The 65,011-nt window shown below is 43.4% G+C and overlaps 1 protein-coding gene across 1 annotated transcript; it reads left to right on the plus strand.

Moving 5' to 3' along the window:
• Positions 1-32,720: 32,720 nt before the first annotated feature.
• LOC139170785 (actin-binding protein WASF3-like) lies at positions 32,721-58,109 on the plus strand. The gene is made up of 8 exons (XM_070758293.1): positions 32,721-32,866; positions 36,482-36,616; positions 38,155-38,308; positions 38,765-38,882; positions 41,532-41,707; positions 42,676-42,942; positions 53,640-54,031; positions 57,927-58,109. The coding sequence occupies exons 1-8, from the start codon at positions 32,734-32,736 to the stop codon at positions 58,082-58,084; spliced, it is 1,533 nt and encodes a 510-aa protein (XP_070614394.1). The 5' UTR covers positions 32,721-32,733; the 3' UTR covers positions 58,085-58,109.
• Positions 58,110-65,011: the final 6,902 nt, after the last annotated feature.

The following is a 65,011-nucleotide window of genomic DNA, read 5'->3' on the forward strand; positions in this document are numbered from 1 at the left end:
GACATACAGTACAGTATTTTATTTTGAAATTCTCTGAGGCAAAACAGGGTGGGTTTTTTGTTTGTTTGTTTGTTTGTTTGTTTATTCATTTATTTATTCATTTATTTATTTATTATTTCTGTGCCGCCCAGTCCCAAAGGGACTGCCGCTCAGACACTATACTTTTCCGCCCACCCCCCCAAAAAAATTAGAGGGAACACTGGTGGTGGCCTGACTTGATGATTTCCTGCTATTGAAAAATCATTTGTCTCTCTCTGTTTTGCTTTTAATCGACATCTCAGAATTTGTCATGGGCGAGGAGCATGCATCTTTAAATGGAGGGCCCCTCTTCTCCATTTGTCTTTCCTGTTCAAATTTCTGCTTGCTTCGCTTTCTTGGTTATTCATTTTGTCTCTGTGTCTCTTTGCATTTTTCCAATAAGATGACAGCTGCTTTGGAAATCCCCACTAGGAGAAGACAAGCATGATAAAAACCTTCTCAATAAAGAAACAGGATGTCTTCTCCAGGTTTTTTTTTTAAAAAATGCCTTTGACTCCTGGTGACTGCCTGGACTAGTCAGTGAGAACAATTAATCAGAATAGTGGAAGAATAGAGGTCTGTAAGGGTTGTGCATAAGAGCACCAGCCTGCCTACCATCCTTGTCCTACTGTCCCCATTTATTCATACCCATTTCCTGTGTTAGATCCATATTTATACTTACCATATTTTTCCTCCCTAAAAGAGGCTGATAATTTGGGTGTGTCTTATACAGTGATACTTCGTTTTACAAACCCCTCGTCATACAAACTTTTCAAGATACAAACCCAGGGTTTAAGATTTTTTGCCTCTTCTTCCAAACTATTTTCACCTTACAAACCCAAGCCGCCGCCACTGGGATGCCCCGCCTCTGGACTTCTGTTGCCAGTGAAGCGCCCGTTTTTGCGCTGCTGGGATTCCCCTGAGGCTCTCCTTCATGGGAAACCCCACCTCCAGACTTCCGTGCTTTTGTGATGCTGCAGGAGAATCCCAGCAGGAGAATCCGAGCAGCGCAAAAATGGGCGCTTTGTTGGCAACGGAAGTCCAGAGGTGGGGTTTCCCAGCGAGGGGAGCCTCAGCGAAATCGCAGCATCACAAAAATACGGAAATACAGAGGTGGGGTTTCCCATGGAGGGGAGCCTCAGGGAAATCCCAGCAGCGCAAAAATGGGCGCTTCGGCTGGCAAAAGGGGTGAATGTTGGGCTTGCATGCATTAATCGCTTTTCCATTGATTCCTATGGGAAACATTGTTTTGTCTTACAAACTTTTCACCTTACAAACCTTGTCCCGGAACCAATTAAGTTCGTAAGACGAGGTATCACTGTACTCTGAATGTAGAGGGTTTTTTTCTTTTTTCCCTCCAGCCCTAAATAGCTGCTAACGATCTTCCCCGAAAATTACCAAAATATCGTGCCTGTGCATGTTCTCTCATAAGATTTTACATCATGAGCATGTGCAGAAGACAAATTTCACTCGGACGCAGATGCCCATTTTCACTACCGGTACACATTGTGGCGTGCACCGGATAGCAACTCATTACTAGTACCACCCATCCAGGAGCGGGCTACCATTCCTGGCCCTACCAGAAAGGGCCAAGAGTGCGCCCCTGCTTCCCCCCCCCTTGCATGCGCACGCAAGAGAGAATTATTTCCAGGCTTTTTCACTTTAGCGCATGCGCAGAAGCGAAAAAAACCAGAAATGGCCAAACAAGTAAATGCCCTCCCACCGCCCGCTTGCTGTCGTTCGCCTCACTCTCCTGTCGCTCTTGAGGTGAACAGCGGCAGCATGGTGGAGGGGGGAGCTGGCGCGAGAGGTGAGCGAGGGGCTTGCGGTGGGAGAAGGCAGCGCTTGCGGCAAGTCAGGGCAGGTGTAGGTCCGGGGAAGTGCCGGTGGCATGTGCACGCCCGGCATCGCCACCGGAGTTAGGCTAGGTGCTACATGCCCGCCGCCAGAACTGCGTTCCCCACCGTTTAGGGTCAGGTCCATCACTTCATCCGTCCTGTCGTAAGATTTTGCTTCCTGTGCATACACAGATACCAAATCTTGCTTGGACATGCATGCTGTATGCGCAAGAGCTATGTGCGCAGCTCCATTTTCGCTACCGGTATGCAGTGTTGTATGTACTGGGTAGCACACCCATTACTTGTACCCAGTAATGGGCAGCCAAAATCTTTACTGCCACACTGCAGGTGTGGCTTATTTTGTGGGTGTGGCTTAATGGTCCTGTGACTGGGTAGGTGTGGCTTGCCAGCCATGTGACCAGGGGGGACTGGTTTGAATGATCATCATTCAAGTGAACTGTTAAGTCCTCGACTTACAACCTTACCAGTGTCGCTCACTGGGGTGACAATTTGCTTCGTGTTTCCCGTGCTCTCCTTCCTGGGTCGCTGGGTAGCTAGGCGAATGGCTGCTGCCAGAAGCATAAATACTGCCAGTGCCGCTTCCACCCATGCCTTCTGCTTGCACCTCAGGCGGGAGGTGGCCGTGAGAGGCTGGAGGGGAGCCGGGCAGGAGAGAGGGAAGCTCGTCCGAGGCCAAGAAGGATGAAAGAGGAAAAAAGCAAGGAGCACAGACCAGCAGCAGGAAAATAAAGAAGAGCCGAGCCAAAGCCAGTAATCCAGGAAGTGACAGCTGCCAATCAGCTGGAGCTGCGCACGCATCTTCATTTCCGCCAGTGGAACTGCATTCAACCCTGTCCTGCCTGCTGCCCACCCTTGCTGGTACCTTCTGTCCCTGTGATCCTGTGATCTCCCAGTTTCTAGTCCGTTGCCTTAACAACTACACCAAGCTAGCTCTCCTTACCCAGAATAATATCAGAGAAATAGCCTCGTTCAGTCAAAATGAAATTGTAAAGTCATTTCTGCAAACCCAGAGCTCTCCATATGTGGGGAAACGACAGCCTCAAGCGTGGTGCCAATGGTTACACAGTGTGTGTGTGTCCCCCTTGGTGCCGGGAAGTAACACTGCTTGTGTTTTAATTGGTATTAGGGTCCTTTACACCAGTGTTTCCCAACCTTGGCAACTTGAAGATATTTGGACTTCAATTCCCAGAATTCCCCAGCCAGCGAATGCTGGCTGGGGAATTCTGGGAGTTGAAGTCCAGATATCTTCAAGTTATCAAGGTTGGGAAACACCGCTTTACACAAATGCCAAAATACCTGGCCTATGCAGACTTTCTTCAAAAGCCTACTCAGTACTCTTGTAGGATTCGTAGCACTTCAGATTACAGGTTTAAATGCTCCCCATGCCTGCATTTGATTTTCCAAGAGAAACTAGCATACCCATGACATGATTTATGTCATTTCGTGTGCTTTTTCAGCTTAGTATGCTTAACATCCAGCCAATGTGATTTGTAGATGTTGCGTTATGGCTTAATACTATATATAAACTGGGCCGCTGTGACTTCTTCGAGGCACCATTAAAGTAAACACTGTTTAGTGAGTCCAGATAAATTCCACCCTGTCTCCAAAGCAATGTGACCCAGTCCTCTGTTTGCCTGGTGTTTTGGCAGTACTTCATTTTTTAGGAGAAAAGTATGTTGGTTCTATCAACATTTATCACCTCAGTTAGTGAATGGACCATATTTTTTAGGGGCCATATTTATTTAGAGGGCCATAATCATCAGTTATTCTCTGATTTTGAAAACAGGCTTGTGAAATATGTCCCTGAATCGGTCACCTAGTTTCTTTTAAGTTGCAAGCTACTGAACAGAACCATTCTCTGTATGTGAGATATCTTCTCCTCCTCTTCCTCCTCTTGATATTTGCTTTTGGTATCCTTATACCCTGATGTTCTCTAAGTAGCCTGCCATAAGCGTCACCCAGAAAGTTGTGCACCACATGCTTTTTCCTCAGCCTACAGCAATGGTATGAATGGGAAACTTTAGATATACAGTGATACCTTGTCTTGTGAACCCCTTGTCATACGAACTTTTCGAGATACGAACCCGGGGTTTAAGATTTTTTTTGCCTCTTCTTCCTTACGAACCAAGCAGCCGCTGCTGGGATGCCCTGCCTCTGGACTTCTGTTGCCAGCCGAAGGCTCCCCTCGCTGGGAAACCCCATCTCTGGACTTCCGTTGCCAGCAAAACACCCATTTTTGCACTGCTGGGTTTCCCCTGAGGCTCCCCTCGGTGGGAAACCCCACCTCCAGACTTCTGATGCCAGCGAAGCACCCGGTTTTCCACTGCTGGGATTCTCCTGACGCTCCCCTCCCTGGGAAACACCACCTCCGGACCTCCGTGTTTTTGCAATGCTGCAATTTCGCTGAGGCTCCCCTTGATGGGATTCCCTTCATTTTTGCCAGTGCTGCTTTGAATCCCAGCGAGGGGAGCCTCAGTGAAATCGCAGCATTGCAAAAACACGGAAGTCCGGAGGTGGGGTTTCCCAGCGAGGGGAGCCTCGGAATCCCAGCAGCGCAAAAACGGGCGCTTTGGCTGGCAACATAAGTCTGGAAGCAGGGATTCCCAGTGGCATAAGGCAAAAGGGGTGAATTTTGGGCTTGTTTCGTCTTATGAACTTTTCACCTTACGAACCTCGTCCCACAACCAATTAAGTTCATAAGACAAAGTATCACTTGTACATGATTTGAATTGTCAGGAGTGCGTGTGTAAATTTTGCCTTTCTTCAGACATATAGCGTAGCTGCAAGATTGTTTCAAAATGGCACCTGTAAGTGATGGATGTTATAAATAGCGTGTCATCGTTGAATTTCTCACTGAGGAGAAATTCACAAACATTTGTGTACAATTTATGGAGAATCTGCAGCCGACAGAAGTACGGTTAGTCGCTGGGCACAGTGGGCGAGGCCATTAGAGGTGATTCGCCCAGTGCAGAAATGGCTTCATGACCAGAACAAGGAGTGGTACTGAAAGGCATACACGCCCTTGTGTCTTGTTGGAGGAAGGCCATAAAACGGGACGGAGATTACATGGAAAAATAGGGAGTGTAGAAGAAACATCCTTCTTTCTTGTGTATAAGTTTCATTGTGTTCAATAAATAATGGTTGAAGGAAAAAAATGTGGTGCATTATTTTTCAGGTGACCCTCGTAGATCTTTCTAATGGAAAAGCAGCATTTCAGTCGTTGAAATAGTTAAGAAATCTCTTAATCTGGGGGAGATTAAAAATGGAGGGAATATGAGATACCAAAAAAAATATTACAGTACTAGAATACAGTGATACCTCGTCTTACAAATGCCTCATCATACCAACCTTTCAAGATACAAACCCGGGGTTTAAGATTCTTTTGCCTCTTCTTACAAACTATTTTCACCTTACAAACCCACCGCTGCCACTGGGATGCCCCGCCTCCGAACTTCTGTTGCCAGCGAAGCACCAGTTTTTTCACTGCTGGGATTTCCCTGAGGCTCCCCTCCATGGGAAACCCCACCTCCGGACTTCTGTGGTTTTGCGATGCTGCAGGGGAATCCCAGCAACACAAAAATGGGTGCTTTGCTGGCAACAGAAGTCTAGAATTGGGGTTTCCCAGCGAAGGGAGCATCAGTGAAATCGCAGCAGTGCAAAAACACCGAAGTCCTCAAACCCCACCTCCGGACCTCTGTGTTTTTGCGATGCTGCGATCAGGGCAATTCCAGCAGCGCAAAAACGGGTGCTTCAGCTGGCAAAAGGGGTGAATTTTGGGCTTGCACGCATTAATTGCTTTTCCATTGATTCCTATGGGAAACATTATTTCGTCTTACAAACTTTTCACCTTAAGAACCTCGTCCCGGAACCAATTAAGTTTGTAAGACAAGATATCACTGTATTTGGACTTATCTTTTCCAAAACATTGGCATCTGTCGGTGCAGAATATAAAACTTTCTCCCACCTGATCTGCTTCTTTGATTTATTTGCCTGTTTGCATTAAAGTTGCTTTCCTATTCAATCCAAACAAAGCAAAACAAATCAGTGATATGACAAACACTTGCGATCGAGGCTTCAAGCTTCAAAAGACGTCGACCACATTACGAGTATCAATTGCCAGCAAAGTTGCAGCAACAAAATGAAAACAAAAGAGCAACGTGGGAGCATTGCAGAGCCATTTGGAATAGGGGGCTTTTCAAAGCTGTTTCAAACACCACCAGCAAAGGGAGCCCACGCAGGTCCCTTGGGAGGACAAGGGTTAATGTCCACCACTCGTCCATCCTTGGTCTCTCCAGGCAGGGGCCCTTCTGGGAAGGTCATCTTCTCCTTCTGCTTTTTCAGCTAATTTCCCAAATCAGGGATGGCCAAGCTTGGCAACTTTAAGTCCTGTGGATGTAAGACCTGTAGTCCTAGGTTGCATTAACAGAGGGATAGACTCAAAACCCTGTGGAGTTTTGCTTTATTAACATGTGTTGGCTTTCTCCGTTCTTTATGTTTCAAGAGCTTCTTAGATTATATCAGTCAAGATTACTCTAATTTCTGCTGCAGCTGGATGAGGCTTTTTGAAAATTTAATATTTTCAAATTCAGAGTGTGAATTTAAAATAATGCTCAAGCCTGCTGCAAAACATATTCTGTTTTTGGTAGGGAATACTTCAGAGAAAAGTGAGGTTATTTTAAGAACAATAGACAAGAGGACAAGATATTTATTTATTTATTTTGATTTAATATGATTTGATTTCTATACCGCCCAATCCCGAAGGACTCAGGCCAGCTTACAATAATATAAAATACAAAAACAATAAAAAGAAATCAAATACGCCATCTAAATTCTTAAACCCTTAATTAAAACCCATAATAAACTAACTTGTCAACATGTGTACATACCATTCATACAATTTGGCCATGATAGTTGTTAGTTAGTTAGTTAATTTGACTTCTATGCCGCCCAATCTCAAAGGACTCAGGGCGGCTTACAACAACAATGTAAATTCAAAACAATAAAAAGAAGTCAAATTTAATATCTAAAAAACTAAAATTAAAAAACCCATAAATTAAGCAATCAAAACAACATACATACTAATCATTCATACGATTTTGGCCATGATAGTTGTTAGTTCATGACCTCCAGGCTTGCCGGCAAAGCCAGGTCATTGTGGCCTTACAAAAAGCCAGTAGGGTGGGAGCAGTATGGACCTCAGGGGGCAATTGATTCCATAGATCTGGGGCGGCCACAGAGAAGGCCCTCCCCCACGGCCCCACCAACCTGCATTGCTTAGTGGACGGGGCCTGGAGGAGGCCAATTCTGTGTGCTCTTATAGGTCTCTGGGAGTATGCGGCAGGAGACGTTCCCATAAATAGTATGGCCCTGAGCCATGTAGGGCTTTATATGTAATAACCAACACCTTGAATAGTGACCGGAGACTAATAGGAAGTCAGTGCAGCTCGCGGAGTGTAGGTGTTATATGGGTGTACTGTGGTACATCCATGACAGCTCTCATGGCTGCATTCTGGACAATTTGGAGTCTCCGAACACTCTCTAAGGGTAGCCCCACGTGGAGCGCATTGCAGTAATCAAGACGGGAGGTGATGAGTGCCTGAGTGACTGACCGTAAGACCATCCTTAGAAATACTGCATGCAGTTTTGGTCCCCCTGATATAAAAAGGATGTTGAGACTCTAGAAAGAGTGCACAGAAGAACGACAAAGATGATGATGATGATGATGATGATGATGATGATGATGATGATAATAATAATAATAATAATAATAATAATAATAATAATAATAATAAAAAAAAATTCGATTTGTATGCCGCCCCTCTCCGAAGACTCGGGGCAGCTCACAACATAACAGCAATACAATGTAAATACAAATCTAATGTTATAAAATCGTATCTGTTACACAATCATACACACTCTGTCCGACTGAACATAAACACAATAAAGATCAGCGAAAAAAGGGAGGGGGAGATTAATCCCCCCATGCCTAGCGGCAAAGGTGAGTCTTCAACATTTTATGGAAGGCGAGGAAAATAGGGGCAGTTCGAATCTCCAGGGGGGGGGAGTTGATTCCAGAGGGCCGGTGCCACCACAGAGAAGGCTCTTCCCCTGGGTCCCACCAGATGATGTTTGATGATGAGGGGGCTGGAGGCTAAAACATAGGAAGAACAAAAGCAGGAATTGGATGATGGGGATGTCTAGGGGGGGAAAAGGCCTAGGGGTGATATGATAGTAGTGGTTGAATATTTGAGAGACTGCTGAAGAGGAGGTCAACCAAGGCACCAGAAGGAATGGATGGAAACCGATGAAGGAGAGAAGCAACCTAGAACTAAAGAGAAATTTCCTGAGAACAATCAACCAGTGGAACAGCTTGACTCCAGAAGTTCTGGGTGCTCCATCACTGGAAGTCTTGATTGATTGATTGATTGATTGATTGATTGATTGACTGATATTTATATGCCGCTCATTCCAAAACGGATTCAGAGTGGCTAACAAGTGGGATAAATAAAATAATACTAAAATACAAATCAAATACATAATAAAATCAGTAATATAATAACAATAAAGTCTTTGGAGAGGGACGACATACAAATCTAATAAATTTATTATTATTATTATTAATAAAATAATATCCTAAAAGGAACCATACATACACAGCAGTCAATCCTAATTCCAGGCCTGATGGAAAAGCCAGGTCTTAACAGCTTTCCAGAAGACTCGTAGGGAGGAGGAAGTCTGTTCCAAAGGGTCGGAGCCACCACAGAGAAGGCTCTTTCCTGAGGTCTCGCCAACTGACATTTTTGGCAGACGGGACCTGGAGAAGGCCGACTCTGTGGGCTCTTACTGTCTGTAATGAGGTATGAGGTCAGAGGCAGTCCTGTCAATAGTCTGGCCCTGAGCTATTTAGGGCTTTAAAGGTAATAACCAGCACCTTGAATTGCGTTCGGAGACCGACTGGCCACCAATGCAGCTTGCATAAAGATGGAGTAATACGGGCATACCTAGGTATACCCATTATTGCATGCACCACTGCATTTTGCACCAGCTGAAGTCTTCGAACACTCTTCAAGGGTAGCCCCATGTAGAGCGCATTGCAGTAGTCAAGTTTAAGAAGAGACTGAGACAGCCATTTACCTGAACTGATGTGGGGTCTCCTGCTCAAACGGGGTTGGACCGGAGACCTCCTAGCTTCCTTCCAAATCTGGCATTGCATTATTCTGATAACTTTCAGAATCTCGAGAGCAGCATGGGAGTTGAAGTCCACAAAGTTGTCAACTTTCCTTCCTCTAAACCGGGGGTCTCCAAACGTGGCTGGCTGTGGAATTCTGGGAATTGAAGTCCACAAGTCTTGGTTGGACATACGCAATCACTAACACCCAAGCTAAATAACACACAAGATTTTTTGGTGTGTGTGTGTGAGACATGTGGCCCATCAAAAAAATATGGCCAATACTATCTGATCCTTTGGCAGAAATTGGAACTTCTGCATATGATTTACCCTGGAGTTACGGTTGGAGAAGATTGCAGGCCATAGCCTCATGCTAGCAGAATTTTAATGAGTAGGGAAAGCAACCTTTCCCGTCCCTTATGTCTTTGCCTTGGCAGAAAATTTAATTTTTGTTCTGGCGCATCAAGAGGAATCCCAAATTACAACAGGTCTCTCCTGTCTTTAATCATTCATCAAATGTCTTCCTTGCTTTTCCTCCAATCCCCCTGAGGGCTCAGGCTGGCTGCTGAAAAAGCACAAAGTCGGAAGATAGAAGGGAAGGGTTTGGAAGGAACAAATTAGAGCCATACGCCAGCCGTACGCTCAGCAGCGAGAACGAAATAACGGCACCCAGCAAATTCAAACTTAGCTCAGATGCATTAGCTTCCATCTTAGTCTTGAATGGAATACTCATATCGAATGACCAAAGTCCACTGCAACAACATTACCAAAACAGTTGCTAACATAATAATAATAATAATAATAATAATAATAATAATAATAATAATAATAATTTATTAGACTTGTATGCCGCCCCTCTACGAAGACTTGGAGCGGCTCACAACTAAACCTACCTAGCTTCTGCTCTGGTAATCTCACACTACTAACCAGAGCATACAAAACTTTCGCCAGACCAGTCTTTGAATAAAGCTCATCTGTCTGGAACCCACACCGCATTTCGGACATAAACACTCTAGAAAATGTCCAGAGATACTTTACGAGAAGAGCCCTCCACTCCTCCACTCGCAACAGAATACCCTACGCAACTAGACTTACAATTCTAGATTTAGAAAGCTTAGAACTTAGAAAGCTTAAACAGGACCTAAGCATAGCCCATAAAATCATCTGCTACAACATCCTTCCTGACAATGATTCGTCCCAGGACGTTTTTTCGGGGTCGAAGAATTCTGGAGCCCGGCCGATCTGGACGTTGCTCATGTTGCACGCGAGGTTTCATCCCACCTTCGTCGCCAGTGAAGTAGACCCAGAGGCAGGGTTCAAACAAATCGGTACTTTTATTCAGCTCAGAGAACAAGTGACAGCTCAGCAAGGCAAGTGACAATTCAGCTAGTACCGACTGGCTCTGCTTCGAGAAACCGCTTCTTTTATACATTTGCGGCTCCCGCCAAAGCAAGAGCCAGCCGCGTCTGAGCCAATCAGGAGCGACTTCCTGCTTTAGCTCAGACAGCGCTGGAAGACGGAACAAACTATCTACAGGAAATACAAGGTAGCCATTTCAAGATACAACACCTACTTCAGCTTCAACCACCACAACAACACTCAACAGATACAGACTTAAAGTAAACCTCTCTAAACTCAGCTGCAGGAAAGAGGACTTTAGTAACTGAGTAACTTGATGCCTGGAACTCACTCCAGGACCCTGTAGTATAATCACCTTACCACCAAAACTTTACCCTTAGACTCTCCACTGTTGACCTCTCCTGATTCCTAAGAGGTCAGTGAGGGGTGTGCATAAGTGCACCAGCGTGCCTTCCGTCCCCTGTCCTAATCTTTCTCTCTTAGTAGTAGCATGTATATAAACATTCTTATATCTTGGTATACCACCAATATTATTATTATTATTATTATTATTATTATTATTATTATTATTATTATTATTTATTGGATTTGTATGCCGCTCCTCTCCGCAGACTATGTATGTGACAAAACAAACAAACAAATAAATAAATATCTTTGTCCATCTATGGAAGTGCAGATAGCCCTTGACTTATGGCCACAACTGAGCCTAAAATTTCTATTGCTAAGCAAGACAGTTGTTAAGTGAGTTTTGCGGCTTTTATTTATTTAATTTATTTATTTGATTAGACTTCTATGCTGCCCTTCTTGAAGTGACTCATGGCAGCATACAACATAATGAAAACAATATGTAAAAAGAAATCTATTTGTTTAAATGAAGAATTATTTATGAAATCGTAAATAGTCCCCATATGCAGTCATTCCCATTCATCCATTTCAATCATTTACAACATCGGCCAGAGACAATCTTGTCTCTCATGGCCCCCATGCCCGCCGGCAGAGGTGGGAGCTTTATGAAAGACCAGAAGGGAGGGGGCGGTACGTAACTCCGGAGGGAGTTCATTCCAGAGGGCCGGGGCCACCATAAAGAAGGCTCTTCCCCTAGGTCCCACCAAGCAACATTGTCTAGTTGATGGGACCTGGGGAAGGCCAATTCTGTGGGACCTAACTGGCCACTGGGATACATGAGGCAGGGGACGGTCCTGTAGGTAATCTGGTCCTAAGCCATGTAGGACTTTATAGGTCATTACCAACACTTTGAATTGTGCCCAGAAACCAATTGGCAACCAGTGCGGCTCATGGAGTGATGTTGAGATGTGAGCAGATCTTGGAAGCCCCACAATAGCTTGCGCGGCTACATTTTACACAATGTGCAAGTCTCCAAACACTCTTCAAAGGCAGCCCGCATGTAGAGAGCATTGCAGTAATTGAACCTCGAGGTTTGCCCCATTTTGCTTGCCACGGCTGTTAAGCGAATTCATTAACTCAAACTAGTAGCATCCTCAATGCTATCATTGCAGTACTGATGATGTTACCTAGTTTGGCAATGAAATGTCTGCTAGGTATAGCAGGTGCAGTATAATTGGCTACAAAAAATGAAAAGAATTGAGAACATAGAAACATAGAAGATTGATGGCAGAAAAAGACCTCATGGTCCATCTGGTCTGCCCTTATACTATTTCCTGTATTTTATCTTAGGATGGATATACTGTATGTTTATCCCAGGCATGTTTAAACTCAGTTACTGTGGATTTACCAACCAGAACAATTAGCTATATTTCCTATATCGTAAAAAGGAATTTACCAAAATTGAAATTAAGACCTTTTCTCCTTAATTGAATCATGCTATAATATTTACAGAACTAGAATTGTTTGTTAGTTCTGATATTCTTTTATTGAGGGATATCCTGGCCGCTCAGACGTTGCCTATCTCCGGTGGTTCCTTGGGATGAGCAGGCCAGGATTACGGCACAGGTGGCCAGATTCTGCACAGCAGCAGCAGGGATTCGTCACAAATGTGTGTCTTCATAGCGAGATATGTACATCTCTTGTATAGTTACAATGGGTCAATCTTGGTTGCTCAGCCAAAATTCCTGTTTCCTGTTCTTTTTCCTTTTAATTATTATTAATATTATATTGATGGTCTTTGACCGTAAATAAAATTTTATTATATTATTATACCTTTAAAGGTGTTTTTCTTTCTCTTGTTACGATATGTTTTAGCGATAATCTTAAAATGAATAATGATATGTTTGATATTAAGAAATACAACTACTTTAGGAAAGCATGAAAATACAAATATGGTAATCCGCAATATTTGAATATTATTATACTGTAAATTTATAAGACAAAATAAGGAAGGAAGGAAGGAGAGAGCAAATATCTCTCCAACTCCGTTTGTTTTTCTTTTGTTATGTATTTTCTTTTCCCTTTTTTTGCTTCTTTGAATGTGTTTATATCTGTTTTTGATTTTAGTTTCTGTATTGTGCATTTAAAAATAAAATATTTAAAAATTAAAAAAAGAAAAAGAAACGTCTTCTAGAAAAGAACTAAGATCAGAGAGCACCAAGCACTCCTCAAAATAAGGTTTGGATGAAAAAAGGCTAATTTGGAGAATCTGAGGTTTGAAAGGGTTCTCTGAATTTGGGAAATATTGGATCAGTATGCATCAGTCTAACTGACCTCACAGGGTTGTTGTGAGGTGTTCTGTCTGGGTCACTCCAGAAGCCAATACCAACCCAAAAAGAGAAGCCAGACACACTGGTAAAAGGCAAAGGCAGTTTTATAAAATTCAAGAAAAACACAGGTAACAGAAAATGTCCTTACAAACAGGAAAATGTTGTATCTTCAGATATATCCACAAAGGCAAAAGTCCATGCAGCAATACAGAATTCTTGCTGCCAAGCCAAGGCTGTAGATAGCAGACCTACACCTCCCACGGATCTTCCAAAGCTGCTGGGCCACAAGCCAGGAACAGAGACGCCGAGAAACAAGACAGGATAACGCCACGCCAAGCTGATATCACTCCACATGGCTTCAAGGGCTTGCCTGCCTTTTAAACCCTGCTGATGAGGACCACACCCAAACCCAGCTGTTTCTACTTCAATGGTGATAATATCTCTTTAACTGCTCCTTTCGTTGCTCTGAACGTCGCTGTCTCATGTCAATGACAGCTTGTGCATCATCACCTAATGTCTCCAAGCTACTGGCTGGGGAGAGCCCCCCCCCCGGGGCTCTCATGCTGTTCTCCTTCATCCCATTCCTGATTTTCCTCTCCCCCGTCCGACTGTTCAGCCCCCTCCTCTGCGCTGTCATCCTCCTCCGGGCATGGAGCCAGCAGAGACACAGCTGGTCCCTGAGCAACCTCAGGCTGAATCACAACATGAGGAAAATAGGAAGTAGGAGTTGTATAAAAGAAAGGCGGGATGCAAATCTTAACTGTAGTAAAATTGGATATTTGGGAAACATTTCATTTGTGGCTCATTATTCCCTTGACCTTCTAGTCTAGCTTATAGGCTGGGGAGACGTAGAACCCATCCAAAAACTGACCAGGTTAGCCTTGCTTAGCCAGGATGCCCAGATAGGTTTCTGCTACCTGATACATTGAATGATGTTTGCACAAGCGATTTCCCTGTTTTTGTATCTAATTTTTCAATCTGTTTTGCTGCTTGTACCTTTTAAGTGACTGGCATTGATCTGAATTCTTTTCTCCCTACCATGTTATGCTTTTAACTAAATGTCAGTCCTGGACATGTTTTATTTAAAAGGGAAGCTTGCAAAGCCTTGAGGGCAAAATGAGAGAATCCCAGCCTACGAAAATTTGAAAGGCGCTCTGGAGCTTTTCATTTCTTTGCAGTCCAGATAAGGGTTTTATATTCTATATTCAGCTTATATCCCCCCACCTCCTTTCATCTTGGAATTGAAGGAGGGAAGTGTCATCCCTTAATGAGGTTTAGCATCTCCAAGGAGGAGCCCTCAGCCTGGGGCCTTAAATTCAAGTCTTATTGAGTTTGGATAGGAGTTCAACTAGGTTTAGAATAGAATAGAATAGAATTTTATTGGCCAAGTGTGATTGGACACACAAGGAATTTGTCTTGGTGCAGATGCTCTCAGCGTACATAGAAGAAAAAGATACATTTGTCAAGAATTGTGTGGTACAACACTTAATGATTGCCATAGGGGTCAAATAAGCTAAGCAATCTATAATTAAGAAGAAATATCCTGACAGTTAGGACAAGTAACCAGCGAAAACAGTTTGCCTCTGAAAGCTGTGGGTGCCTCCTACATTGGAAGTTTTTAAGAAGCGATTGGAATAACCATTGGTCTGAAATGGTATAGGTTTCCTCCCACCTGAGCTGGGGTTGGACTGGAGGACCTCTAGGGTCCCTTCCAACTCTGTTATTCTAATTCAAAGTCTTAAGTATGAGCAGCTGCAAACAGCGATTGTGGGAGATTTCAATTCAGAGATTGAATTCAAAGGCATTTGTTTATTCATTTATTTGGAATCCTGTGTTCAGTTCTGGAGACTCACCTACAAAAAGATATGGATAAAATTGAACGGGTCCAAAGACAGGCTACAAAAATGGTAGAAGGTCTTAAGCATCAAACTTATCAAGAAAGACTTCATGAACTCTATCTGTATCATCAGGAGGACATGATTGAAACATTTAAATATGTTAAAGGGTTAAATAAAGTTCAGGAGGGAAGTGTTTTTAATAGGAAAGTGAACACAAGAATAAGGGGGCACAATCTGAGGTCAGTTGGGGGAAAGATCAGAAGCAACGTGAGAAAATATTATTTTATAAACTCATGAAAAAGTAGTAGACCCTCTGGAACCAGCTCCCCCCTGAGATTAGCATTGCCCCCACCCTCCTTGCCTTTCGTAAACTCCTCAAAACACACCTCTCCCCCTTGCCCATGTTGTTTTGATGTATGATTGATTGTGTACTTGTTTTTTTATATATATTGGGGTTGCTTTTATGAATTTTTTAACCTAAAACTGTAATTAGATTGGTAAATATTAGATTTGTCATTATGTACTGTTTTTGCAATTGTTGTGAACCGCCCCGAGTCTGCGGAGAGGGGCGGCATATAAATCCAATAAATCTAATCTAATCTACTTGGAACAAACTTCCAGAAGACGTGGTTGGTAAATCCACAGTCACTGAATTTAAACATGCCTGGGATGAACATATATCCACCCTAAGATAAAATACAGGAAATAGTATAAGGGCAGACAAGATGGACCAGGAGGCTTTTTTCTGCCGTCAATCTTTTATTTTTCTATGAATGAGGAAAGAAAGAAGGAAGGAAAGAAAGAGAAGGAAGGAAGAGAAGGAAGAAAGGAAGGGAGGAATGAGGAAGGAAGGAAGGAAGGAAGGAAAGAGAGAAGAAAGGAAGAATCCACAGGAACTGAATGTAAACATGCCTGGGATAAACATAGATCCATCCTAAGATAAAATACAGGAAATAGTGTAAGGGCAGACTAGATGGACCAGGAGTTCTTTTTTTGCCATCAATCTTCTATGTTTCAATGTTTCTATTCAAAGAGCTGGGGTGGAGCAGTGGTTAGAATGCAGCACTGCAGGCTCCTTAAGCTAACTGCCAGCTGTAGTTCAGCAGTTCAAATCTCACCACCAGTTCAAGGTTGACTCAGCCTTCCATCCTTCCGGAGGGGGTGTAAAATAAGGACCCAGCTTGAGCCTACTGAGATTCGATCTGCCAAACTGCTGGCAGCCGGTGATCAGCAGAAGTCGCTTGCAGGACTGCACTCTTGCACACCACTGCACCACTGACCCTCTTATAATCTGACAGGGAGCAAATCCCACTCCCTTCTAGCATTGAGAATGCTACCTAATTGAGCAAATGAAACATCTGCAAGAAAATAACCAAGTTCAGACAACACCAAAGACCCCATCGTCCTCCTCCTCTTCCAGTCTGCAAATCCCATTCCCTTTAGCACTGATGATGTTATCAAGTTAGGTAATGAAATGTCTATGACAAAAAAACGCACCGAGGACTCTATAGTCCCTAATCCTCAGGTGAGATTCTTATGAAAGCAATTGAGATCTTCTTTTCTGTCATGCTCTGTTGTATCCTCAAGCCTCCATTTCAGGCTCTGTTTTATTATCCATGGCCTCCCTTGTCTCGTTGAGTGACAGCAGAGACCTCCCAAGTCCTTTGTTCTCCCCCCTCCCAATCTTTCTTAGACTGGCTGGTTCCTCATCTATGCATGCCAATTAAACCCTTCAGAAGAGGGAATCAGAAAGATTAGCCTTCTCCACCCACACAACCTTCGTGTGGAACTGCATAGTGTTAACTCAGAGGAGGAGGATGTTAGAGCAAATAATAATACACAGAATGTGGCATTGCAGCCCTCTCCAAAGCTAATGTCACTGTTTTTAGGATACAGTGGTACCTCTACCTAAGAATGCCTCGACTTACGAACTTTTCTAGATAAGAACCAGGTTTCAAGAATGTTTTGCCTCTTCTCAAGAACCATTTTCCACTTACAAACCCGAGCCTCCGAAACTGTAACTGAAAAAGGCAGGGAGAAGCCTCCGTGGGGCCTCTGTAGGAATCTCCTGGGAGGAAACTGGGCCAGACAAGGCGAGGAGAAGCCTCCGTGAGGCCTCTCTAGGAATCTCCTGGGAGGAAACAAAGCCGGAAAGGTGGGGAGAAGCCTCCATGGGGCCTCTCTAGGAATCTCCGGGGAGGAAACAAGGCCAGAAAAGGCAGGGAGAAGCCTCCGTGGGGCCTCTCTAAGAATCTCCTGGGAGGAAACAAGGCCAGAAAAGGTGGGGAGAAGCCTCCATGCGGCCTCTCTAAGAATCTCCGGGGAGGAAACAAGGCCAGAAAAGGCAGGGAAAAGCTTCTGTGGAGCCTCTCTAGGAATCTCCTGGGAGGAAACAGGGCCAGAAAGGAGGGGAGAAGCCTCCATGGGGCTTTTCTAAGAATCTCCTGGGAGGAAACAAGGCTAGAAAATGCGGGGAGAAGCCTCCATGGGGCCTCTCTAAGAATCTCCTGGGAGGAAACAAGGCCGGAAAAGGCGGGGAGAAGCTTCTGTGGAGCCTCTCTAGGAATCTCTTTGGAGGACACAAGGCCGGAAAAGGTGGGGAGAAGTAATAAAAGCATGATATATTAAAAAATACAAATTAAAAGCCACCGCTTCCTGATTTAAGGGAGTTTAAGATGCCTTCGTGGGATGTCAATGGTGCGTTTATCACTCTAGCCTCATCCCAGCTTGCTGCCTATGCTGCTGCCAAACTCCCTCCACCTGTAGTCCTCTGCAAATGTAGATCAGCTGGTGCATGTAGTATTCCTTGTATAGGTCAAGGGTCATATTTATGGGCAAGCCCAGATGTGGCCTGAAACCACACATGGGTGCTTGGTTCACATTAGGCTAGCATGACTTTTGCTCAGGCTTTGCAAGGACATGGGGTGAGGTATCATCAATATGCGGATGATACCCAGCTTTACATCTCCACCCCATGCCCAGTCAACGAAGCGGTGGAAGTGATGTGCCGGTGCCTGGAGGCTGTTGGGGCCTGGATGGGTGTCAACAGACTCAAGCTCAACCCGGATAAGACGGAGTGGCTGTGGGTTCTGCCTCCCAAGGACAATCCCATCTGTCCGTCCATCACCCTGGGGGGGAATTATTGACCCCCTCAGAGAGGGTCCGCAACTTGGGCGTCCTCCTCGATCCACAGCTCACATTAGAACAACATCTTTCAGCTGTGGCGAGGGGGGCGTTTGCCCAGGTTCGCCTGGTGCACCAGTTGCGGCCCTATCTGGACCGGGACTCATTACTCACAGTCACTCATGCCCTCATCACCTCGAGGTTCGACTACTGTAATGCTCTCTACATGGGGCTACCTTTGAAAAGTGTTCGGAAACTTCAGATCGTGCAGAATGCAGCTGCGAGAGCAGTCATGGGCTTACCCAGGTATGCCCATGTTTCACCATCACTCCGCAGTCTGCATTGGCTGCCGATCAGTTTCCGGTCACAATTCAAAGTGTTGGTTATGACCTTTAAAGCCCTTCATGGCACTGGACCAGAATATCTCCGAGACCGCCTTCTGCCGCACGAATCCCAGCGACCGATTCGGTCCCACAGAGTGGGCCTCCTCCGGGTCCCGTCAACTAAACAATGCCGGTTGGCGGGCCCCAGGGGGAGAGCCTTCTCTGTGGCGGCACCGGCCCTCTGGAACCAACTCCCCCCGGAGATCAGAACTGCCCCTACTCTTCCTGCCTTCCGTAAACTCCTCAAAACCCACCTTTGCCGTCAGGCATGGGGAAACTAAACATCTCCCCCTGGGCACGTTGAAGTTATATATGGTATGTCTGTATGTGTGTATGTTAGTACAGGGGATTTTCTTAAACTTATAATATTTTAATTAATTGGATTGTATTGGATTGTTTTTCACTTGTTGTGAGCCGCCCCGAGTCTTCGGAGAGGGGCGGCATACAAATCCAAATAATAAATAAATAAATAAATATGGGTTTCTGGGTAGGCCTGGGAAAGTTCATGTTCTCAAGGAACGGTGACATCATCAATGGGATGAGCGTGCTAGCTGGTACCATTAGGTGCATTCCTTTGCCTAGCTTTCTCACAGGTTTCCTGTAAACTCCTATCATATCCCTGCAGTGTTATCTATGATACATTGGCATGTTTATGAATTACAGAATTATGTAGAACTGTGCATGTGTACAGGTAGTCCCCGGGTTATGTCGTCCCTGACATATGACGTTTCGTCGTTACGACGACCCGGGGACAGCTTCGAAGCCACCGCTGCCACCACCGCCTCCGTTTGGGTGAAGGGATCTCCGCGGTGGGCGGTGGCTTTGGGGACCCCGTGGTGACCCCCTCACCCGAACGGAGGCGGGCGGCCTCAGAGGCTGCAGCAACACAGCGCCGAGAAGGACCAGCTGTTGGTTCTTTGGAGACGCCGCCACCACCACCACCTCCATTCGTGTAAATCAGAATACAGTATTCTGACTTACCAGGAAATTCGGCTTATAATGCCCCGTAGGAACGGATCGACGTCGTAAGTCGGGGACTACCTGTATTAGCTGGATTAGGTCATAGAGAACAGAGAATTATTGCTTCTTTTCGCTCTGTTGGCTTCTTAGCTTTCTCCACGAATAAAGTAAGGCCTTTGGCTTTTTCACTCCTGCAATGGTCTTCATCTATCTTTGAATTCTTCGCAACACAACAGGTGCACATCATACAGAAACAAACAACGAAAGCGAGAGGGAGTGAGCTGGGCCATCATTGATGATATACCACTCAGTGCCATCCGAGGGGATTATCAACAGATAAAAAAAGCTGAATGCTACAAATTCTTGGAAGCTCCCGGATTCCCAGCTGCTTGGTTTGTGGGGATGAAAAGCCGTTCCCATTTCTATCTTGGCTTCCACCAACATATTTTTTATTTTATTTTTTTTAATTCCAAGGCAAGACAAAGACACATACAAAAACACACAACATAAAAAAGGAGCCCAAGCCGCTCCAGTCTTTTCAGAAGTCTAAGAAATTTAAATGCCAGTCTTGTAGATCATATTAAGAAAAGGTATTAAAAAGAAATAATGAAAGGAAGAAAAAAGTATAAACTATCACTAATTACTATTTAGAAAAGTTCGCATAGTTTTGTACCATCTGATATACGTTACAATATTTACAATAGCATTCTACCTGGGGCTGCCTTTGAAAAGTGTTTGGAAAGTTCAGATCGTGTAGAATGCAGCCAAGAGAGCTATCGTGGGGTTACCTAGATTCGCCCACGTCTCTTCAACACTCCATGGCTTGCATTGGCTGCCGATCAGTTTCCGTGTTGGTAATGACCTATAAAGCCCTACATGGCATCAGACCAGAATACCTCCGGAACCGTCTTCTGCCACACGAATCCCAACAGCCGATAAGGTCCCACAGAGTTGGCCTTCTACGGGTCCCGGCGACTAAACAATGTCGTCTGGCGGGCCCCAGGGGAAGAGCCTTCTCTGTGGTGGCCCCGGTCCTTTGGAATCAACTCCCCCCAGAGATCAGAACTGCCCCCACCCTCCTTGTCTTTCGTAAATTGCTTAAGACCCACCTGTATGGCCAGGCATGGGGGAATTGAGATATCTCCCCCAGGCCTATATAGTGTTATGTATGGTATGCTTGTGTTGTATGGTTTTAAATGATGGGGGTTTTTAGATGTTTTTTTAAATATTAGATTTTCTACATTGTCACATTGTTATTATTATTGTTGTGAGCCGCCCCGAGTCTGCAGAGAGGGGCGGCATATAAATCTAATAAATTATTACTATGTCAGTACAACACAGCAAACGAGATCACTATGCTGGATTTTGTATTTTATCACCAGTCGGGCGCTTCCCAAGCACCTAGGACTGCGTGATGTAGCAGCAAATTATGTTTGCCGATCCCAGTAAAGCGGCCTTTTGCAATTGACAGATGGAGATTTTGTCAATTCCAATGGTTTTCAAATGTCCGCTGAGACCCTTTGGTACTGCGCCAAGCGTGCCAAGTACCACTGGGACCACTTTCACTGGCTTATGCCAGAGTCTTTGCAGCTTGAGTCTGCTGTCTCCTGGGATTGCGATGTCGATGATCCATACTTTCTTTTTCTCCACAATCAGGATGTCTGGTGTGTTATGCTTCAGAATTCAGTCAGTCTGAAGTTGGAAGTCCCACAGTAGTTTTGCTTGCTCATTTTCCACCACTTTTTCGGGCTTATGATCTTTGCCACTGGGAAATGGTAGTTCTGGCACAAGTTCCAGTGGATCATCTGTGCCACAGCATCATGTTTATGCTTGTAGTCATTCTGTGCGATCCTTTTTCAGCAGCTGAGTATGTGATCGATTGTTTCATCTGTTTCTTTACAGAGGGGCGGCATACAAATCTAATAAATTATTATTATTATTATTATTATTATTGTTGTTGTTGTTATTATTGTTGTTATTATTATTATTATTATTATTATTATTATTATTATTATTTTATCCAGCCACTCATAGAACTTATACCAAATTTTATAATAGTCAGATTCTTCTTGTCCCTTTGACCGCCTTGTCATCATGTCCATTTCAGCACAGTCAGTGATTTTATTTATTATTTCTTCTTCTCTTGGGATTTCGGTATCTTTCCATCTTTGAGAGTAGGCTACCCTGGCAGCCGTTAGAATATGTATTAATAGATATTGGGTTTCTTTTTTATACTTCTGAGTAGGAATTCCTAATAAAAAGAATTCTGGCGTCTTTTCTATTTCCTCTTGTATTATTTCTTTTAACCACTCCTCAATTAAGTTCCAATAGTATTTAACTTTAGGCAAGTCCACCATTGGACGGACCTCCCTGCTATCTCTTGGATATTTATATCTCATTTCCTCTCCATTCTTTTTCTGGCTTACTTGAAATCTCTCACAGGAAGATATTTTTTTATTTAAACACAGCTGTTAACCTATTAGAGGCTGGACTAGACTAGCAAAGCAGATTTACAAATACCAGCAGGCTGTCAGAAGATATTAAATTCTTTGATCTCACAACTCATGAACACAACCACTGTTTCAGCTGGGAAACTGTGAGCCTCCTAAAGCAAGCTGAATCCTAAAAAGATCAAATTCCTGGAAGTTTGGCATTTAGGCAAAGAATGGAAATGAATGGAGTGGAGTGGAATGGAATAGAATGGAATGGAATGGAATGGAATGGAATGGAATAGAATAGAATAGAATAGAATAGAATTCTTTATTGGCCAAGTGTGAATATGGACACCCAGTGAGTTTGTCTTTGGTGCAGATGCTCTCAGTGTCCATAAAAAAAAAGATACATTTGTCAAAAATCATGAGGCACAACACTTAATGATTGTCATTGGGGTCAAATAAGCAACCAGGAAACAATCAATATTAATAAAAGTTTTAAGGATACAAGCAACAAGTTACAGTCATACAGTCCTAGGTGGTAGGAAATGGGTGATAGGAATGATGAGGAAAAAAAATAGTAGTAATAGTAGTGCAGACTTCGTAAATAGTTTGACAGTGTTGAGGGAGTGTTTAGCAGAGTGATGGCGTTTGGGGGGGAAACTGTTCTTGTGTCTAGTTGTCTTGGTGTGCTGTGCTCTGTAGCGACATTTTGAGGGTAGGAGTTGAAATAGTTTATGTCCAGGATATAAGGGGTCAGTAAATATTTTTCCCGCCCTCTTTTTGACTCATACAGTATACAGGTCATCAATGGAAGGCAGGTTGGCGGCAATTGTTTTTTCTGCGGTTCTGATTCTCCTCTGAAGTCTGTGTCAGTCCTGTTGGGTTGCAGAACCGAACCAGACAGTGATGGAGGTGCAGATGACAGACTCAGTGATTCCTCTGTAGAACTGGATGAGCAGCTCCTTGGGCAGTTTGAGGTTCCTGAGTTGGCGCAGAAAGAACATTCTTTGTTGTGCTTTTTTGATGACGTTTTTGATGTTAGGTGACCATTTTAGGTCTTGAGAGAGAGAGAGAGTTTATAGTTTTGCAGCTGGGAGGGGGCAAATTCTAAACTAAAGGGCGCTTGGCATAGCATCATACCCATATACATTGTTCCCTGTTTCTAACGCAAAATATGAGCTCTGCTGTCAAGCACTACTGGAGGAATCAGGAGATTCTGAAAGCTCAAATGAATATGAAGATTTTGCAAGCTTAATCTTCTACAAGAATCTGACCAAGCTGCGGTCAAGGGACAGGAGTGGGAGATAAGAAAGGCATTCAAGGTGGGCTGGACTTAAATCTCTACCCTCAGACTCAGCCTGTCCATCTCCTACCTCTGCTGTGGAGCCTGATTCTTCCATCCAAGGGCATTGCCTGATTTGCAAACTCTTACTTAATTTTGCTAACTTGAGATGCTGCTTTCTATGCTCTCTAGGCCTAAAGAACAAACAAATCTCTTTTAGTGCTGATGTGTCTCTTCTCTCTACCTCTAACCTTCTCCCTCTCCTTCCTTTGTTTGGGACTACAGTGTTCCCTCGATTTTCGTGGGGGATGCGTTCTGAGACCGCCCGCGAAAGTCGAATTTCCGCGAAGTAGAGATGCGGAAGTAAATACACTATTTTTGGCTATGAACAGTATCACAAGCCTTCCCTTAACACTTTAAGCCCCTAAATTGCAATTTCCCATTCCCTTAGCAACCATTTAGATTATTACTCACCATGTTTATTTATTAAAGTTTATTTTAAAAAAATATTTATTAAAGGCAGACGAAAGTTTGACGATGACATATGACGTCATCGGGCAGGAAAAACCGTGGTATAGGGGGAAAACCCGCGAAGTATTTTTTTAATTAATATATTTGAAAAACCGTGGTATAGACTTTTCACGAAGTTCGAACCCACAAAAATCGAGGGAACACTGTACTACTAATTGAAAAATCACCGGACAGTTATCTTCTAGTATCCTTGTTTATGCTCTTGCAGTGGAAGTGATGCAAATTCATTGATGTTCGCCCCACGTTACCTTTCCTGGTTCTTCCTCCTGTCATCCAAATGCCTGCATTTAATTTAGCAGCTTCAAGTGTTGATTAATCAGCCATTCTGTAACGTGCAATTTCCAATGCCGACTTGCTAATGAGATCTTCAAGGTAAACCAATGATGAAGTGCTTTGTGAGGAGGAATGTTAACGTATGAGCAGAGTAATCCTTGTTTATTGAAGGTTGTGCACACAGAGAAACATTTAGGTTGAGATCAGTTGTGAATAACTACTCAGCCACACACAAAGATATACTAATTTGAATTAAAGTTTACTTTGAGAAATAACATCTTCAGATAAAGGTCTAAAGACATACTACTACTACTACTACTACTACTACTACTACTACTACTACTAATAATAATAATAATTTATTAGACTTGTATGACGCCCCTCTCCGAAGACTCGGAGTGGCTCACAACAAAATACAAAGCACAAATATTAACCCTGCTGTTCTGTTCGGGTCGTATGCGACCCGAAGCCAAGTTTGAGTCCCTGTAAAAAATTTTCCCTGCATATCTGAAACTTGAAATTTCATGCTGGTTCATCATTTCAGGGGTTCTCTCTATGAGAATTTTTTTTGGGGGGTGGGGGGGCTTAGTTTTTGCTGGGCAAAAAAAGTTACAAATCTTCTGTTCGGGTCACATACGACCCGGACCGAAAACTCTTCATTTGAAGTGCTTATGTTTGGTCAATTTGAAAACTTTTTTCACTTGGAAAGTAGTCTGAACATTTCTGCACACAATGATATGAAAATTGAAATGAAAAAAGTAAATCTTATTGGTTTATTTTGCGGATATAATGCACGCCCCCCCGTTTTTGTGATTTTTTTTTCAATTTATGGATAGTTTTGCTTGCAAAATGCATTCTATTTTACTAAAGTTGGTGTGGGATTGGTAGCTTGAACATTTCTGAATATAAGAAAAATATAAAGGAACTGAAAAAAATGATTCTTATTGGTTTTTTAATATCAGAAATAAGGCCTCCCCCCCCCCCTCGGCTGCTTGCAACCATTTTCACTTTTTATTTTTTTATCCTCCAAATCCGAAATATTCTTTAAAATCTTAGGCATTCATTTACTCAATTTAACAATGCTGATCATCAAAAAATATTTTTGGGGTGGTGGCTAATTGTTTTCTGGGCAAAAAAAAATCATAACTTCGAGTCTGTTTCTGTTCGTATATGACCGGACCAAAAATAATTTTTTTAGGTACTTGAATTTGATCTTTTTGAAAACTTTTTCAACTGGAAAACTAGTTTGAACATTTATGAACATAATGATATGAAAATTGAACTGGAAAAATTGAGACTTATATTTTTATTTTGATCAAAAAGCCCCTCCCCCCCCATCCTTTTTTAATTTCGTGTCAATTTCTATTTTTTTAAGGCTACAAATCCCTAAGGAATTTCCCCCCAAAAGGTTTGATATACTAAATTGAACATTTCTGAATATAAGAAAAATATAAATGAACTGAAAAAAATGGTTCTTATTGGTTTATTTTTGCCACAAAAAGGCCACCCCCCACCCCCGGCCTTGCTATGTGCCATTATTGTCACTGTTTATACATATTTGTCTAGAAATATTTGGAATATCCTTTTGAAAATCAACCACATTGTAGCCAGAGGACTAATTTTATGAAACAAATCCATTTTACTAAAAAAAAGTATGTAAGTTTGAAATTAACAGCATAATTTTTATATAAATTGAAATAATTGAACACGGGGGGAGGCATACATTTATGTGCAAAATAAACCAATATGCATCAATTTTTCCAGTTCAATTTTCATATCATTATGTTCAGAAATGTTCAAGCTACCAATCCCACACAAACTTTAGTAAAATAGAATGTATTTTGCTAGCAAAACTATCCATAAAGTGAAGACTATTTTAAAAAAACGGGGGGGCATGCATTTCATCAACAAAATAAACCAATATGCATCAATTTTTCAAGTTCAATTTTCATATCATTATGTTCAGAAATGTTCAAGCTACCAATCCCATACCAACTTTAGTAAAATAGAATGCATTTTGCAAGCAAAACTATCCATAAATTGAAAAAAATTTCACAAAAATGGGGGGGGCGTGCATTATATCCGCAAAATAAACCAATAAGATTTACTTTTTTCATTTCAATTTTCATATCATTGTGTGCAGAAATGTTCAGACTACTTTCCAAGTGAAAAAAGCTTTCAAAAAGACCAAACATAAGCACTGCAAATGAAGAGTTTTCGGTCCGGGTCAGGGTGACCCGGGAACAGAAGATTTGTTACTTTTCTTAAACAGAACAGCAGTTAAAAACAATTATAAAAAACCCATGCCATCCAATTAAAGCATGCATAAAATGAAAAGCTAAGGGTCAGTTATGTCCCCCAAGCCTGGCGGAATAGCTGGGGTTTCAGTAATTTATGAAAGGCAAGGAGGGTAGGGGCAGTCCTGATCTCCGGGGGGAGTTGATTCCAGAGGGCTGGGGCCACCACAGGGAAGGCTCTTTTCCTGGGGCCCGCCAGACAACATTGTTTTGTCGACAGGACCTGGAGAAGGCCTACTCTGTGGGACCTGATCGGTCGCTGGGATTCATGCGGCAGAAGGCGGTCCCGAAGGTATTCTGGTCCGATGCCATGTAGGGCTTTATAGGTCATAACCAACACTTTGAATTGTTACCGGAAACTGATCTGCAGCCAGTGCTGGCCACGGAGTGTTGATGAGACATGGGCATATATAGGAAAGCCCATGATAGCTCTCGTGGCCGCATTCTGCACGATCTGAAATTTCCGAACACTTTTCAATGGTAGCCCCATGTAGAGAGCGTTACAGTAGTCGAGCCTCGATGTGATGAGGACATGAGTGACTGTGAGCAGCGACTCCCTGTTCATATAGGGCCGCAACTGGTGCACCAGGCAAACCTGGGCAAACTCCCTCCTCGCCACAGCTGAAAGATGGTGCTCTAATGTCAGCTGTGGATCGAGGAGGATGCCCAAGCTGTGGACCCTTTCCGAGGGGGTCAATAACTCCCCCCCCCGGGGTAATGGACAGACAGATGGAATTGTCAGAATAACTCTAGGGTCTCCTAAGCTTCAAAAGCAGCCAGCATTGTTCGGTTCTCTTTTCTACGCTTTGCTATTGACAGAACTAAACAGCCTTGATTTTCAGCTGTGTCTAAATGCAGCTTTCTGGAAAAGGTTGAAAAAAGGGAGGCATTTCAATGAGGCACAGCTGGATAGCTCTGCATTCAGCTCCATCAATCACTCTCCGAAAGCCGGTTTCCTTCTCCGGTTGCTGAATGAATAGAAGTGGGAAGAAGGAAACGGCCTTTCCATGTTGTCACAAAAACTCGTGGGTCAAAATTCTTGGGGTCTTTCTGCAGAGTTCCGTTGGGACAGGATGGAGCACAGAGGTCATCTTGTTGGTCGTTTCTGGTACGTCCATTTCTTTTCTTCTTTTTTGGACCAGAACTGGCAAAGTTGATCCCCACTGAGAGCAGAAGGAGGCTTTCGCTTGCCTTTTAATTGAAACATAGAAACATAGAAGATTGACGGCAGAGAAAGACCTCCTGGTCCATCTCGTCTGCCCTGATACTATTTCCTGTATTTTATCTTAGGATGGATCTATGTTTATCCCAGTCATGTTTAACTTCAGTTCCTGTGGATTGACCAACCACGTCTGCTGGAACTTTGTTCCAAGCATCTACTACTCTTTCAGTAAAATAATATTTTCTCACGTTGCTTCTGATCTTTCCCCCAATTCACCTCAGATTGTGTCCCCTTGTTCTTGGGTTTATTTTCCTATTAAAAACACTTCCCTCCTGAACCTTATTTAACCTTTTCACATATTTAAATGTTTCGATCATGTCCCCCCTTTCCCTTCTGTCCTCCAGATTGTACAGATGGTGTTCATGAAGTCTTTCCTGATAAGTTTTATGCTTAAGACCTTCCACCATTTCTGTAGCCCATCTTTGGACCCGTTCAGTTTTATCAATATCTTTGTGTAGTTGAGGTCTCCAGAACTGAAGACAGTATTCCAAATGGGGTCTCACCAGTGCTCTATACAGCGGGTGTAAATTTATGTAATTGGCAGCTGTTTTAGTTCCTTTTGGGTAATTTTTTTTAACTTTTTTTCTCCTCCATCACAAAACATACAATCCAAAATACCTTCTCTTTTTAGTACAATAAAGAGATTTGATTAGCACATTATTTATAATCACAAAAAATCATTAACTCCGTTTAATGTTGGTATCAATTTTTTTTTGCCTGATCTAATTTTGTCATCTGGATTAACCAATTGTCTTCAAATTTATTTCACCATTAGGCCCATTATCTTATAATTAAATTTCATTTTTAATATTTCTTCAAATATTTAATACAAATCAAAATCTTTCTAGCTTATTAAACCTCATTAAAGAAGGCTATAGTGCCTTCTTCATCTCTTTATACATTTTAATAAAGCTATATACCCTTATTTAAACTATTAATACTAAAAACTAAGAAAAAATAAAATAATAATAAAAAAGACAAATCAAAAGAACAAGCCAATTTCAAACTTTCCCCTCTTAATATTGTCTATTTATTTACTTACAAATCTTTAACTTAGTTCTAACCACAATTAACGAGTAATATCCCAAATCTGCACTTCTATATTTCATTAAATCTTATTCAGTCACTTAATAAATTCGCCTACATACTTAACTATAAGTGCTTATCAAATTTAACTTATCTTCCATTAATATATACAGTATAATCAATTTTCATTAATTTCATTAACTTTATTTATATGAATGTTTAGTATAATCTTGTTTTTATTAATATTCAGAATCATAACTCATATTTCTAATAACTATGCATCAACTTCAAATAAATCCATAAATCCATAAATACAACTAATAAATACATATTAGTTATTTATTTTTTCCTATTGACTAATTCCCATTTTATAGTGCTCACTTATCAATCTATAAAAAAAAGAAGAAGCCTCAAACAGATTAGTAATATACATTTAAAATTATTTCTAAAAATTATCATCAAATGATAATCAGAACTTATCACCCTTTTTCAAACAGCTGATCTCCTTGCTTACTATAAATCATATTAATTAACCCCACTTAATACACTAAACCAGAATAGTCCCATCAAATCACCTTAATATATTATATTTATTTTAACCTATAAAGTAACTCTGTTTCAGTTCCTTTCAAGTGGGCCATTAAATGCAGCCTCTCACATATTTCCAAAATCTTTCCCAAACCCCAAAATCTTCAACCTTAGATTATCTGCAGTTGACCTCTCCCCTTTTCTAAGAGGTTTGTAATGGGCATGCATAAGAACACCGTTGTATTTTCTGCAGTCACGTTTGGAGCAGTTTACGTTTAGTTCGAATCTATTACATGCTCGTGTATTGCTGCAGTTGAAGGTGAAGTAGTCATTAACAGGAAGGTCATTTTGGTAGCCCATCTGTGGAATCCAGAAGACAGTAAGTTGGTAGGACATGTGGAGACCCTTGATAAGGGATCTAAAAGAGCTTCCTTCCAATACAAATCAATGAAGGAGAATATTTGTGGGTCAAAATGTAGGGCGTTTCCCTACCCAACTATGTAACATCATCAATGCCATTGTGCTAATAATCAGTGCGGATGAAGTTACCTAGTTTGGGTAATGAAACACCTGCAAGAAACCAACCAAGTTCAGAGAGCATGCTCAGCCTGAAAATCTTTCCTCCCAACTCAACATGGCCAAAAGGTCAAGAAGGTCAGACAAGTTTATTTATTTATTTATTAGATTTGTATGCCGCCCCTCTCTGTAGACTTGGGGCGGCTCACAACAACAATAAAACAATTCAAGACAAATCTAATAATTTAAAAACATTTTTAAAAACCCATTATTAAAGCAGACATACACACAAACATACCATACATAAATTGTATTGGCCCCAAGGGAGATGTCTCAATTCCCCCATGCCTGACAGCAGAGGTGGGTTTTAAGGAGTTTACGAAAGGCAAGGAGAGTGGGGGCAGTTCTAATCTCAGGGGGGAGCTGGTTTCAGAGGGTCGGGGCCACCACAGAGAAGGCTCTTCCCCTGGGACCCGCCAAACGACATTGTTTAGTCGACGGGACCCGGAGAAGGCCAACTCTGTGGGACCTAATCGATCGCTGGGATTCGTGCGGCAGAAGGCAGTCTCAGAGATATTCTGGTCCGATGCCATGAAGGGCTTTATAGGTCATAGCCAACAGTTTGAATTGTGACCAGAAATTGATCGGCAACCAATGCAGACTGCGGAGTGTTGGTGTAACATGGGCATACCTTGGGAAGCCCATGATTGCTCTCGCAGCTGCATTCTGCACGATCTGAAGTTTCCGAACACTTTTCAAAGGTAGCCCCATGTAGAGAGCATTACGAAATTATTATGAAAGTTTCAGGCACAAAAATCCTCCTGCCATCTTTCTACCACCTGACCAGGGAAGCAAGAGAACCTGCACCAAGCACTTCTTTTACATGACAAGATTATCTGGGTGAAATCTTTACGGGCGAAGGGGGACCTTCTTGGTATTCGGTGGCAAGGTGACCAGAGCTCCTGAGTGAATATACTACACCAGGGAACAATTTGTAACACAATTTTGGTTGAGTTTGATTTTTGAGCTTTTTTATAGTTAATTAGGCATGCTGGTTTCAAAACTCATTTTATTCTATCACGTCAAGTTTTTTCTCTACACCTTATATATTCAATATAATTAAATAGGCAACGTGAGCATCGAATTGCATTTTTTACATAGCCATCTTGCTAACTTCCCGGAAACATCTTGGTGCAGTCATTGGTGAACAAGCACACGTCACCTTAGCAACTGTCTCAGTTAGCAAAAGACATTCTGGTCTCAATTCTAGTTGTAATGCTCTCTCGACACTAAAATCTCCAGCATCTTGTAGAGCCACCAAGAAATTAGACCCCATTTGATGCTAGGAAGTCATTAAGATTGCTCCAAGGGCCGGTGCCCACGGTCAAGGATGATGGGTCACGTGGGCGTCTGATTGATATGCTGCCCCTCACTCAAAGCAGCTGGGCTTCCTTTAAGGATGGACAATGTCCGCTTGGGAACATGCTGAGAACATGCTGAAAAAAGGTTTGGGAAAGGATCAAGCCACACAGAAAGAGAGAAAAAGTTTCCTTTTGAAGCACATTGGCCTCTGAGATTGCTTTTGTGCCGGAGGGTACAAGCCCTGCTTGCTTGTTTGTTTCTGTTATTTCTACATACAGCATTTTTCGGAATATAAGACGCACTGGGTTATAAGATGCACCTTAGTTTTTGGGGAGGAAAATAGTGGAAAACATAATCTGCCTATCAGGTATTCATCTGGCTAGTTTTTAGTCCGGTCAGCTTCAGCGCATTAGTTTGCTGGTTTTCAGCCCCTGTGCTTGCTTTTTATTGGGGATAAAAAAACGTTTCTAAAACATGTCACTTCTCTCTCTCTCTTCAGAGAGAAACAATGAGAAAATCAGGAAGAGGGACAATCGCTTCACTAGCAAAGCATAGAAGACCACTTGTTAGCACCTCGTTAGGGCTGAAAAAAGGCTTAGCAAAAGGGAAGATCACTTAGCTAGCAAAGCACAGAAAATCACTTGTTAGGGCTTAAAAAAAGCTTACCACATTTTCCCAAAAATAAGACAGCATCTTACATTAATTTTTGCTCCCAAAGATGTGCTACGTCATATTTTCAGGGGATGTCTCCAAGTCTGCAGAGAGGGGCGGCATACAAATCTAATACATTATTGTTGTTGTTGTTGTTGTTGTTATTGTTGTTGTTGTTGTTATTATTATTATTATTATTATTATTATTATTATTATTATTATTATGTCAATACAACACAGCAAACGAGATCACTATGCTGGATTTCGTATTTCATCACCAGTCGGGCGCTTCCCAAGCACCTAGGACTGCGTGATGTAGCGGCGAATTATGTTTGCCGATCCCAGTAAAGCGGCCTTTTGCAATTGACAGATGGAGATTTTGTCAATTCCAATGGTTTTCAAATGTCCGCTGAGATCCTTTGGCACTGTGCCCAGCGTGCCAAGTACCACTGGGACCACGTTCACGGGCTTATGCCAGAGTCGTTGCAGCTCGATTTTTAGATCTTCATATTTCACTAATTTCTCTAGCTGCTTCTCCTCAATTCTGCTGTTCCCTGGGATTGCGATGTCAATTATCCATACTTTCTTTTTCTCCACAATCAGAATGTCTGGTGTATTATTATTATTATTGTTGTTGTTGTTGTTGTTGTTGTTGTTGTTATTATTATTATTATTCTTCTTCTTCTTCTTCTTCTTCTTCTTCAATGAATTGTATCCTGTATCCTGCTGCAGCAAAAATGCATCCAAACATGCAGCCGCATGTTGGATGCGTGTTGGATGTGTTTTAAATCTGACTGATGCAGCGTTTTGGGATGCAATTTATGGACAGCAGTGTTATATATATTCTGTTCAGGAATACTGAGAAATGAAACATCTCCTACGTCTTCGGGGGATGCCTTATATTAGGCAATTCTATGAAACCTCTCCTATGTCTTACTTTTGGGGGTGACTTATTTTCGGGAAAACAGGGTAGTAAAAGCTACATTCAGAGTGTAAGACGCACCCAAATTTTCAGCCTCTTTTAGGGTGGAAAAAAGTGTGTCATAGAATATAATTCTTTATTGGCCAAGTGAGATTGGACACACAAGGAATTTGCCTTTGGTGCAGATGCTCTCAGTGTTCAGTTCTGTTCTTAACAAAGGCACCTTGGAAATAACATTTGGAAAGAAAACCAAACCTTCTCTCTTCTCTCTCTCGCAGGCTTTGGACCACTGACCCCTCGCCAAGATGCCGTTGGTGAAGCGTAACATTGAGCCCCGCCATCTGTGCCGGGGGGCCCTTCCCGATGGGGTGACCAGTGAATTAGAGTGTGTGACCAACAGCACTTTGGCTGCCATCATTAAACAGCTGGGAAGCCTCAGTAAGTGGGCAGGTTTCACACGGCCTCCTTCATGCCTGTTAGCCAAAACAGAGGGAGCTGGGCTTGAGAGTCTCCAAGTCTGTTTCCGTTCCACAAATCTTAATTATTTCATTTTACTTTGTTTTACTTTAATTTAGTATTTTATTTTATTTCAAGCTTTCCTGAGAACAGGAAGTTGTCCCACTAGGCCCATCCAAGAGTTCAAAAACCAGGACCAAAGTGGAATTGCTCCCATTAATTAGGGATGGAGGCTTTTCCTCTGCTGAATTTATCTTGCCTGCCTGTATTGATTAATTATCTGCAAAGCCAACAGTAGCATTTGAAGGTCAGCTGGTATTGAAGGCAGGCGATCATGTGGTGGTTTCCACAGCAGAGTTTTAAAAGGGGCTCCTTTGTTATTATTATTATTATTATTATTATTATTATTATTATTATTATTATTATTAATTGGATTTGTATGCCGCTCCTCTCCGCAGACTTGGGGCGGCTAACAACAGTAATAAAACAGTATATAACAATAATCCAATACTAAAAACAGTTAAAAACCCATTATATAAAAACCAATCATACATACAGACATACCATGCATAAAATTTTAAAGGCCTAGGGGGAAAGGGTATCTCAGTTCCCCCATGCCTGGCGGCAGAGGTGGGTTTTAAGCAGCTTAGGAAAGGCAAGGAGGGTGGGGGCAATTCTAATCTCTGGGGGGAATTGGTTCCAGAGGGCCGGGGCCGCCACAGAGAAGGCTCTTCCCCTGGGTCCCGCCAAGAGACATTGTTTGGTTGACGGGACCCGGAGAAGACCCACTCTGTGGGACCTAACTGGTCGCTGGTCGTTTGTGCCTCTGAAACATTGATATCCAGAAGGGAATCATGCTGGGGGTGTTTTCTGGGATCTTAGCCCACCTAAAGAGGGCCTGGTGGTCTTGTGGTTAAGATATTAATAATAATAATAATAATAATAATAATAATAATAATAATAATAATAATAATAATTATTATTATTATTATTATTATTATTATTATTATTATTATTATTATTATTATTATTATCTTAACCACAAGGCCATCAGGCCCTCTATTATTATTTATTTATTTATATTTATTTATTTATTTATTTATTTATTTATTTATTTATTTATTTATTTATTTATTTATTTATTTATTTATTTATTTATTTATTTATTTATTTATTTATTTATTTATTTATTTATTTATTTATTTATTTATTTATTTATTTATTTATTTATTTATTTATTTATTTATTTATTTATTAGATTTGTATGCCGCCCCTCTCCATGGACTCGGAGTGACTCACAACAAAATAACACAGTATAACAAATCTAATATTAAAAAACATTTAAAACCCCAACATTAAAACCATGCAACACAATCACTCCATGCATAAACTATATATGCCTGGGAGTATCTTAATTCCCCCATGCCTGGTGACATAGGTGGGTCTTTAGCAATTTACAAAAGGCAAGGAGGGTGGGGGCGGTTCTAATCTCTGGGGGGAGTTGATTCCAAAGGGCGGGGCCACCACAGAGAAGGCTCTCAACCTGGGGCCCACCAACCGACATTCTTTAGTTGACAGGACCTGGAGAAGGCCAACTCTGTGGGATCTAATTGGTCGCTGGGATTCATGCGGCAGAAGATGGCTCATGGAAGTGATGACCTGATCCTCTTTTGCAACCTTCTGATGAGTAAAGTCAGCGAGGAAGCCAGATTCACTTAACAACCTGGTTATTAACTCAAGAAATACAGCGATTCACTTAACAACTGTAAGAAGAAAGGTCGTGGAATGGGGCAAAACTCAATGACAACTGTCTTGCTTAGCGATAGAAATTTTGGGTTCAAATGTGGTCCTAAGTCGAAGACTACCTATATCTGATAGAGCGCGCATTAGTCCAGACTAGGAACTGTCTTAGTTATGGATACCAGCTGGAACCGTGTTTCTCAACCTGGGTGACTTTAAGATGTGATGGGCAGCAGCTGATGAAGTCAGGTGCTCGTCCTGTTCTGGTTTCAGGCTAATTCAGATAATAATTGGAATAAACGATTGCTAAAGGCATATATTTGTAAAAAAATACAACATCTTCTGTATTTCTCTGTCTTCTTCCATTTATACATCGGCTCCTACGCAGTTTTTCTTTCTCATTTCTCTCTTCAGTAGTTAAGCTAATTATCTCAAAAATAACATCAAAACATTCCACAAGTCATTCTAGAATTTATGGGCTAATCAGCGCTAGCCAGGAGCCATAAAAGCAGGTTGTAAATCACACGACGGTTTGCTTACTTTCCGGAGCATGTCGAGGACGCCTCCTTCTTTGGACGACAAGATTGAACGGAATCAGCTTCTTCTTCCGTTCATACCCGGATGTGACTTAACTGATTAACTAGTTCCTCACCTTCTAATACCTCTTCCCTATAACTTGTTCTAACTTCCTCTGAGTACATCTGAAGTAGGGGTTAACCCACCTCAAGAACTCCTAACTCGATCCTGAATGCCAGTGTTTCCCAACCTTGGCAACTTGAAGATATCTGGACTTCAACTCCCAAAATTCCCCAGCCAGCATTCGCTGGCTGGGGAATTCTGGGAGTTGAAGTCCAGATATCTTCAAGTTGCCAAGGTTGGGAAACACTGCTGAATGAATCTCTACATCCCTTGCCTCCTCCTCTTCTTCACTAACATTCCTTTCTATCTGTAAATCAGGCCAATCTGCCAATTGAAAATCACTCTCCCTTCGGAATCTGAGCAATCCTCAACACATCCCAGCAGGGGAAGCATGCCCCTGTGTGAGATTTGGCTTCTGCGCATGCGCAGCTAACAAAATCTCATGTGACGATGCCCACGGAAGCAAGATTTCAACAATTTTTGGCAATATTTTGCTTCTGGGTATGTACGGAAGGAAAACTATTGGCAAAAATTGCCCAAATCTTGGTCGTGTGGACGTCCTGGCATGAGGTTTCACTTGCTCAAAATGCACAGAAGCAAAATCCCACACCGATGGGCATGCGCACAGACGCCGGACATGTGTGTGCCCGCAACGGCCTCGGACGGCGCCCCAGTAGCTTTTGAAGATGAGCGGCCCTTCACTGGTGGACTTCAACTCCCACAATTCCCCAGCCAGCCTGGCTTGCTCTTTGGAGTCGAGGTGGCGCAGCAGGTAGAGTGCAGTACTGCAGGCCACTAAAGCTTACTGCTAGATCTGTAGGTCAGCGGTTCAAATCTCAACACCGGCTCAAGGTTGACTCAGGCTTCCGTCCTTCTGAGGTGGGTCAAATGAGGACCTGGATTGTGGAGGCAATATGCTGGCTCTGTTAAAAAGTGCTATTGCTAACATGTTGTAAGCTGCCCTGAGTCTAAGGAGAAGGGCGGCATAAAAAAATGAATGAATGAATGAATGAATGAATGAATGAATGAATGAATGAATGAATAAGTTGACATCCACCCCTCTTAAAGTCACCCAGGTTTAGAAACACTAATCTGGAACCTCTCAGCCGGTGGCTGTTTATGAGGGCGTCTCCTTCCAGTTTCCCCAAACGTTCTTTTGAAGGCCATCTCTACCTCCGCAGACCTCAAGTGGGCTTCTCTTTTAACTCCTCCTCTCAGGCAGACACGCTGAAGACATCTTTGGAGAACTCTTCAATGAAGCCAATAGCTTTTATTTGCGGATGAACTCCTTGCAGGAACGGGTGGATCTTTTGGTGATCAAGGTCACTCAGCTGGACTCCACCGTGGAAGAAGGTACTGACGGTCAGATTTAGGAACATTCTCAGTCACCCAGGTCATGGTTGTCCCAAAGGTGTTTTTTTCCAAAGGCAACTTGTTAATGTATGAGCAGAGTAATCCTTGTTTACCCAAGCTGTGCACACACAGAAATATTTAGACTGAAATTAGTTGTGAATAACTACTCAGCCACACACAGATATACTTACTTGAATTAAAGTTTACTTTAAGAAATAACATGTTCATATAAACAGTCATACACATAATAGTCAGAATAATAATCCAAACATTACTAAGTACATAGTTTTTCTTACCAGTTGTCTTTGTTTTAATCAACAAAGATATCAAGCCTAAACACATTTTACTTATAATACATTACTACAATACAGAGAGATTGCAGAGCTGACCTAACAGTGAGTAGTTAAGAGAAACAGAGAGGGTGACTCAGGGAAATAAGTTATGAACACTTGCTCCCTCTTGTGGCAGTGTGCTACAACTGCAGCCAATATATGGCCAACCCAACCATTATGGATAGAGTGCTAACACAACTGGATTTTGCTTCTTCTGTTCTGACTGAATGGTGGAAGATGGAATGAGCTGATGCCTCCAAGGAATATAAACCCTTCCATTCTCCACATTCAGTCAGAAGTGAAGAAGCCTCTTGGATGAGAAGTGTAATGTCTTCAAGGGAAAACAAAGTCCAGTTGCCTTTTGAAAAAACACAATGATGATGGTCAGATTGAGTAGATTTTTGCTGCTCAGCCGAGCCTTTTTCTCTTTTTCTCTCTGGGGGAGTCGTATTTCATCCCCTCCCACATCCCCTTCAATGCCTCCTCATTATCTTCTGGCAAAGAGGACTTTGTAAGTCACAGTGTGGCTGCATTGACTGAGATTGGGTGCAAAATCCACCTAGTCTTGATAGTAGATCCGAGAAGACCCCCCCCTCCTCACTCCAACTTTTAGTCTTAATGCTGTAGAATTATTTTTTCCCTGCCTTTTTTTTTGCATAGCACCACAATATAACAATAGATTTTTTTACTTATGTCAGTCTTTCTCTTTCCTATCATCTGCTGACTAAAAACCAGTTAGTAATAAAATTTGTTAATGTATGCAAGAGGCTGACTCTGTAAACCGTGTAGAGAGGGCTAGAAAAGCAATATGAAGCCGTATATGTCTAAATGCTATTGCCCTTCCTTCCTTCCTTCCTTCCTTCCTTCCTTCCTTCCTTCCTTCCTTCCTTCCTTCCCAATGGTTAGACTGCAACATTGCAGGCTGACTCTGCCCTCTGCCAACAGTTCGATCCTGTCTGTCTCAAGGTTGACTCAACCTTCCATCCTTCCGAGGTGGGTCAAAGGAGGACCCAGAGTATTGGGGGCAAAAGTCTGATTCTTTCAACCACTTAGAGAGGGGTGGAAAAGCACCATGAAGCGGCATATAAGTCTAAGTGCTGTTGCTATTTGCAGGGGACCAGATATTTGTGTGCCTGTGTGTTTTGGGTATGAGATAGGATCGTGAGCATATCCTAAAGCGCACATATCCTGACTTGTGTCTTCCAGTCTCCCTGCAGGATATCAACATGCGGAAAGCTTTCAAGAGCTCCACCATCCAGAACCAGCAGGTGGTGTCGCGCAACTCGATCCCCAACCCTGTGATGGAGATGTACCAGCGTTGCGATAAGCCCCCGCCCTTGAATATCCTCACTCCGTACAGGTAGCGTGCAGGAGGGCCCATTTTAGGACAGGCTGGCTGGGGAATTCTGGGAGATGAAGTCCAGGCGTTCTTTTTTTAAATTGTTTTTCTTCCTCCACTTCCTCCTTTCCTGTCATTTCTTTATTTTCTCTTTATTCTGAGCTGCTGGATTGCTCAACATCAAGATCTTGAAATACTGAAGTTTCTCATGAGTATATATGATGATGATTAAAATGTTCTTTTGCAGAAGCAAATTCCTTTTTACCTTCTTTCTCTTTCAAAAATTCTCCTGTTGTTCTGAAATTAAAACCTCTCCCTGAGGTTCCTTGCCTGAGCCGGTCACTTCACTGAGCTTCTTGGGGCAAGGGTCGAAGCCATAGGAGTGGGGGCTGCACCTCTGCCCATAATAAGCAATGCTCCTTCCTTCTTTCCTTGGCTCTCTCCCTTGCCTTCCTTCCCTCCTGCTTGCTACTACAGGGACGATAAGAAAGATGGCTTAAAATTCTACACGGACCCGTCGTATTTCTTTAACTTGTGGAAAGAGAAGATGCTGCAAGCGACAGAAGACAAGCGGAAAGAGAAACGCAGGCAGAAGGTAAAAACAGCTGCAGAACCCTGGAATCCCTGGTCCAGTCCAGGTGGACCTTGGCTTACATCTACAATCGGGATCAGGTGGTTAATTGAGTTGCTCCAGAGGTGGGCTGCTAAGGGGGAAAGGTGATGATGTGTGCTCGCCCTTGTGGCTCTGGGTGCTAGCAGAATCCACGCAATTCTGCTACTGCACCTGGGCAGGTAGTGATATCTCGCACGGACATGCAAGGGCCCCGCACGAGGGGATGCGCATGCATGTGAGATTTGGGTGGTTTTTTGCTTCTGCGCATGCGAGGAAGCAAAAAAAAAAAATCAAAAATCTCATCCATGCGAGCGTCTTCTTGCAAAAAATTTTTTCATGCGCCTACGCAAAAGCAAAATCTCATTTGGACATGCGCGCATGCCGGAGAAACAGAGCTGAGCATGCAGCACAGGTGTGGCAGGAGCAACAGCCCCTGCCTGGATAGGGCATCATCTACTTCCAATCTACAACAGTTCAACCTTTCAACCATTCCAAGAAGGCTCTGCACCCATTTGCATTACTCAGGTGGCTCTGAGGATACAGATAAACCTCCAGGTGGCCTCAGCGACCCCCCTAAAAGGATGCAAAGGACCAGCTTTCTGCAAGGAGTATAAACCCCTCCAATCCACATCACCCAGTGAGAACTGGAGAAGCTTCTTGGATGAGAAGTGAAAAGTCTTCAAAAAAACCCCTAACCCCAAAAATTTGGTTGACCCAAAGGTGCTCTTTTTTTGAAAAAAATCACCTTTGGGACAACTATGAGCTGGATGACTCAGAATCTCCATGGAGCACTTGCCAGAAATAACTGAAGACAGTAAGATATTCATGAGGAACTAAGGAGAAAATTCCCAATAGGGAGAACAATTAATCAATGGAACAGTTTGTCTCCCAAAGTTGTGGGTGCTCCATCACCAGAGGCTTTCAAAAGAGATTGGGCATCCATTTGTCTAGGATGGTGTAAGGACGCCAGTTTTGGCAGGGGATTGGACTAGAAGACCTCTAAGCTTTATGATTTTAGAAAATAGGTGTGTCCTTTCAAATTTGCTTTCCCATTCCCATTCGTTGTAGATTCCAGCACTACAGGTAATTCAGCAGGGATGTGCTGCAAATTTTAATTAGTTTAACAAAATATACAAAATACGAAGAGAAACAAGAATGGTAGGAAAATAGGGAAGGAGAAGGAAGAAAGGAAAACATAGAGGGGAAAGGGTGAAAGAAAAAAGATTACGTTTTTGACCTGCAATGCCTTTTAGTTCAGTAGAGTAAGAAAATAACATGGGACCTCAATGTCTTAGTTTTATATGACAATACACCATTGCTTCTTCATTGCTTATTTGACCCCTATGACAATCATTAAGTGTCGTACCACATGATTCTTGACAAATGCATATTTTCTTTTATGTATGCTGAGAGCATATGCACCAAGACAAATTCCTTGTGTGTCCAATCACACTTGGGCAATAAAATTCTATTCTATTCTATATGCTAGTTATTTCTATAATGAGAAATCTGTCTAATCAGCAAAACCCAAAATTAAAAGTTTCAGTTTTCCCAACCTCAAGCACAAAAGCCCAGAAGTGGTTTACAAGTAAAAGCAAAATGAATTGTCTTCTTTTCTTTAATCAGAGCAGACAATTTAGCAGTCTCTGCTGTCATGATCTTTTGCAGCCATTTGTCCAGTGTAGGAATCTCAGCAGGGATGATGATGATGATGATGATAACAACAACAACAACAACAGAGTTGGAAGGGACCTTGGAGGTCTTCTAGTCCAACCCCCTGCTTAGGCAGGAAACCCTACACTACTTCAGACAGATGGTTATCCAACATCTGCTTAAAAACTTCCAGTGTTGGAACATTCACAACTTCTGGAGGCAACTTCTGTTCCATGGATTAATTCTTCTAACTGTCAGGAAATTTCTCCTTAATTCTAAGTTGCTTCTCTCCTTGTTTAGTTTCCATCCATTGCTTCTTGTTCTATCCTCAGGTGCTTTGGAGAATGGGTTGACTCCCTCTTCTTTGTGGCAACCCCTGAGATATTGGAAGACTGCTATCGTGTCTCCCCTGGTCCTTCTTTTCATCAAACTAGAAATGCCCAGTTCCTGCAGCCGTTCTTCATATTTCAGCCTCCAGTCCCCTAATCCTCTTTGTTGCCCTTCTCTGCACTTTTTCTAGAGTCTCCACATCGTGGTGACCAAAACTGAATGCAGGATTCCAAGTGTGGCCTTACCAAGGCCTTATAAAGTTGCATTAACACCACGCATGATCTTGATTCTATCTCTCTGTTGGCTTTTTTGGCAGCTGCTGCACACGGCTGGCTCATATTTAAATGGTTGTCCATTAGGACTCCAAGATCCCTCTCATAGTTAAAACTGTTGAGCAAGGTATCACATATACTGTACCTGTGCGTTTTGTTTCTCTTGCCTAAATGTAGAACCTGACTTTTTTCACCCTTGAATTTCATTTTGTGAGAGAGCGGCAAGTGTTCAGGTCTTTCGAGATCCTCCTGTATTTTCTGTCCGGTCCCTTCGCCAAGGCCGGATGTAGGATACGGTTTTGCAACTGGGGTGGAGGGGACTTTGCCCGTCTCTGAGGCGGGGGAGGCTGATGGCTGCTTCTTCTTCCCCCTCCAGGAGCAGCGGCTGGTTGAGGATTCCACCCGGGAGGTGAAGAAAGTTCGGAAGGCACGCAACCGACGGCTGGAGTGGAACATGATGGCTTATGATAAAGAATTCCGCCCGGATAACAGGTTCTCCCCATCCCCATATCACATGGCTTCATCGGAAGGATCACTGTCCCCAGATAATAGGCAGGTTTTGCGAATGACCCACCTCGCTTGGCCTCCTCCGTGGCTTGGGCTGCTTGGGTGGGCTTGGCTTGGCGGCTCCGGCTCGGCTTGCAAGGGCTGCGGGGAGGCTTTGGGGTGGTGGTGGGAGGGAGCAGGCTGCCTGGATGGGGGCAGGGCAGGGACACGCGCACTGTTCTTCCTGAGCATGAACCCCAATATTGGTGGCTGGGGGACCGTTGAATTGGGACAAGGGGCTGGCTGGATTGATGTGGGGCTGAGCTGAGCAGTTAATGGCACCATTTGGAAAACATGTGGAATTGTGCTTGCATCACCTTTGCTGCATGCTTCCCATTTGTCCCTTCCCTTCCCTTCTTTTCCTCTTCCTTTCCTTTCCTTCCTTTTCCTTCCCTTCCCTTCCCTTCCCTCTTCCTTCCCTTTCCTTTCCTTTCCTTTCTTTCCTTTCCTTTCTTCCCTTTCCTCTTCCTTCCCTTCCCTTCCCTTTCCTTTCCTTTCTTTCCTTTTCCTTTCCTTTCCTTCCCATCATTCCCTTCCCTTCCCTTCCCCTCTAATCCTTCCCTCTATTTCCATCTCCCTCCACACTCTATTCCTCCTTCTACCTTCTCCACTTCCTCTTCACCCTCCTCTTCCTTCTCCATTTCTACCTTCATTTCCTCCCCTCCCCCTCCTTCTCCTTCATCTCTTCCTCTTCCTTGAGCTTTACCTTCCTTCTCCTCCTCCATTTCTACATTCATCTCCTTCTCCTTCCCCACCATTACCACTGCCACTGCCACCGCCTCCTCCTCCTCCTCCTCCGTCTCCGTGCTTGCCCATGTCAACAGTACGGCTTCTGGCGCCCCAGGCCCTTGGTTCCAAGAGGTGATAGAGGCCATCAGACCCCTCCCATCCACTGGACCCTCTGCTTGTCCCCCACCCCCACCGCATCCCTGTCCTCCAGGTGTACAACCTCTCGCTGTTTCTGTCTGCCACAGATCATACGCCTCTGATGTGGCTGACCATTCCTACCCGGCCAGCCCTAACCACCCCGGCCAGCAGATGATGGCTCCAGCCCCCCACCTGGCTGCCGAGAGCAAAGAGGTTGTGCTGGTGGCCACTCAGGTCCAGGATCAGATCTTCCGGCCCTCGGCCGTGGGAAGCCGGCAGAACAGCCTCAGCCGTGTACAGCAGCCTCACGTGCCCCAGACCCCCGAGACCATGCTGAACGGACCCCGGCCTCAGATCATCAAGGACTACCAAGGGTACGGACCCTGGCCCTCCTCCTTCCGTCCCTTCACCCTGTCCTTCCCCTTGAGCAGGAAGAGTTGGGCCCTTTGTCAGGCTTTTCCTGGTAAACAGAATAGAGTGATTTCTACTAGGAAATTTCTTTCCTTCTTTGTTTATTTATCAAGAGGTGACTTGATCAAAGTGTATAAAATCATGCATGGGATAGAAAGGTAGATAGAGAAAAATTCTTTTCTCTCTCACACAATATTTATTTATTTATTTATTTATTTACTTACTTACTTACTTACTTACTTACTTACTTACTTACTTACTTACTTACTTACTTACTTACTTACTTACTTACCTACCTACCTACTGTTCTGTCTGGGTGCCCCCAGACTTCAACACCAACTGGAAAAAACAGCCAGACACGCTGGTACAAACAAAGGCACTTTATAGTTTGAAAAATAAACACAGAGAAAAACCTGTTCTTCCCAACAGGCAGGCTATAAGACTTCACAGCAGAGTCCTGACGGCCAGACAATACAGCAGACTTCTTGCTGGCACACCCACCACTGTAGAGAATAAGACCCACACCTTTCCCCCCCAAGGTTTCAGTATTCAAAGTCACAAACCAGAATTCCAAGACGCCAAAGATCACAGCCAGGTCCCAGGACTCCCAAAGATAATACTCCACAAGCCAGGAAGGGTGGGTCTGCCTTTTCAGCCTTTCCGGAGAGCACCACACCCAAACCCAGCTGTTGCCTCTTTAGTGCTGAAAGTACCTGGCTAATTGTCCCCTTCGTTGTGTTGCTCTTCTCTGCCGGAGATCGATGATTGCTTGTGCATTTTCATCTAAGGAATCCAGGCTGCTTGCTGGGGAGAGCTCCCCCTCAGGGGACTCTGGCTGTCCTCCCTCTCCCTCAGCCTGAGATTCCTCCTCCCCATCTGCCTGAACCTCCTGTTCCTCATCCTCCCCCTCTGAGCAGGAAGCCGGCAGAGGATCAGCCGTTCCCTGAGGGGCCTCAGACGGAATCACAACACCTACCTACCTACCTATCTATCTATTTATGTATTAGATTTGGCAAAGAATTTTTTTTATTTTTCTCTCTCCAATCACAGTACAATAAAAATTATAACAACAACATCAAATTGTTTTACAATAAATCAATTTCAGAAAGTTATGGAATACAAGGCTACCACCTTCACTTTTGTCATCTGAATAAAAATAGCTGCCCAATTTTTTAAAGCTATAGATATATACTATTAGCTTAGACCTCATTTAAGCTGTTCCGAATTCTAGTATCTCACATTGAATAGGCTGAAATGTTTCAAATCTCTCCTAATCGCTTCCATATCTGTTTTCATATATAATCAATACCCTTTACAAATAGTTGATGCCTATTAATATAATACCCTTAAAAAAACATTTGAAAAATTCTTACAGTAGCATAGTCAAAGGGGAAAAAACAAACCCAATAATATCACCAAATATTGCCTAATTAATCCAATTACCAACCTAATTACTAATTGCTTTATATAAAAAATTAAAAATTAAAAGAATAGAATCAAAATAAAATTAAATCTATAAAAAATAAAATGAAATTAAGTCTCTAGAAAAATTAAGAAATAAAAAAACGTAAGACAGAGAATAGAAAATTACACTAAATAGATAAGATAAATATAGGTGTAAAGACCCAGCAGAATAAAAAAAGAAAGCTAGCTTTTTTAAAAAAAATTAGATTTGTATGATGCCCCTCTCCGAGGACTCCAAGTGGCTCACAACAAGCAATACATCTACAATATTAAAAAACAATTTTTAAAGCCCCTTATAAAAACAATCATACAATCCAGACAAATCATACATAAATCATAACAGCTAGGGGGTATGTCAATTTCCCCATGTCTGGCGACATAGATGTGTTTTCAGGAGTTTGTGAAAGACAAGGAGGGTGGGGGCAGTTCAAATCTCCGGGGGAAGTTGATTCCAGAGGGCCGGGGCCACCACAGAGAAGGCTCTTTCCCTTGGTCCTGCCAGACGACATTGTTTTGTTGATGGGACCCGGAGAAGGCCAACTCTGTGGGACCTAATCAGTCACTGGGATTTGTGCGGCAGAAGGCGGTCCCGGAGGTATTCTGGTCCGATGCCAATATGAGGATGAAGGGGCACACCCTAAAGCTTACAGGTAAAAAAAGTGGGGACAAATCAAGGGAAATATTTCTTCACCCCGGAGAGTCGTTGGTTTATGAAATTCACTTCCTGAATAGACAGATGCCAGCCTAGATAGCTTCATGGATGCCAAGTGTATCCATATGGTTATTGAAATGGATGTCCAAGTACCGCCTCTATGTGGGGGGGACTAGGGAAAGGTATGGTCTTGCCTTCTCTTTCTGCTCAAGATCCCCATGGACAATTGGGGGGCCACTGTGGGACACAGAATGCTGGACTTGATGGGCTTTGGCCCGATTCAGCAGGGCTCTTCTTAGGTTCTTATCAAAGTCGTAAGTGTGAAATGTGTGCAATGGTTTTAAGTGTGAGAAATGGTCATATCACTGGTTCCAGTGCCGTTGTAGCTTTGAATGGTCACTACGTGAACTGTTGTAAGTCAAGGACTGTTTGCAATCCACAAAGGAGCTTCTGCATGGGAGCGGATTTTTCTCTACCGGCTTCCTCTGCCTACAGACAGGGACCCATTTATCTCTCACGATTAATGCCTCGTCTTAGGAAAAGCAGCAGCACATTTTGGCTCAGGGGGAATTTGCAAGAACGTTTCCCACTGCAAAGGCTGAGAAGTGGTTGCTATGGGGAACCTTTAAACCAGCCGTTCTGTGTTCCAAGGCAAAGCAAAACGGCAGCATTTCATTATTTCTCATCGTTCTTATTATAAAATCACCCTTCAGTTTCCATGTCAATTTATCTCCAGCATGAAAAACTGTTAGGGATTTTTATACAGTAATAGTAATAATAATAACAACAACAACAACAGAGTTGGAAGGGACCTTGGAGGTCTTCTAGTCCAACCCCCTGCTTAAGCAGGAAACCCTACACTACTTCAGACAGATGGTTATCCAACATCTTCTTTAAAACTTCCAGTGTTGGAACATTCACAATTTCTGGAGGCAACTTCTGTTCCACTGATCAACTATTCTGACTGTCAGGAAATTTCTCCTTAGTTCTAAGTTGCTTCTCTCCTTCTTTAGTTTCCACCCATTGCTTCTTGTTTTGGAGAATAAGTTGACTCCCTCTTCTTTGTGCCAACCCCTGAGATATTGGAACACTGCTATCATGTCTCCCCTGGTCCTTCTTCTCATTAAACTAGCCATGCCCGGTTCCTGCAACCGTTCTTCGTATGTTTTAGCCCTTGATCATCTTTGTTGCTCTTCTCTGCCTTTTTTCTAGAGTCTCAACATCCTTTTTGCATCATGGAGACCAAAACTGAATGCAGGATTCCAAGTGTGGCCTTGGAATTAACACTTCACATGATCTTGATTCTATCCCTCTCTTAATGCAGCCTAGAAGTGTGTTGGCTTTTTTGGCAGCTGCTGCATACGGCTGGCTCATATTTCAATGGTTGTCCACTAGGACTCCAAGATCCCTCTCACTTTTTTGGAACATGATGCATGTTATCAATTTTCTTGGAAGAGGACTTTTTTAAAAAAAGTATTTCCATAGCATGGTGCGGTTTTCTGCTAATGTTTCATCAGTTTTACATGTTTCTATGCCCATTTTCTCCCATATGGTGAATTTTTTACAACTTAAGGGCTGTTGTTTTTAAATGAACTGCTTGCAAAGTTTGGTAAACAGTGCATCATTGGCAGATTGATTGAAGACATTTGAGCACAATAGCTTTTATGAAAATGTAACTTATCTGTTTAGGTTGGCTGAGGAAATGATTCACATTTTAATAAAGCCAATCTACAAATTTCTCATGGAGCTAGCTTCTATATTAGATTGTTTAGTAAGTGTTGGTGAGGCGTCGCATTTCTGCATTCCTTTTGATGGAATTAAAAAGTGTTTCCTATTCTTCAAATAATGTAATGTGATATTATTCTACAATTGGCAGCCTTCTTCTCTCTGGTCCTTCCTCTTCCAATTGCTTCACTTTCAGTGTAGTCATGTCAGCATTGATAAATAGACCCTCTAATTGCCCCTTCATTATTCCATTTTCCTTACCCAGCAGAATTTCAATTATTGGTTTCTTCCTGATTAAAACTCCTCTTTTTACCACTGAATTTGTCCACGGGCCCAAAGGGAAGGAGAACATAAACATGGAAGGTTTCTTTCCTTGCTAAACAAGACACAATTACAAGGCTGTAGGACAGTGATGGTGAACCTATGGCATGGGTGGCACAGGTGGCATGTGAGCCGTTGCCCTAGCTCAGATCCAACATGTATGGGTGTGCCGGCCAGCTGATTTTTGGCTCACACAGAGACTCTGGGAGGGCGTTTTTGGCTTCCAGGGAGTCTCCAGAGGGATGGGGGAGGACATTTTTACTCTTCCCTGGCTCCAGGGAAGCCTTTGGAGCCTGGGGAGGACGAAACATGAGCCTACTGCGCCACCAGAAGTTGGGAAACAAGCAATTTCCAGCCTCCAGAGGGCCTCTGGAGGACAGAGGAAGCTGTTTTCACCCTCCCCAGGCATTGAATTATGGCTGTGGGCATTCGCACATATGTGATAGTGTGCACTCATGCTCTTTTGGCACCCAAGGAAAAAAGGTTTAATCATTTGCATTGTGCTGATGTCCACTTCAACAGATGTCTATATAGCGGTAACCCTCAGCCTTTCACTGTAATACACCACTTGGCCCTGAAGTCTTTATGTACATCACCTTTCTGTCTTATAGGAGGTTCTCCATGTGAACTTGTTGAGCAATAGCACTACCACTTAGACTTATATACCACTTCACAGTGGTTGACAGCCTCCTCTAAGCAGTTTACAGATTACACCTCTTGCCTCCAACAATCTGGGTCCTCATTTGACCCACCTCAGAAGGATAGAAGGCTGAGTCAACCTTGAGCCCGTGGTGAGATTTGATCCACTGAACCACAGCTAGCAGTTAGCTTAATTAATTAATATTTTTAATTATTAATATTAATTTTTAAATTGATTAATTAATAAAAAAAAGTTGTGGGTGCGCCATCACTGGAGGCTTTCAAAAAGAGACAGGACAGCCATTTGTCTGAAATGGTGTTGGGCCTCCTACTCAAGTGAGGGTATTTGACTAGATGACTTCTGAGGTCCCTCCAACTGTATTATTCTGTGTTCTAAATGAAACAGCAAGTCCGTGCTAAATATCGGAAGAAAAACAAAATTGGACTTCAGGACCACGGACAGCAGCCTCAATCGACACTGTAGACCAGTGTTTCCCAACCTTGGCAACTTGAAGATATCTGGACTTCAACTCCCAGAATTCCCCAGCCAGCATTCGCTGGCTGGAGAATTCTGGGAGTTGAAGTCCAAATATCTTCAAGTTGCCAAGGTTGGGAAACACTGCTATAGACCATTGATGGCGAATCTTGTTTCCTCGGGTGCCGAAAGAGCATGCATGCACACTATCGCGCATGGGTGAGTGCCCACACCCATCATTCAATGCCTGGGGAGGGCGAAAACAGCTTCCCTCATCCCCCGGAGGCCCTCTGGAGCCAGGAAGTGGCCTGTTTCCCAACTTCTGGTGGGCCCAGTAGGCTCGTGTTTCACCCTCCCCAGGCTCCAAAGGCTTCCCTGGATCTGAGGTGTTGTGTATACTCCTGTTCAGCCTGCAGATTTTTTGGATTCCGAAGGGGAAAGCGATTATCAATTGGTCGGAGGGCCTGATTTATAGACAGAAAGGGAGGAGGCAGGTGACGTGCAGATGCACTCCAGTTCTAGCAAAGAAGATGTCAGGTGGGTTAACCCTTACTTCAGACGCTTGCAGAGGAGAAGAGAACAAGTATTAGGGAAAAATATTAGAAGGGGAGGAACTGGTTAATTAATTTCCTCACGTCCGGTTGTGAGCGGAAGAGAAAGCAGAGTCGTCAATCTTGTCGTTTCAAAATGGGGGTTTCTCTAACCAGCTCCAAGCAAGCTATACATTGTGTAAATTTATTGCCTGCTTTTATGACTCTGGATTAACACTGATTAGCCCATAAATTTTAGAATGACTTGTGGAATGTTTTTATATGACTTTCATGTTACTTTACTTTAATGCTAAAACTAGAGATGAGAAAAGAAGGGGCTGCGTGCAAGGATGATTGAGGGGAAGAAGACGAAAGAGAATAAAGTTGTTATTGTGTTTTACAAATATATGCATTTAGCAATCCTTTGTTTCAACTATTAATTGCCTTAGCCTGAAACCAGAACATGTGCCCTCCATGCCATAGGTTTGCCATCACTGCTATAGACCAGGGGTTCTCCAATCCCTGGGCGATGGCCCACTTTCGGGTCATGGCCTATTCAGAATTGGGTCACACACGAATGACCGCGTGTGCATAGCTCAACATGCAGTGGGTCAGTGGGTATTTTCATGCATATGCGCTGCCCCGCCTCTCACACAAAGATAACTGCAAACATGTGCACATGCGCTCCAGCTAGCTACTCACATGACCCAATGCCTAATAGACCCGGTAGTATGCTGCAGCCCAAGGATTGGTTACCTCTGTTATGGACAAAAATGCCTGGTGGATTTCAGAAAATATTTCATAGAATCCCAGGGCTGGAAGGGACCTTGGAAGACTTGTAGTCCAACCTCCTGGTCCAGGCAGGAGATTTTATACCATGCTGGACAAATGACTGTCTGGTCTTGTCTTGGAAGCCTTTCAAGCAGTATAGTCCTCCTCTTATTTAAAGGTAGCTAAGAGATGGTATAATGCAGGGCACAGATTTTAATTGCAAATGATATTCAGAGAAATGGCTTCTTGCAGGATAAACACTTCCTTTTTTTGTTTTTTGTTTTTAAAATAAACTTTATTAACCAATTAAAATAAACATAACTGAAAAACATGTTTGACATTGGTTGAGGTTTTTAGGCTTACATTTCAGCAGTTTACCGTTCTTTCTTCTTTATATATTTTATATGAAGTATATTTACTATGGTTTGTTCTTATTTAGTTACATGGTTGTTTTGTCACATAAGCCTAAACTGTATTTATACATGATGAAGGGAAAAAGAAAGAAAAGAGCGAGAAGAAAAGAAAGAAAAAGGGAAAAGGGAAAGAAAAAAGAAGAGAGGAAAAAGAAAAAAGGAAAAAGAGAGATAAAGAAGGAAAAGGGAAGGAAAAAGAAAAGAATGCTATTAGTCAACTGTTTCTGTTGACTCGCGTATTTTAGCAAACTGTTCCTAAGTACTTTTGGCAATTAGTGCATTCTTAATTTGTAAATACATAGTTATTATGCAGTAAGATACATTCATTTCAAATAATATACATATACATATGTACAGTGATACCTCGTCTTACGAACTTAATTGGTTCCAGGAGGAGGTTCATAAGGCGAAAAGTTTGTAAGACGAAACAATGTTTCCCATAGGAAACAATGTAAAATGGATTAAGGCGTGCAAGGAAAAAAAAACCCTAAAGCGGCGCTCCGCTGGGCGCCGCCGCCCAGCTGTCACCTTTTGAAACAGCCAGGCACTTCTCGGCGTTCAAACCCAAAAAGTTCGGGTTCGGGAGGCACCGAGAAGTGCCACCGCCCAGCTGTCACCTTTTGAAACAGCCAGGGGGCTTCTTGGCATTCCCCCGAATGCCGAACCTGGAAGTTCAGCAAAAGTTCGGGTTTGGCATTCAGGTTCGGGAGGCCGCCGAGAAGTGCCGCCGCCCGGCTGTCACCTTTTCAGAAAAGCCGCAGAGCTGTCGGCCAGTCCGGAGGCTCAAACGGAGGTGGGGAATCCCAAGAGGGAATTCCATGGGCAGAGCTTTGACGTCACGAAGACATATATATATGTCACGTTTTTGCTGAATTTGAAAATTAAGGGAGACTAGGATAGATCTATTTCGGCTATATTTTGGCCTCATCAGCTAGCCATATCCTCACTTTGACTTGAACTTGCAACCTTGGCCTTGTAAGACAGAGAATTAACCTCTAGGCTACAGTATCCAATCCCTTCAGCTCTGCACCAGGGAAGAGTTATATGTTTTGTGTGCCGAATTACTCTGGTATATTGAAGGAACATCACAGCTCCTTTTTTGCCTCTCGGCCCAACGCAGGGCCATTTCCAAGGCAGTTAATTTATTCATAGCCAAAAAACTATATTCTGTATGTGTCACTGACTCACCAGGAAGTTTCAACACAGCTTGCAGCTCCTGAGCCAGCACTCCACACAAACCCACCAGTATTTATAGAGGGAAGGCAGCTCAGGTCTCACTGTGTTCGGCCTAGCACAAGGACGGAAACACCAGCCTGAAGATGACGAGTAGCACGTTGTCAAAATGTCACCAGAAATCTCTGAAACTTATACAGGAAGAAACCTGAATATGCGAAGACCTTCATATATATTTGACACAAAAAAATCCTGTAACCCTTCCCTGGTACAGAGCTGAAGGGATTGGATACTGTAGTCTAGAGATTAATTCTCTGCCTTACAAGGCCAAGGTTGCAAGTCCAAGTCCCAGTGAGGGTATGGCTAGCTGATGAGGCCAGAATAAGGCCGAAATAGATCTATCCTAGTCTCCCTTAATTTTCAAATTCAGCATTTGTTTTTGTAGATTTTCACGGGTACAGGTATGAAGATCTTGGCATATTCGGGTTTCTTCCCGTGTAGGATTCAGAGATTTCTGATGATGTTTCAGCAAGGTCCCACTCGTCATCTTCAGGCTGGTGCTTCTGTCCATGTGTTCACCCTAGAACAAGGACAGAAGCACCAGCCTGAAGATGACGAGACCTTCATATACATACACACATATATATATATGTCATATTTGAAGTAAGGTTTATTTCTATCGGTTAGTGGCATGGTATATTTATTGCCTTTGTTAGTTGGAACATTGTCTAAGGTCATTTCTTATTGTACGCGACCCAGAGTCCACAAGGAGTTGGGTGGCTTATAAATGTAACAAATTGAATCAAATGATCTTGTGGGCAGCAAAAGACAGCAGTGTATTTTAAGATAGGCAATAGTCCTGGGATCCCATGAACATAGAAACAGCCCTGACCTTTATTTTCCTTGCCTGGAGACAAAAGGAGAAAATATTAGAACAGATCTGCATTCATTGATTATGTGGACTAAAAATGCATCAGTTGCAGGAAATAAAAAGCTTTGAAGGGCACGCAGTGGATTTAGAAAGCTTGAACCATCTTGCCTTAAAGAAGCTTCTTTCTAAATTGGTAGACCTATAAAGCCCTACATGGCATCAGGCCAGATTACCTGCGGGACCGCCTTTTGCCGCATGAGTCCCAGTGACCGGTCGGGTCCCACAGAGTAGGCCTCCTCCAGGTCCTGTCAACTAGACAATATCGTTTGGTGAGGCCTAGGGGAAGAGCCTTCTCTGTGGGTGCCCCAGCCTCTGGAATCAGGTCCCCACAGAGATTCGCACTGCCCCCGCCCTCCTCACCATCCAGAAGAGTCTTAAGACTCATTTATGTTGCCAGGCTTGGGCCAATTAGATCTTAATGGCATCGGACCAGGATATCTGCGAGACCGCCTTCTGCCGCATGAATCCCAGTGACCGGTTAGGTCCCACAGAGTTGTCCCTCTCCGGGTCCCATTGACTAAACAATGTCATCGGGTGGGACCCAGGGGAAGAGCCTTCTCTGTGGTGGCTCCGACCCTCTGGAACCAGCTCCCCCCAGAGTTTAGGATTGCCCCCACCCTCCTAGCCTTTTGTAAACTCCTTAAAACCCACCTCTGCTGTCAGGCATGGGGGAATTGAAACATCTCCCCCTTGCCCATGTAGTTTTTGTGTATGATTTTATTGTGTATTGTTTTTTATATACGTATTGGGGTTTCTTTTTTAGACTTTTTAATCTAAAACTGTAATTTAGATTTTTAAATATTAGATTTGTTACTATGTACTGTTTTTTTACCATTGCTGTGAGCCGCCCCGAGTCTGTGGAGAGGGGCGGCATATAAATCCAATAAATGTAATCTAATCTAATTTTAACCCCTGGCCAACGAATGATTGTATGGTTGCTGTACGAATGGGTGCGATTGATTTTAATATAACTAGGGACTTTAGATAGTGATCGAAGGGTATAAAATCATGCATGGGATAAAAAAGGTGGATAGAGAAAATTTCTTTTCTCTATCACACAATCCTAGGACGAGGGGGCCCTCCCTAAAGCTCACAGGTAAGAAAATGAGGACAAATAAAGGGAAATATTTCTTCACCCAGAGGGTCCTCGGTTGATGGAATTCCCTTCCGGAAGAGCTCGTGACAGCTGTCAGCCTAGATAGCTTCAAGGCAGGATTAGGCAGATTCATGGTTGGTTGAGGCAGGCAGGGTTCCCTTGGGTCCCATTTGTTGGGGGTACAGGGAAAGAGAGGGTCTTGCCTTCTCTTTCTGCTCAAGATCCCCATGGACAATTGTGGGGCCACTGTGGGAGACAGAATGCTGGACTCGATGGGCTTTGGCCTGATTCAGCAAGGCTCTTCTTAGGTTCTTAGGTTCTGGAGGCACCTTCTGTTCCACTATTTGACTGTTCTCACTGTTGAGATGTTCCTTCTTAGTTCCAAGTTGCTTCTCTCTTTGCTAGATTTCCATCCGTGGTTTCTTGCCCTGCCTTCCTGGTGACCTTCTTCCCTTTCCTTCTCTTTGCAGTCCTCAACCAGTGCCAATGGCCGACTACTTTGTGCCCCCTGCTCCTCCCCCCCCTCCCCCCGTCATCCCTTCTGCCCAAACTGCCTTCGACAGCCCCATCTCGGCACCTTCAGCCATGGCGCCAAATGCCGCCCCTTCGGTTAGCCATGCCCCCTATGTGCCTACCCCGCCCCCCACTGTGCCCTGCCCCTATTCTGCCTCTCCCCCCCAGGCTGGCCCCATGGGACCTCCGGCAGCACCTCCCCCTCCGCCCCCTGGACCCCCCACCATCTCGGCCTCCCCTGCACACACAGCCTCCTCACCTGCCGTCATGGTCGATTCCCGGAAGCAGCAGGTGCCACTGATTCCAATGACCGACGCCAGGAGTGACCTGCTTGCCGCCATCCGCCGGGGTAAGTCGATGCCTTTTGCGTTGCCCAGGATTTGGACCTGCCTGCAGAGTTTAAGCTGATGCAAATTTGGGGACCCTGATTTTCCTTGGCAAAGGAAGCCAAATCAGGAGAACGTCATCCTGGTCCCCCCAAACCAAGGGGGTGGAATGGGTCAACTCACTGCAGCCAAATGGCCTTCCTCATTTTGCCACGGTCAATGCACCGCAGCCAACTCCACGGTTCAATTTCAATATTTAAAATAATTGAAACAATACAGTGGTACCTCTACTTACAAACTTAATTCGTTCTCTGACCAGGTTCTTAAGTAGAATAGAAGAAGCAATTTTTCCCATAGGAATCAATGTAAAAGCAAATAATGTGTACGATTGGGGAAACCACAGGGAGGGTGGAGGCTCTGTTTCTTCCCAGGAGATTCCTAGAGAGGCCCCACGGAGGGTTCTTCCTGCCTTTTTTGTCCCTGCTTCCTCCCAGGAGATTCCTAGAGAGGCCCCATGGAGGGTTCTTCCTGCCTTTTTCGGCCCTGTTTCCTCCCAGGAGATTCCCAGAGAGGCCCCACGGAGGGTTCTTCCCACCTTTTCCAGCCCTGTTTCCTCCCAGAAGATTCCTAGAGAGGCCCCCCGGAGACTTCTTTCTGCCTTTCTCGGCCCTGTTTCCTCCCAGGAGATTCCTGGAGAGGCCCCCCAGATTCTTCTCCCCACCTTTTCCGGCCCTATTTCCTCCCAGGAAATTCCTAGAGAGACCCCATGGAGGCTTCTCCCTGTCTTCTCCGGTTATAGTTTTGGAGGCTTGGGTTTGTAAGTGGAAAATGGTTCTTGAGAAGAGGCAAAAAAATCTTGAATACCCGGTTCTTATCTGTTCTGCCAGCGTGTCCCAGCCGCCCATAATTGTAGGGTAATTAGTCCAAAAAGACACCCACCACATGATAGAAGGAAAACCAAAATTTTTAATCAACAGAAAAGCAGAAAAAACTCCCTTTTTAAATGTCAAAGGGATTTTCTGGTACATACAAGGCACAGGTTAAATGCAATCCAATTTCTCACCCAGTAACTGGGAAATTGAGTCCAATTCCAAAGTCCAGAAAGGCCACACACAGCCTTGAACAGGGAAACAGCAAAGTCATGATCTTGATGAAACTATGAATCAGATAAACTTCCACAAGGCTAAACCAGCACGCTGCTCTTTTTATCTGTAGCACTAATTCCAGCAGCCCCACCCAACCACAGGTGGCCTCACTTATCTCCTGTAATAATCCTTCAGTCGTTCTCTCCTATGCATCACTCTACGCATGCGTGGGTCTGTCATACGTTCTTGTTCAGAATCCAGGGATGATAAGGATGATTGATCTCCTCCTGGGCTGTCTGCCAAACTCCCCTCTTCCCTGCTACTCACGCTTTCTTCATCAGAGAACCCTTCATTGGGAGATTCTTTCGGGAGCAAAACAGGCCTGTGGCATGTGGATGTTTCCCGCACATCCACCTCCACATTCCTTGGGGCAGGAGCTGGTCCAGAGCTAACCACAACATTATCTAGAAAAGTTCATAAGTAGAGATGTTCTTAAGTAGAAATACCACTGCATTTTTAATTTTTGTCATTGACATTTCATTTTGTCCCTCCTTTTTGCATCCTTTCTCTAGTGATTCTAATTCCATCTTTTCTTGGATATTAGTGTAACTCTTGTCCTGTGGTGAATTTTCCTGCAGTGAATTGACCATGGCAGGTTGGATGCAGATGGAGATCAGCTTCCCTGTCTTCCTGAACTAGGGCTTCTTTGCCTTGCCTTATTGAAGGCCTCATTGTCCTTGGGTGCGGATATTAAATGGACCAATTTTCAGTGCCATCACTCGAGCTAAGAGAAACCTGGTGATCACCCTGTATAGTTAGTGAACTGTCAGAGTTCCGACCAATGCCCAAAATAAATGATGAACCTCAACATGAGGTTCAAAAGAAATCCAGATATTTATTAGGAGCGTCGTGTCGACACCAACTCTGACCTCACTTAATTTGCGTCTCAGCTCTGATCCTGTTTTCCCCTCCCTCCAAGGTGGGTCATCAGCCAGATTCCCTAACCAAGCAATTTTGTGGGTTGTAGAAGTCACTCCCTCTGGCCACTGTGGATCTCTGTGGAGACGGCCTTGGCATTTGCCGGCTGGGATGTGCTTCATTTTGACTGAAGTGCAAAACTCTTCAATAACAGCTGTGAGGCTCGATTCCCCATCCCCTTGCTTCTAGCAGTGATTTTCAACCTTTTTTGAGCCGCGGCACATTTTTTACATTTACGAAACCCTGGGGCACATTGAGCGGGGCGGGGGGGGGGATAAAAAAAGTTTGGACAAAAAAATTCTCTCTCTCCCCCTTCCTTCCTCTTTCTTTCTCTCTCTCCATCCCTCCTCTCTTTTTTGCTCTCTTTCTCTCCCTCCTTACCTCTCTCTATATCTTTCTCTCTCTCTCCTTCCCTCCCTCTCTTTCTCTCTCTCTTGCTTTCTTTCTCTCTCTTGCTCTCTCTCTTGCTTTCTTTCTCTCTTGCTTTCTTTCTCTCTCTCTTGCTTTCTTTCTCTCTCTGAGCTTTGCGGCACACCTGACCATGTCTCGCGGCACACGAGTGTGCCACGGCACACTGGTTGAAAAACACTGGCTTATAGCACCTCGAGAGCAGCTCAGGAAGGCTTCACAAATTGACATGAACACCTTGAGAGAAGCGGTGGAAGGGCCTCCTGTCCATAAAATTTAAGGGCTGGGTTTCAAAAGCGGGCTAGATCAGTGCACCAGATCAGTATTTCTCAACCATTTTTTTTGGCCCTTGATCCAATCCCAGCCTTCCTTTTCTCCTGTGGCCCCCTTGTCCAGATCTCTTCTCAGATAAGGACATGCAACTGGTGATTGTTTCTTATGTCCACAATTATAAAAGGAGAATATATGTAGCTCAGGGTTGAAATGAGGGATCCTTGGTGGTGCTTGGGTCCTTGGTGGTTGTCTCCGAGCTTGGCTAGTTTCTTGCACAGGTTTCATTACCCAAACCAGGCAACACCATCCATGCTATTGCAGGTAATGAAACATCTGTAAAAAATCAACCAAGCACCAAGGACTCCCAACGGTACTTGCAATTTAATACACTTCGCTTTTCTGTGGGCCTCTTGGCATGGGCTCTGGGCCCCCGTTACATGTTTCCACCTCAGGCTCCCTTGCAATGTCCTAGGGCCCACGTTGAGAAGTCTTGCTTTAGACCAGGGATCTCCAACCCTGACAACCTTAAAGACTTGTAGAATTCAACTCTCCAGCATGTCTAGCTGGGGAATTCTGGGAGCTGAATACATAAGTCTAAAAGTTGACAAGGTTGGAGAGTCCTGCATTAGCCCAAAGCAGGGGCAGGCAAAGTTGGCTCTTCTATGACTTGTGGGCTGGCTGGGATGTTCTACAGAAGCATTCTTGCTGGAGCGAGGGAGGGAGGTGTCTGCTCGTGGCTCCCACCAAGCAAGCTATATTTGATCAGTTGAATTGATCTGTTTGGTTTACATCTCCACTTTTGCAACCTTCTATGGAGCAGCCAGGGATGCTGAGAGAAGGTAGGACAGCTGTAACATGATGCACAATAATAGTCCATGTGCCACAACACTCATTCACTTCCCCCTCCCTCTGAGGAAACACCACCCTAGCTCAGGGGTAGGCAAGGTTGGCTCTTCTATGACTTGCGGACTTCAACTCCCAGAATCCCTGAGCCAATCGTGCTAGCTCAGGAATTCTGGGAGTTGAAATCCACATATCATAGAAGAGCTGACTTTGCCTACCCCTGGCCCAAAGCCTCCCACACCAAAGGGCTTGCTAGATCAGCTGGTGCCTGGCGTCTACTTCTTTAGGCTGACCTGGAGAAATAAAACCCCTTCCTTTTCCCCCTCTTCAGGAATCCAGCTGCGCAAAGTCCAAGAGCAATGGGAACAGGAAGCCAAGAAAGAGCCAGTGGGCAACGACGTGGCCACAATCCTCTCGCGAAGGATTGCCGTGGAATACAGCGAATCAGACGACGACTCGGAGTTGGATGAGAACGAGTGGTCCGATTAAAGGAGGGGCGGTGGGCAGCCTTTGGAGCGGGTGGGGTGGGGGGGCGGAGGTCTCCCAGGTTTTTTCCTGCCACCTTTTGGCCACCAGATGTCGGCGACTCAGCATTCCTGGCCGGTAAACCACGGCTCCTCTGCGCAGCTCAGAGTTCAGGAGCTTTGCTTTCGTGCCATGTTGTGTTGTTGACAATGTTTTAAGGTGGCCTCTTTGTGGGCATCTGGGCATTAAGGATCCTTAACTTTGGAAACATGATGTCGGTCGGGGAGGGGCGTGGTGAGGAGAAGGCCAACTTTCTCCTGAGTTTCCCCAGGGGTGAAAAGGACATCTCGATTTTCTTTCAACATGCTGGAAAAATGAAGCGACCTTCCCTTGCCCCCAAACCATAAAAGGAGGGTGGCCCTTTGCAACCACTGGGCTTATCGGATTTAGACAACCATCAATTTATAGGGATAAATTTAAGCAAATTCCCTTTTTCTAGAACAGAGGTCTCCAACCTTGGCAATTTTAAGACTTGTGGACTGCAACTCCCAGAATGGCTGAGGAGTTGAAGTCCACGAGTCTTAAAATTACTAGTAAAGAAAAGAGAAACATTAAGATAGTGGATGGAAGGCACACTGGTCCACTTATGCATGCCCCTTACTAACCTCTTAGGAATTGGGGGGGTCAACAGTGGATAAGGTTGGAGACCCCTGTCCTAGAGAGACCCATTCCTCAGAGAGCACAGAAGGGGGTGGGAAGAGAGAGTTCCCACTCTGAAAAATCCAGTCGTGTGGTTTCCAAAGTCAGAAGGATGTAAACCATTCTTAAGTTTTTCTCCATTGCTTTTAGCACTTTTTTCAATTAAGCTTCAGAAAGCAAATTGACCGAGACAAATTGCTAGCACTTTACAAGGGAAGGGGAAAAACAGGATGACAGTAAATTTCAGTTTTCCTCAACCTGCTGAACAGAAGCATAACCCCCAGCCAGAGGTGGGCTGCTAAGGTGGAACGGTGACACGTACTCGCCCCTGTGGCTCTGAGTGTTAGCTCTTCTTCTCCGGAGGCATGAATGTTGGCTTTTTGCAAAGAACACCTTCCAACTCCTGCCCCTTATATACTCTCTGGGAGTGCAGACTCTGCACAGCTGTGCTCACTTCCTCTTTCTGAACCTCCTTAACTGCTCCTGCCTCCCCTACATCCTTCTTACCCGTACATTCAAGATCGGATCTCTTATCTCCTCTTCCTCCCCCTCAGATCCTGGCAAAGCCCCAGTTGGGGGCTGCAACTCCCCAGTTGAGGGTTCTATAGCCTCTGCAGGCTCCTCACACCCACATTCTCTCATCTCCTCCTCCTCACTGTCTGACTCCTCCGACAGCCACACAGGAGTCTGCCAGCACTCAGACCCACCTGGGCGCGTACGCGTCACCATTCCACCTTAGCAGCCCACCTCTTCTCCCAGCCTGCAAATTCAGCAGCTGTGCTAACTGCAGCTAATGAGAGCCTGAATCCACACATTCTTTGGAGTTCACCTTGGGGAACAAGGTAATAACAGCCTAGGATTCTGTGGACCAGAGTTTATTTTGCAAGCCATGTTGGGGCCAGTAGGAAGAGCTTGGGCCTTGCCACTGTTGGCAGTCAAAGGCTCTTCTTTTCTAAATGAGAATAAGCCCGACAATAAGCCAAGTTCAGGGAGAGCAGGCAACAGTTGGACAAAGGATAAACAATCCCAGTTCAGATGTGATCAAGGCAAGTTTGAGAAAAACTCCCCCATTAGCAGCCCAACGGGGGAGGCGAATCAGCATTGCCAAATCTTTTGGTCCTACTTGCAGAAGAATATTCTGACTCCTCTTATTGGTGGGAAAATAGAATATTTATTTCCCCTCTTTAATTACCTTTCATACAGGTGAATGTGTGGATGGTGAGCCATGAATGTTTTTAACAATGAGTTTCAAATGTCCGAGGGAATCAGCAAGATCGGGCCAACTGTTAATTTGCATTCTGCATTATTTTGCATTCTGATCTATAGTTAATTTTTCTCTATGTTGCCACCGGGAAAACACTATATTTTCTTCTCCTTTCCCATAATTGTGCAGAACTAGAAACACAATTGCTGTAAAATTGCTTGTGCACCCAGAAAAAAAATGTTTGCAAAATAATAATGGGAAAATTCTGATTTTTGGGGCTGATATAACCAAATATGAGAAAAATGTCAACCATCACCAACAGAGCAGAACAGTTTTAGGTATTTGTTTCTTTCCCAAAAGATGCTGTGTACTTTCCCTTCAAGAGTTAATCATCTTAAAATCCTTGAACAGCCTTGAAAATTAAAATTTCCCACCAAAGTAAGTTGATATTTACATACCTTTTGTAAATACCTAATTTTATAGTTGTGCCTATTTGGAAGTAAGTCCTTATCGACTTTTGTTGGGCTTACATTCATTAAATGTACATAGGAATATAATGGTAATTTTAAAAAGAACATAACAGTATTTGGCAGTGAATGAAAACAAGTGCCAACTCCTCTCTCCTAAGATCACCTCTTTTTTTACTTATATTTTTCTTTCATTCAGAATAAAGTTAAAATACAAAATATAAAACTCAGAAGAAAAACACAAAACCAAAAGCAGTCAAAACATTAAGAAAATGTAACAAAAAAAAATCCCACACATTTTTAATGTTCTAACTGCTTTGTGTTTATGTGTTTTTCTTGGATTTTTTGAGTTTTGTATTTTGTAGATCACCTAATTTTTTTTAATTAGGTGAGTGTGGGGCTGAAAACTGCTCCAAAATTCATTGCTTTTCACAACATTTGGGATTAACTGGAGGGAGTTCTGAGGTCAAGTTTTGATTTACGGCTATGCAAGATTTGAAAAGTTTCTTCAGTGTAAAGAGGAGCCCAAATACAGGCCTTCTCTGGGGCTCATGAATACAACTGTATCTTTTTTCAGAATTGCACATCTGCTACGGAAATCGTTCCATGGTAGCCTCCTAATTAATGATGTGCCTCCTTTCATCCCTACTTTAACTTTGGATTCAACATATTTTGAAGCAATTTGGGATATTGAATTCAAAACACCGCACAGCCCTATTCTCTCTATATATTTTTTCCTGTAGAATTTGGTTCCAAGAGGCACAGTGCATTCTTTTAAAGCAGGAGTGTCCAAACGTGGCAACTTTAAGGCTTCTGGGCTTTAACTCCCTGAATTTCCTAGCCAGTTATGCTGGCTGGAGAATTCTGGGAATTTAATTTCCAAAAACCTTATAGTTGCCAAGTTTGGAGAGCCCCATTTTTAAAGGGAAAGAATGTACTGAGATGTTGCAGACTTGGGGTTGCTTAATCCCCCTCCTTAAATTCTGCCCTGAGATTATAAAAAGTATACAAGCGTTTGCATAAGAGGAAGACTCTGCTTTCCTCCTTTGACAATCAAGATAAGCTAAAATGTTTCCATTGCTGAGAAGTGTGAAGGACAATGTCTGTCCATCAATTTTTGGCATATGCAATTTTTTTTTTTGGTAATGCTATATATTGTTTAGATTGGTTAGCAATTTGCCTTTGTCAACTGAGGGAGAACAGTTTGAAATTGCTTGAATGGATACCTGATTATTCTGAAGAAGGTTAGTGATGGTTGGGCTGTAGCCTTCCAAAAACATAAATTCTCTTTTTGTCCAAGAAAATTCTCCAGCAAAGAATTGATTTTGATTTATTGATTGATTTAATTGGATTTGTATGCCGCCCCTCTCCGAGGACCATGTAACCTGTTCTCAGTGATGGGCTGCCAAAATTTTTGCCACCACGCTGTGGATGTGGCTTATTTTGTGTGTGCGGCGGTCATGTGACCAGGTGGGAGTGACTTGACAATCCTGTGACCGGGAGGTGACTTAAAGGCCGTGTGATTGGGTGGGAGTGGCTTACTGACCATGATAAGTTTTCAAATAAGGGCTTGGACTCTTTTTCAGTGGATTAAGTCACATTATTGGAATAGGACAAATGATAGACAGCATTATTTGTTGAGGAGCCCAGGAACATTTCCAGGTTTTGGACTGAACCTACAAGGTTCAGTGTGATAACAGATTAGGCAAGTAGCTCGATTTTCTCTAATTGCTATAAAAGTTCAGTTCTAGATAATGATTAAAATGATTAAAGCCTTTATGGGTAAACACATACGGTTTAATTATTTCCTGTTTTCAAAGTAATTAAGGATCATACTAAGGTACTAGAGAAGGAAGGACAATTTAAAAAATTATTAAGTATTCAATAAATAGTGTCATCTTCGCCACAAAGTGATGGCACACTTGCCTGAGATGAGCAGGAATGGTATCCATCCTCTGCCTATAACTTCCTTCATGGCTGAGGTACAAGGTTGGGCAGGGGCGCCCCTGCATGTCCACATACAATTTCGCTACCTGCCCAGGTGCAGTAGCATAATTGCACTGGACTCCGCTAGCGGTCAGAGCCACAGGGGCGAGCACATGCCACCATCACACCTTAGCAGCCCACCTCTGGATGCGGCAATAGTCCATGCATGAAAAATAGTCATCAGTCCCTTTTTTTCACCGCTGTTATAACTTTGAGCAGTCACTAAATTAACTGTAAGTCAAGGGCTACCTATTTAAAGTTGGCTACCTGCTTGAGATACCTCTGGGTTTTAAGAGAAGGATAATTAGACCAGTGTTACCCAATCTTGGCAACTTGAAGATATTTGGACTTCAACTCCCAGAATTCCCCCGCCAGCATTTGCTGGCGGGGGAATTCTGGGAGTTGAAGTCCAAATATCTTCAAGTTGCCAAGGTTGGGAAACACTGAATTAGACAAGAATACCGGGCAATTAGTAGAAATAGCTGGGGAACCGGGCTAATGTAGCTGATACCGAAGAAGCCATTGATAGCAAGGAGGCACAAGCTATGCATATTGTGTGATTGTTTATGGAGTCATACTTTGCGTAGGATTATGTAGCTTAGCAGAATTAATTTGTAATTATTTCATATTGTACAGTGTTTATATAGTGGCCTTTAAATATATCTATATCTATATAAACAGAAAAAGAGAGAGAAAAAAGTTTATTTAAGATGTTCAGGTTGATTCCCACTTCTCTTTTTTTTATTATCTCCAATGATTTCACAAAAGAGAAAATATTATTCATACCAGTGAACTGATTATACATATCAGTTTTGTACTGATTGATTACTGACAGTTCCATGGGACCCAGAGCAAAATTGAAGAGGGGAAAAAAATCCCATTTCGAAACCCATCAGGCTGTGGAGCCAAAAATCAAAACCTTGCAAGATTTGGCTGGCAGAAATGTGTGGCAGGAAGAAAAATGGTTCCAGAGACAATGTTCTTCCTTTCCTAGCAAGTCCAGCAGAGACGAGACCGCTTGAGACCAAATTTAATCAGGTTGTTTTTAAAAACAGCATGGAAAAAAGATTGGCTGGTTGGTGTATTGCTCTTTTGGGAAGCAATAGGCTGGACAAGGACTTGTGCAGTTTGACCGCTCCTCCATAATTGTGTCTAGTTAAAGTTCTCAAGGGGATCCACATTAATTGGTCCAGTGACCAAAGAACTCTGTGGCAGAAGGACCTTCAGAGGTGATCAAAGAGAGGAAGGGAATGATAAAATCCTCATTGAGTTCATTAAGTCTTTCCTGATACGTTTTATGCTTAAGACCTTCCACCATTCTTGTAGCCCGTCTTTTGACAAAATTGAACGGGTCCAAAGACGGGCTACAAGAATGGTGGAAGGTCTTAAGCATAAAACGTATCAGGAAAGACTTAATGAACTCAATCTGTATAGTCTGGAGGACAGAAGGAAAAGGGGGGACATGATCAAAACATTTAAATATATTAAAGGGTTAAATAAGGTCCAGGAGGGAAGTGTTTTTAATAGGAAAGTGAACACGAGGACAAGGGGACACAATCTGAAGTTAGTTGGGGGAAAGATCAAAAGCAACATGAGAAAATATTATTTTACTGAAAGAGTAGTAGATCCTTGGAACAAACTTCCAGCAGACGTGGTAGATAAATCCACAGTAACTGAATTTAACCATGCCTGGGATAAACATATATCCATCCTAAGATAAAATACAGAAAATAGTATAAGGGCAGACTAGATGGACCATGAGGTCTTTTTCTGCCGTCAGACTTCTATGTTTCTATGTTTCTATCATGGCATCACAGAACACACTTCCAATGTTTTGACAAAATCCCCAGATCCTGCAATGTTTTTTGCGCACCGTAGTATATATTTCAAGAGTGAATGAGCAGCTACAGGGCTGTGGTGGCACAGTGGTTAGAGCACAATATTGCAGCTTGACTCTGCCCACTGCCAGGAGTTTGATCCTAACTGGCTCAAGATTGATAGCATTCCATCTTTCTGACATCGATAAAATGAGGACCCCGATTGTTGGGGTTAAGAGGCTGACTCTGTAAACTTAGCGAGGGCTGTAAAGCACTGTGAAGTGGTATATAAGTCTAAGTCAGTGATGGGCTACCAAGATTTTTACTACCACACTGTGGCCGTGGCTTATGCATTTAGTTTCAACATCTTTCAGTGCAAATTGGGTGCTATGGGGTGGAGCTCCAAATTTTGCTACTGGAACTGCGTTCCTGACCGTTCCCGTAGGAGCCCATCACCGGCCTAAGTGCTAGTGCAAGTGCTACAGATGGCAGCAATGCTTCGAGAGAGGGATGTGCATTCTTGGGTGGCCTCAAACACCAGAGGGGATCCCCATCCAACGAAATGCATACATCTTAATAGCCTTGGTGCAATTCAAGGGCATCCTGGCTTTGTTGGTTGGGTCATAAAAGTCAGATGTTGGCTGCAAACATGCCATCATGGCTGTCATCTTGGTTTTTGTTACTCTCTTCCTCCTCGCTGATGTAAGTGATTTCTGCTGGATCTGGAACTGGCAGGATCAAGTGCCAGAAGCAATGAAACACCTGCAGATTGGAAGGA

Source organism: Erythrolamprus reginae, chromosome 8 (assembly GCF_031021105.1).
Source record: "Erythrolamprus reginae isolate rEryReg1 chromosome 8, rEryReg1.hap1, whole genome shotgun sequence".
Classification (NCBI taxonomy): domain Eukaryota; kingdom Metazoa; phylum Chordata; class Lepidosauria; order Squamata; family Dipsadidae; genus Erythrolamprus; species Erythrolamprus reginae.

What these genes read in the sequence shown, in the direction of transcription:
- LOC139170785 (XM_070758293.1), top strand. Translation starts at nt 32,734, where the DNA reads ATGCCGTTGGTGAAGCGTAACATTGAGCCCCGCCATCTGTGCCGGGGG. An exon ending in GGACTCCACCGTGGAAGAAG is followed by an intron (nt 36,617 to 38,154) that starts GTACTGACGGTC and finishes TGTGTCTTCCAG; the next exon opens with TCTCCCTGCAGGATATCAAC. An exon ending in AAGAGAAACGCAGGCAGAAG is followed by an intron (nt 38,883 to 41,531) that starts GTAAAAACAGCT and finishes TTCCCCCTCCAG; the next exon opens with GAGCAGCGGCTGGTTGAGGA.